The sequence below is a fragment of the Lactuca sativa genome, chromosome 1 (genome assembly GCF_002870075.4).
Source record: "Lactuca sativa cultivar Salinas chromosome 1, Lsat_Salinas_v11, whole genome shotgun sequence".
Classification (NCBI taxonomy): domain Eukaryota; kingdom Viridiplantae; phylum Streptophyta; class Magnoliopsida; order Asterales; family Asteraceae; genus Lactuca; species Lactuca sativa.
The window spans coordinates 18988602-19060690 of NC_056623.2; the positions used below are offsets into that span (position 1 = coordinate 18988602).

Here is a 72089-nt window from a genome sequence, read left to right on the forward strand (position 1 = left end):
AGAGATCTAGAAGATAACAACACAAGGTTTTGACTTTATACCTCAAAATTAATGTCTATGACGGTATGTTTTTTTATACAAACCAACATTATTTTAACCTTTTATATTAATCGGTCTTTTAAGTCTTTTATTTTGTTTTTTTATGATTACCTTCCGTTAACAGTCATTTTGATCACACTTGTATGTTCATAAATGTTGATCTTTCGGCGATTGTTACCTTTATAGAAAGGTTACTAACTATTTTAATAAGTCATTGCTTTTTTATTCCCTTTATTAATTTTATAATTAACCTTGAAGAGGCCTTTAGATCAATCGAAATATCAAACAATGACTACAAATAAGAACAAGAGAAATTCACGAAGAAAAACTTTCACTAAGAAAGATAATCTCACAAAGAGATTATCGCGTGCACAAAGCGATGATTAGGGTTTGTGAAAGGCGTGACCATTCACAAACCTGTAAGGATTTTCTCGTTTCGAGGTTTAGAAGCTTTGACTTTGATGATCTTGTCTCCACACATTCGCCGATTAAAAACATCTTCAAATCTCTTTCGATCAATCTGGTCAAGAACGCTGTCAGTCTTAGGCTTGCTAGAGCTAGGAGGAGGTTGAGAAAACTGAGCCTTGGACTGAAATTCCAGGAACTTCTGCATCTGAGCTTCAAAAGATCCCTTGGCCTGAAGTTTGTGTTGAATAAGAGATTCATCAGCTTGAGCAATGTTCTTTAGAAGCTGAGCTTGATTGGCTTCATCAAGAATTTGCTTGACTTGATCAGGGGACATGTTCCATTCAGTGGCAAGGTTTGAAATACTGACAATGGACTTGGGTTTCTTCACAGTTGAAGAAGTATCAGTTTGAGAATGATCCAATTCAGTATCCGCTACCTTCCGTTTTCTAGACAACGGATGAGATTCTTCACTAGCAATGTCCGAATCCTCTCCTTGGACCGGAATGATGGGATCAGCAATAGGATTGGCTAGTATCGGATGAGATTCTTCAAGGTCATATGAGCTTTCTTGCTGAACTGTAATGAGAGGATCAATGAAGTTCATGTCAAGAATTTGACATTCGTCATCAGGTTCATCATGCTCACTGTCTTCAAACAATTTTTCAGTAGCTGCTGGACTATTATGCCCCGCAGAATCAGATTCATGAACGGGGTTGGGAGATTCATGCTGAATGAAAGTGTTGTTAGCAGGATCTGTGTCTTTCTCATTTGGTTCACCATCAGCATGAGCATTTGGTTCACCATCAGCATGATCATCAGCATCAGCATCATCATCAGTATCTCCCCCTTTTTGAGCATCATCAGAGTTGGGACTAGCGGGAGGAGTAAGTAAGAGAACTTCCTTGATTTGTTGAACATCAGCCTCAATTCGAAGCAGACGCTGACTCATGTCCCGAGTCAGTGACATCAGTTCAGAAAATGTTGAGGCGGGAATTTGAACCATTGAGGTACCTGGGGCAACTGGAGAGCTAGGAGGCATCCTTGGAGAGAAGTGGTGAGCTGCTGGTGACGGATGCTCCCCCTGTGAGGGATGCTCCCCCTAAGATGGTTGCTCCCCCAGAGGCATGGAATCCTGTGGTGCTGAGGAGGCTTTGCCAGAGTCCGAGATGATGTGATGAGACAGTTGAGGGGAGAAATGACCGCCATCATGATGTTCCACCTCTTGATCAGCATGATCCATTTGATTACCATCAGCACCTCCTTCATCAGTGTCAGCGGTGAGAGAAGGCACAGTGTATGGATTGGCAATCCATTCTCTCATCCTATCGGAGATTCCAATGTCAGTATCCAAAGGATCATCCTGATACATACGAACTGACATTCGAGGGCATTGAATTGGATTCCCAGAGTGAGAAAAGTAGTCAGTAGCGAAGAATTTATCGAACACCACGGCAATCCAGCGTGGAAAGGGAACATGATCAGCACGCACATTTGCACGTAGAAGCTGAACAAGCTGATCAAAGAATAGTGCCCCATAATCTAATCTTTTGTTGAGAAGAAGAGAGCAGACGACTTGTTGCTCGTAGTTGCTCAATTGATCACCACTGCGAGACTTGTGACCCACACACTTGCATAAAGCACCAGTGAAAAACTTCCAGCCTGGGGTCACGCACTGACGCAAAATAAGAGTTGATCGAGTGCCAGCCTTTGAATGATCATAGCCCAATTGATCAAACATGCGTTTACATCTTTCAATAGTAGGAGGTTCATAAAAGGGTTCGAAAATCGGTAATCTTAACGCAGCACTGAGTAGTTCTGCGGTGATGAAGACGGAGTGTCTGCCATGGCCAATGGTTCCGGTGATGGCATTGTTTTCTTCATTAACTGTTGCAGTATAGTAGAGCTCACATACTTGTTATGGGAAGAACTCGGACGGTACATCACTGATTGCATATCGAAGGCGGCAAGAAGCCAAGAAATTGACGAAATCATCGAGTCCAAGACCTCGATGAACCTCTGGAATGTCAGGGTTGAAGACGACATTGGTTGCCTTAATGTGAATTGGAAGTGAGGGAGAGTTTCGGGCAGGAACGACTCTTCGAGAGGTTGAGGAGTATGTGAACAGAGATGCCGCAATTGGAGAGTATTTGAGAATTCTAGGGTTTTTTGAGAGAAGTTCAAGGTTTTGGAAGGAAAAATTAAACCAAAGGAGAAAGAGGTTTAAATATGGAATGAAAAGGGGGTTTTTAAAAGGTAATGATTATCTTCATTAAAAAGGTGATGATTATCTTCATTAAGGATAACGGCGCATCGTAACAACCTGTCAGAGTAGAAAATAGTCGTTGGATAAAAGAGCCGTTGACTGGAGGTGAAACGTCAATCAGTGTTTGCGGAAGCGCTGAGCTCAGTGTCACAAAAGTTACATGCTGAAAATATTTCTCCGTCAATTCAAGGTACAACTTGCTTATTCAGGGCTAGCAAGGAGATTGGTGCGTGTGATAGATACTAGTTATATTATCTAACCATCGGCACAGAGTGTTATGACTTCATCAGTGAGTGGTTTATCTTACTGAATCATTAGACACTGAATAAGAGGAGGGTAAAGAATGGATTGTTGCGTGTGATAAACCTTGGTGTTTTGGTCTAACCATCGGCAAAGATTTTTAGACTCTCATCAGCGTGTGTTTTGGCACACTGAATCACAGAATCAGTGCAAGATTGGTAAGAAGGGGTAGTTGCGTGTGATAGATCTTGGTGTTTTGATCTAACCATCGGCAAAGATTTTTAGACTTTCATCAGCGTGTGTTTTGGCACACTGAATCACAGAATCAGTGTAAGATTGGTAAGAAGAGGTAGTTGCGTGTGATAGATCTTGGTGTTTTGATCTAACCATCGGCAAAGAGTTTCAAGTCGTTATCAGTGTATGGTTTAATACAGTGAATCATTCAACTTTTATTTAGAAGAATTGAAGAAGAGATAAAGATAAGAAATCAAACCAAACTGCTCAGTAGCAAATATCATCAGTATGTCATCATCAGCACAATGTACATCAGCTTATAAGACAAAATCAAACATTAGCACAATTAAACATCAAAATAAATTACAAGGAAATCATTCCCAGTTCTCCGATAATGTAAGCAGTTGATTGAGAATCCAGTGCCTTTTATCAGCTCCTGACCCTTTTGAGAACTTTCCACCAATCTTCTTTTGAAACTTTGAGAAGTTTCGACCTGATTTTTCAAAGGTCTTCACAATCAAAGCTGCACTGGCTACAACCTTTTCAAGATCATCAGTGTCAGTTTTAGATGAATCAGTGTCTGAATCACTTTCAGTGTCTGAATCTGCCACCAGATTTTTGTTGGAGAACAAGGCTACAGAAGATTCACGCTGAGAATCCTTCATCAGTTCCTTTCTTTGAAGCTTGGATTCTTCATAGTATCGAAGATTTCCATAGAGACTTTGAAGGTCCATAGAGTTGATCTTCTCACTGTTTTTCAGCACATCAACATGATTCTCCCAACCTGCACCTAGAGAATCCAAAAACTTTTGCACTAGAACAGTTCTATGCTTCAACTGATCTAGTCTCCGAAGATCATTAACAAGAGTATTGAATCTGTTAAAAGTTTGAGTCAAGGTTTCACCTTTCTTAGCAAAGAAATGTTCATACCTTCGGTTAAGATCATTTATTTGAGTAGCCTTGACTTCTTCAATTCCTTCAAAAGATACAATAAGCGTATCCATCATCTCTTTTGCTGAGATGCAATTTTGAACCAGCCCAAAGATGTTGTATGGCAGAGAGTAACTGATTGCGGCACGAGCATGAACATCTAGACCATGTTTTCTCTTGTCATCTGTCGTCCAATTTTCTTTGGGAGTTTTCTTCATAGTACCATCAGAAACATTATTTTTAAGAGGCTGATACACCGGAACATAAGGACCTTTTTCAACGATGTCCAGCATGTCTTCATCAACAGACTCTAAGGCATATAGAGCCTTTATTTTCCACATAGCAAAGTTCGTTTCATCGAAAGGAGGGATTTTAGCAGAAGGATGATTTGATGAGTTTGATGAAGAAGAAGATGAAGCCATTTGTTTGATAAAAGAAACCTGCTCTGATACCAATTGAAGAGGCCTTTAGATCAATCGAAATATCAAACAATGACTACAAATAAGAACAAGAGAAATTCACGAAGAAAAACTTTCACTAAGAAAGATAATCTCACAAAGAGATTATCGTGTGCACAAAGCGACGATTAGGGTTTGTGAAAGGCGTGACCATTCACAAACCTGTACAAGATAATATATACTGCTATTCTAGACAATCCCTACAATTCAGGGATACGCTACCTAATTAATCAGGATAACTAAGGAAACAGGATAAATACAAGATTTGTTACAACGCACTGAATAAACTAAACTAATACAAACTGAGCTGCTGATACGCTGGTGCTGACGCTGAGACATATGCTGACGCTGAGTCTGTTTTAAACATTATCATATTTCAAGGTTTGACCTTACAAACCTCCCTAATAAAAAACAGCTTGGTTGGTCTACGAGGACTTCAAAATCCTTCTTCTTCTTTGTCGGTTCAAACATCTCAATCATATTTTGAATATGATGACTTTTTGATTAATTACCAGCTTAAAAACGTTATTGATTTGCATGAAACACAAGAGGTATGTCAACAATTGAGTCATCTTAATAGCATTTCTATTCCCGTGGACAAATATTATAATTTTAATGATCTTATTGTATTTTTAAGGTCAGGAAATTCACCATTGTTGGGACCATTTATGGGATTCGTCAAGATATTTATTGGTACCACAATGCGTGTATCAAGTGTGGAAGGAAAATCAATAAAAGGAATGCGTTTGATGGTGTAAAAAGTAGTGATGCAAGTGTGGTTTATGAATGCTCTAATAATAAGTGTAAAAATAAGAAAATATCTTTTGTTTCGAGGTTGTTTACTTTTAACAAAATTGCAATTAAAACAACTTTAAAATATTATTAAACATATATTTAATATTTATTTATGTTTGTATTTTTTTATAGGTATAAGATACCTATTCCTGTAGAGATGCTTATAAATTAGTCAAAAAAAAAGTACAATTTGTCTCCTAAATTAAATTAAACAGATATAAAATAATTATAATATGTTTTTATTACTTACCATCATTTACTGGATTTCGTTTAATTAATGTGTTTTTAACAATAACAATATTATATATCATTTTTTCCGACTGGTGTAGTCCATAATTGTATTATTATGACCTTAAATATTCTGATGCATTCAAAGTTGACGTTAATGAATTTAACGTCACCAATAACTACAATCAATTTGGGATACTTACATATAGGCTTGATAATAACATTATCAATGATTTGGAAAAAAAAATTAGTTGTTGAGGTAGTTATATAATTTTTTTTATCTGTTTATACTCTTAATTTTTATGACTCATGCTTTTATATAATTCAATAATTAATTGTAAATGCCAATGGAACAAAAATTGAATGAAACTAATATAAACATTTACATTTCTTAAGTAGGTCGGTAATTCTACATTGTTTAGTGTTGATGATACATACATTACATCTCACGAAACGAAGTCAACATTATAGGTTATTTTCAAGAAAGAGCAATACTTGCTCCAAAAAATGAAGTTATCCAACAAATAAGTGATCGTTTGTTATCATTGTTTCCAGGAGATGAAGTAGAATATCGAAGTTCAGATAGTCTCTGTCAATCCGAGTTTGTTCATGATTAGTTTGATGCAAATTTATACTCCCCATATGTTTTAAATGGTCTTAAAATATCAGGTTTGTCAAATCACACGTTGATTTTAAAAGTTAATGTTTCGGTTATGTTATTAAGAAACATTAATCAGGAAAATGACTTATGTAACGGCACTAGATTACAAGTCAAGTCTTTGGGCAAATGTGTTATTGAGACAATTATCATATTTGGAAGTAATGTTGGAAACCGAACTTTTATTCCAATAATATCATTAAGTCCTTCTGAAAAAAATCTCCTTTAAATTTCAAAGAAGGCAATTTTCATTGGTTGTATGTTTTGCAATGACAATTAATAAAACTCAGGGGCAGTCAATATCGAAAGTTGGTCTGTATCTCAAAGATCATATTTTTTTAGATGGACAATTGTATGTTCCTTTATCTAGAGTTAAAAGTAGATAATAATTGAAATTGTTAATTTTAGATAAGGATGGTGGACTTATAAACAAAACTTTCAATGTTGTGTATAATGAAGTTTTTTAAAATTTATAAACGATTCATAGTTTTTAATTTCTAATTATTGTGTTTTTTTATTTATTTTTATTAAATTTCTGTAATATTTAATTTTTTATATATCAATGTCATTTATATTATTGATTGGGTTTTTCTTTAAACTCTATTAAAATTTATATTTTGCTTTATAAATCATAATTATATTAAATGTCTTCAAGTATATAATGTATATCGAATATTAAAATAAATATGTATGTGTATATATATATATATATAATCAATACAAAAGTTTTAAAAAAACTTTAACCTATTTATTTTAATAAAAATTTTAAAAATAAATTTAACCTTGGTTCCCACGTGTTGTAACCTAGTTAAATAGTATTATTATAAGATGAAACCTTATCTTTGCTAGTAAATATTATGATGAGGCCTTTCCATATACATTTGGGACAAAATTACAAGATTGTGGTTAGGTGGAAATTGTTATTTTAGGCCACGAAGGTTTGGAGTAGCACTCATGGTCAATAGGTTTTCAATTTATTGCTACTTTGGTCCAATTTACTTTAAACTTTTTTGTAATGATGATTTTATCCTTGGTTTTTTTCTTTTTCAGTTATTTATTTATTTATATATTTTTATAATTAAAAGAAAATTAATATATATATATATATATATATATATATATATATATATATATATATATATATATATATATATATATATATATATATATATATATATATATATATATATATATATATATAACCTCCACCATCCCCTCCTTCACCATTCCACCACTATGACTACCATCGACCTCCCAAGATCCACACACTCATCACCACCTTCTACTACAATGAACCACCTTATTCCTCCATTCACCATCACCAAACATCATTCCTAACTCCGTAACCTTCATTCCAACCACCCCTTCACCCAGATCCTCAGTCACCATTCCGCCATCTTAACCACCAAAAACACCACCCATCACCACCCTTACTTGCTCAAAATTTCTAGCCACCTTAGCCCACATCCCTACACAATAAACCCATATCAATTGACCTTAAAACAAAACTTCACATGTTTCTAATTCCAACATTCGTTCACCCACCTTCATCACCTTTTCTTCCCCTGCTCATCACCCTATACTACCCACTTAAACACCACCACCCAACGCCACCTTCAATCACCCAAGACCTCCCTTCTTCCTCAATTATCACCATTTCTAATAGTTGAAAATGTAAAAAAGATATATAAAAGAAGGAGTTACGGTCGATCCAGAAATGAGAAAAAAGGAGAACTGTGATCGAGTTTAGAAAAAGGAGAAGGAGGGCGCGACTTTGGGTGACTGTGTTTGTCGATTGGATTTTGAGTATTGAAGATGGGGGTCCGATTTATAGTGTGAAACCCTTGTCGCCGATCTAACCCTTGTTGGTGTTTCAAGGTTCGGTTTTGTCGATCTAACCCTTACTGGAGCTGGCTGTTAAAGCAAACCTTAGCACCATAGGAACTGTGTCGTCGATGAACATATTTGAAAGGGGTAATGAATCTAATGAGATACCTTGTATTGTTGATGAAGCATCAATTTTGGGATCCAAAATCAAAAGTTGAACAAAAGGATTAAGGCTGAATCTGATAAGATACATTGTATTGTTGATGAATCGATCTTGCTTGAGCATGAATTAGAGGAAATTAGGGGAAAACGAGGCTAGATCTGTCCCATTAGGAGTTAAATTGGGTTGCAAACTATGATGCGATATCTTACCCATGTGTTTTATTCTTGAATTGATCTCCCATTTCATACAGAGTTGCTATAAAGGTGCTATTACAAGAAATCACCGGAGAAAATGTCTTGGAGGTCTTGAGATGCTGATGGAGCCAAGTATATGTGTGTTTGAGAGAGAGAGAGAGTGTATTTTATTTTTTATTTTTCTTTTAATTATAAAATAATTTAAATCAGAAAACTAAAAAAGCAAAAACCAAGGGTAAAATCGTTATTATAAAAAGTTTAAAGTAAAATGGACAAAAGTGACAAGAAAATAAAAATCTTTAGACCATGAGTATTAATACAAACATTTTTGCCCTAAAGTGATAATTTTCACCGAACAATAAGGACCACCACTTTTGCAATTTTGTCTTTTCAACCAACTTTTAGGCTTTATATTTTCCAAAAAGTAAAAAATGAGATAAAAGATGTTTGGGAAAGGGAAAAGATCTTTTAAAACCAACTTTTCAGAAAGAAGGAAAGAGAGCATTTGGAAAAGTCACTCATCACTCACTTTTTGAAACTTTTGAAGCACCTACATTTAAGTTACTCATATACCCCCAACTACCACTACCCTGATCAATAAGCCCTTGAAACTTTTAGTCATTTTACATGTAAAAGTTAAACCAAACACATTTTAAAAATAACTTTTGACTTTTGTTTTCTCAAAAGTTAATCTAAACACATTTTTAAAAACATTTTTTATAAAAAATCCTTTTGTAAAAAGGACTTTTGAAGATAAAAAGATATCCCAAACACCTCCTTAATATCAATTCCATGATATATTTCGGGGAAAGGAATATTGGATTTAGTATCAATTCCATGATACATTTCTTAAAAATTTGTTGGAAAGGAAGATTTAGTATCAATTCCATGATACATTTCTTAAAAATTTGTTGGAAAGGAAGATTTAGTATCAATTCCATGATACATTTCTTAAAAATTTGTTCTCATGTTTGCTTTCGAGTTTATCACAGATAGTTTGTGGTTATCTTTTTGTACTTTCTAGGAATCATGTTCTCGAATATTAAGTTTTCAATTATTTTTAATAAAGGACTAAAAGTCTAAAACATCTTGATTTAAAAAGTTAAAACTTCATAATCTGTTTAGTAACAATGTTTGAATAACTTATTAGACAATATTTAATTATGCATTTAAATCATGTATTAATCATGATAAGCTTAAAAAGAAAAATGACATGTTTTGTGCAAGAAAGATATGAGGAAAAACGACATGTTTTGTGCAAGAAAGATATGATACAAATTATTTTCAATTTGTGTTTGGAGATATTGCACGAGTACATAGTTATATATGATAGATTCAAAAGTAGTATATTTGAAAGATATAAAAAATGATATAATTAAAACTCTCAAGTATATAAAAAACACTACATAAAAATAATTTTTAATTTTAATAAATTAAAATTTAAGTTTGTATTTTAGAATAAAATTAGTTTTTTAATCGAATTTTTTACTCTTTTTTAGTCCGAATTAAAACAAAAAAGTTCACTTAAATATAAATTAAAATTAAAATATATTTTAATAAATAATTTTTTTGTCACATGTCAGACTTTTATTGATTTGATCACATTTCATTTTGTGGTTATTTTCAATTAAATTTTTTCTACATGAAATTTGTGGTTGTTCATTTTTATTAAGTTTCACATGATATTTAATTAAATGTATTAATTGCAATAAGTTTGCATTTCAAATGATATAAACACTCTCATTTTCCAATTTCAACCCTCGATTTGATTTTTTTTTTTTTTTTGTCTTTTGTTGTTTTTTTTCCTACTAACGGAACAAAAACAAAGTTTGCTTTTATTTATCACGTACATTAATTAATTTAGTATTACATTTGTGTGGTGCGTTATGCAGACTGAAAGCATTTAGTTGAGCAATTGTATACTCATGTTGCCGAATATTCTGATTTGTATATACGGAGAAGTGTGGACAAAACATCAGACATTGGATATGTTCCTTGTAATCAACCATTACATAATGGTTATGGTGAATTGTAATTTATCAGTAAACGATAATTGTATCGATTTGTTTATAAAATAAAGACAAACTTTGCTTTGTTAAATGTTGTTCGAATTTTATAATGTTGTTTGAATTTTAAAATGCCGTCCGAATTTTATATGGTTATCGAAATTTATAATAATAATAATAATAATAATAATAATAATAATAATAAGAAGAAGAAGAAGAAGATTAAAATATAAAGTAAAAGGAAAGGAAAAAAAAACAAAAAAAGAAAGAAACAAAAGAAATGATATCAAATTAAAAGTAAATAATTCATTAGATTGATGTCGGGAGGGTAAAATTGGTTAAGGGGTAATTACAACACAACCATTTTATTAATTATTTTTTTTTTTAATTTCAAAATTTGTAAATTAAGTCTGTTAGTTTCATTTGTTTATTTATTTAAATTTAAAAGAAAAAAAACACTTTAATTTTAATAATTTAATATTTTTATAATTTTTTTATAGATTCAAAGTTTTTAAATATTTAAAATTTTATATTTTTTAAATAAACTTATATAATATATTAGATGCGATTATCAAAGGATTTGAAAGGATGCTATTTTCCCATAAATTAGAAAAAAATATATATCTCAATTTATTGGTAAATGTTCCGGTCATCCACTTGAAATATATATCTACCGCCAGACGTCTTATTTAGCAACCAACGATCTCGCGTCCCTTCATCATCATCGTTCCTCTGTAAATTGACTCATACTTTCATCGTCAACCAACAAAGGTCTCATTATCATTCTCATTCTCATTCTCAATCTCACCACCTGGTTATCTTCAACCCTACACTCCTACCCCATCAACGTCTTTCGGTACTTTAACAACCCCTTCTAGATCACTAGCCCCCATTTTTAATTCAACTTTCTAGGACCTATTGACACCCTTCTAACCATACCCAGAAAAAGTGCAGGGATCTTTCGAGAGTTTTTTTTATGTTTGTTATCCTTTACATGAAATCTTAATTGGTTAATTAGGGAAAAATCTATTTCAGGTTACTTGAATTGCTTATGAGTCTAAATTAATTGTTTACTTTGCCTTCCATCTAATTGATTGTTTGATTCATTGAATTTGGGGGAAAAATCTATTTCCGTTTATTCCTACTTATTTTGGTTTGATTTTTGCAGCATAAAGGTGAAAAAAGATGTCCCAGGAGAATTCTTCCACTGTTGAATCGCCTAGAAGACGATCTGGTCTGCTAAGAGATCAAGTTCAGTTGGTTAAAAAGAAGGATTCATCTCGATACGAGATTGCCCCAATCCAAGATCCTCTATCATTCGAGAAGGGTTTCTTCGTAGTGATCCGAGCATGCCAATTATTAGTTCAGAAAAATGAAGGCATTCTGTTAGTCGGAGTAGCAGGTCCATCTGGGGCTGGGAAGACTGTATTCACAGATAAAGTCCTCAACTTCATGCCCAGCATCGCCGTCATAACAATGGACAATTACAATGATGCAACTCGTATTGTTGATGGCAATTTTGATGGTAATTACTCTTAATTTCTTTCATTCTCGTTGTCTCCTTAAGCTTCTCCGACTTCCATGGCAGTTATCTGACTGCCGTTTTCTTTGCTTCAGATCCAAGGCTGACGGATTATGACACATTACTTGATAATATCCGTGGGTTGAAGGAAGGGAACGCTGTTGATGTTCCCATTTACGATTTTAAGTCCAGTTCACGAATTGGCTACAGAAAAGTCGAAGTTCCTTCTTCTCGGATAGTCATTATAGAAGGGATTTATGCACTGAGTGAAAAGCTACGACCATTGTTAGATCTTCGTGTCTCTGTAACTGGTGGAGTACACTTTGATCTTGTCAAGAGGGTTTTAAGGGACATCCAACGTGTTGGTCAAGAACCTGAAGAAATCATTCATCAAATCTCTGAAACCGTATATTTCAGTTTGATTATCTTTATGATCGACTAATCATATATCTTTTCGAGTTTTGTTCTCTATATGATTCAAGCTATCCTTACACTCAGGTATATCCTATGTACAAAGCTTTCATCGAGCCTGATCTACAAACTGCACATATAAAAATTATCAACAAGTTCAATCCTTTCTCCGGATTCCAAAATCCCAGTTATATTTTGAAGGTTAGCTCCTCAATTTACTGTTCAAAAGGGAATTTACATACAATGCTCATTTTAATGACTGGTTTTTGTTTGATTACATAGTCTAAAAAGACAGTGACACCAGAGCAAATGAAAGCAGTTCTTTCTCCAGATCATCAAGAAAGAAAAGAAGAAACTTATGACATTTATCTTCTTCCACCTGGTGAAGATCCTGAAGCTTGTCAATCATATCTCAGGATGAGAAACAGGGATGGAAAGTACAATCTTATGTTTGAGGTCTTTTACAAAATCTTGCTTTTTTTTTTTTTAATTAAAACATCAGTTGTATGGATATATTAAAATCTTATTTGTATTTATTTTAGGAATGGGTGTCTGATAGTCCATTCATTATATCACCTAGAATCACCTTTGAAGTGAGTGTGCGTCTTCTTGGAGGACTAATGGCATTAGGCTACACCATTGCTGCCATTCTCAAAAGAAGTAGCCATGTTTTCTTTGATGAAAAGGTCTGTGTGAAAACCGATTGGTTAGAGCAACTTAATCGCACCTATGTTCAGGTATCTTATTTCAACACCATCTTGTTAATTTGGCAAAATGTTTTTATTTTTATTTTTTCATGTTGTTTTGTTTTGATTGGCTAAGGTGCAAGGAAGAGATCGTTTGTATGTCAAATATATCGCGGAGCAACTAGATTTAGATGGTACATATGTTCCTCGCACATACATTGAACAAATACAGCTTGAAAAAGCCGTAAATGATGTCATGGTATGTTGTTTTATACCAAACTTTTACACAATGTGTCTGATAATGTTACCAGACACTTTGTGGCTGATACGTATACATATCAGCCACACATCAGGCCCGCTGTGTTATTGGGTCGAAGATATGTATGGAGTGTGCATTTATAGTTACGGTCTTGATGTAGTCAAATCTTCAGGCATTGCCAGATGATCTGAAGACAAAGCTTAGCATAGATGATGATTTGGTTTCAAGCCCTAAAGAAGCGTTATCTCGCGCCTCTGCTGATAGGAGATCCAAATATCTTAATCGGTACTTCTCATTACTGTATTAAAAAAATATAAATTTTGTCACGTTGACATCAGTCTCAGTCCAATGCACACCAAACACAAACACAGTACACTTGTTTTGAGTTTGATTTTTGTGCAACCACAGGGGTGGTGCGCATTCGCTTTCGACACGCGAAAGGAATTTCTCAAAGCTAACAAAACTTTCTATTAATAGTAGGAGATTTGATGGGAGGACACCCGATTCACCAGCACCAGTTGCAAATCAAGTAAATTTTCAAATCCATTTTTTTTAAAAGTTTTTGTTGCGAGTTATTTAGCAGTTGTTTTGGTTGTTTTTTAGGGAGTGATTACGCACTTATCGGAACAAATTTCTACTCTGAATGAAAGAATGGACGACTTTACATCTCGTATTGAAGAACTTACTTCAAAGTTTTCGGAAAAAAGAGTACCGAGTCATCAAAATATAGCCGGGCAGACTGAACCCTGCAACGGGTCAGCAACTTCACTGTTCATGGCCGGTTTAGGAAACGGTCAAATGCTGCCCAATTCTGCATCTTCTAACCAGTTGGCTCGGGACCCACCTCTCATGGAAGAGGTGGACAATTCATACTTTTTAACTACCTTTCATTTGAGTTTCGGATCTGACATGATTTTTTTTTTTGTTGAAAAGGTTTTAATGATAGCGAGGGGACAACGACAGGTGATGCATCAGCTTGACAACTTGAGTAACTTGTTACGTGAGTACATGACTGAAAAGGGTCAGGCTGACCGGGCAGAAAAGGGCAGTAGCAGATTGACCGGATTTGAGTCGGTTGGATTACCCTTTGTGGTGACATTGACAATTGGTGGATTGGGTTTCTTATTGTGCAGGAGTTTGTATTCCCAAAAGTAAACCCTTCTTGAAAATTTCCATTCTTAAAATAACTAAATAAACATGAAACATAAAAGCTTAAAAGCTGAGATCAAAAATCTTATGTATCATCTAACAGTGTAAAGAATCGGGTGAATGTTGCCCCAATATATGATATATATCAATTATCAATACAAAAACATTATTCCATACATACATTTGAGGTCTGTTTGGAGTTTGGACATGTAAACCCTGGCCTTACCTATCATCTATTTGTTGTGTACTTAAATTTAATCTCTCTTGCCAGGGTGCGTCGATGGGGGTTCTATCTTCTATGGCAGTACACTTACATCATTTAGCATATGTATTGATATGTAATTGTTAATGTCATAAAATCACAATGAATAATAATAATAATAATAATAATAATAATTATTATTATTATTATTATTATTATTATTATTATTTTAAATTATTAATCTTTTCAATGTATTCCGTTGGTAAATAAACTTTTTCTTGGGTTCAGATTATATTGTTGGAGTGGATTTCAAAACTCGTCTATTATGACATCCAACATGACATAATTTATTTATTTATGCTGATCTAACGATGTTTTTGTAAGTTTATTTATTTATTATTTAGTATTTATTTTATTTTTTTATTTTAATATTTTTTAAAGATTATTACTATATTTATCTTTTAGTTTATTCTAATTATGTTAAAATAAATAAATCATGTATGAAAAATTTAGGTCACATGTAATTTAGTTTTATCAATATGACCAATAATGTTAGCATTTCAAACCAATTTTACTTCACACTTAATCATATTATTATTATTATTATTATTATTATTATTATTACAAAAAAAAATCCATTTTAGTGTCATTTCAAACTCAAATTTTGAGAATATGTTTGAAATCAGAAATTTCAAGAAGATGTTTGTTCTTTTAACTGAAATTTAACAAAAAGTTCAAAAGATCATAACAATTACAATACAAAAAGAACGTAAAATGTAATATTTTGTTGAAAAATTTGCAATATTTGACATTTTGAAATAGTCATTTCAAACATTTATGGGTCTTGTGCAATGAGAAAAAAGATTTTTTTTTGTCACGTGTCACTCATTAATTTTTTTTGTTTATTTATTCAAATTTATAAGAAAAAAAACATTTCAATGTTAATAATTTATTATTTTTTTTATTTTCTTATAAATTTAAAATTCTCCGACTTTTATATTTTTTTTAAGTAGCTCATGAAATACATAGGTCTCGCAAGTAACACTTACTAAAACCCCATGCTCACTGTGAGAATGATGGTTAATATTCCAAATGCCCAAAAATTAAGTCATTTTCTTTTATCTTTGTGTGAATATCTGTAAATAATGTGTAACATGTGAACTTATAAGAACGTGATTACAATAGTAATAAACATTATTAGCAGGGTATGGTAAAAAAATTGTTGATTAAATTAAAAATATACTAGTATATACTTAGGCTTTGAGATAAATTACAAAAAAATGGATCATTAGACTAACTGGATCTAAGCCAACTTCTCCTCGAATGATATTCTGTTTACTGAGTTCAACTAGAATTGATGAAAGACATGTAGAACTTTGGTTAAATAAGTTGTTGTTCCTATAATAACACCCTTCTAATTCTATGATGACTAGTTGTACTTGCATAATGAACTGTTTTAGAAACATAGCATAAGTTAAAGTCTTTTTGGCTAAAAAAAACAGATTTATGTGCTTGGTTTTGGTCATGAATATTTAAAATAGCAAAGATAGCTAGAGTTGGTGATAAATTTAAACACCTGATACTAATACTGATAAATTCAAGTGCATAAACAAAGAAAGATACAAACAATTGTATTCTCAAAACATAGATGCAGCAAGTGATGTAATTTCTGTAGCAACTTCATCATATTCAGTTTTCAGTTTTTGCTGGATTTCCTCTCCAAGTTCTCCCTTTGTTGGCTTTGGGAGCACCAAAACACAGCATGTTGGCCTCTTTGTAGCACCTGCATTTGCTAGATCCTGCAACCACCATACCATTTTTCTCATGTCAATGTCCATGGCCGAGTCTAGATAAAAACCAAGGGGATGTAAAATAAAACTTACTTCTTTTGATGTAACATAAACATATGGTATCTCTGCTTCTTCACATAGTATTGGAACATGAGTTATCACATCGATTGGAGTTATGTTTCCAGCAATTACACATACCCTGCATTCATCCATTGATTCACCTTGGTGTTAACAACTAACGATCTATAACTCATCAACATAGATGGGATCTAATTTCATACAATCAATTTGCATAAACAAATCTCGCTAACTTACCCTTTATTACCGCGTCTGATGCTCTTCACGACCTCCTTGACTCCTCTTTTCAAGCATTTGTGTTCGGCAGCTAAATAACATCAAAACATGAACATAAAAAGCTAAGTTTCACCATGTTCGTTGAGATTAAATATGAAAAATTAATGGAGAAAAGTGTGCGAGATTTGATTGATTGTACCTTTGCGGACGAGTTTGAGGGTGCGTTTGGAGAGTTTTTTACCAGCAAGGGGTTTAGCGATTGGAGCTAAGGCCTGAAGCTTCTTCTTTTCCTTCTCCTTGTGTGCTGATTTCTCTACTTCACTGTCACTTCCTCCCATCTCTTCTGTATGAATCGTGAAATCAAGGGGGCAAAACTAAAGCAGCAGAAGTAGGGTTTATTTTCGCAACTTTTGATTTTAGGGTTTAAGGAGGTGGTATGGTAGGCTGCTGATTCTTTAGCGGAACATTTTGATACATCCACCTCCACTAAATTTAATAATGTAACGACAAACTATACCCCCATTTAAATGTATAGTGTATTTTAATTATTTTTGGTTGTAATATAATTCTTTTGAAAGCTGTTCTTGGTGGACCAATTAGACCAAAAAAATAATGTATGGACAGTTTATGCCCCTCAATTTAATACTTATTTTTTTCTTTTGTTATTTGGAATTAATATATTTATTTTTGATAATAGAAGACAAATGAATAAAATGAAATAAATAAAAAGAACGAGAAAAGGAGAGGTGAAGTGAAGTGAAGATATTCATACACATACACAACAAATCAAATTTCATACATTGTGAACATATTAATAACCGGATGATGTTATGTTGTATTTTTGTTGTATTTTACAACATATTTTTTTTTATTTAAAATAGTTCACATGCATATGCACAAGAATTATAGCAAAGAGTTTGAAACAATGAAGTCTTGAGTTAATAGCGGGGCATCACCAGAATGATGAATTTCATGAAAACATCACCAAAATGGTCAAGCCTTAAATCTAAAAGGAAAAAAGCTTCACCTGTTCATCAAGAACTTAACAAGGCTTCACTTATAGTAAAAAAAAAAAAAAATGAAATTTAAAGAAGTGTAACTATCAAAAGGAGAAAGGCTTCACCTACAAATCGGGTTTCTCTTAAAATTGATTTTTTTTAAGGGCAGCGACTTTATTTAAAAACAAAATCCAACGGGCACCTAGACCAAATACGAAAATATATATATATATATATATATATATATATATATATATATATATATATATATATATATATATATATATATATATATATATATATATATATAAAGCTAAAAAATAGACTAAAAGCTATTATAATTTTAGGAATAAGACGAAACACTAAAAACTAAGATGAATTTAGCCAATTTTGAGATGAGACATTTTATAGCAACTAGGTGAATTCCACCATCAGTAATATTTTATTGTTGTTTTATATTCATTATTAATATTTTTTTATGTTATTTGTATTTGTATTTTATATTTATATTTGTCTATATTTTTCATTGCTTTATTATTATTATTATTAATTTTAAAAAAACAAATATAAACCAAACAAGAAATCCTAAAGTATTATATTATACGGTTTGATTAAAAAATATTAAATAACAAAGCGTAAACAATAAGTATTTTTTAAAATAAAATTTCGAAATAAGAAATAAAGAAAGTTATTAATTGTAATTTATTATCACATTTACTACATTTAATAGTTTACATATATAAGTATAAGTATTATTTGGTTTTTTAATTTAAAAAATTAAAAAAAATAGAAATTGACATTTAGATATTATTTATTTTAAAAATATCATAAAATAACAAGTGTCAAAACTAATAAAAGATTGAGATGTAAAAAATGAATCTTCATTTGCTATGGTAGATTGATTGATTAATTTGAATTTTGAAAGATGGTATCCTATTTAATTGCAATTTCAATACATATCTAAGAAAAAAAATCATAGAGAACTAAATTACAAATTTATTTTATTCCATGTCTAACAAAACTAGACCCATGTATCAACTTATATTGAATTCCATTTGGATCCCATTAAATTTAAATTATTTTGAGTTTTGACAATTCTAATCCTTAAAAGGTATTTGCAAATCTTAAGTTTGCATATTCATCATTTCATTAGATTTATTTTCCTATGAAGATACTCCATGTTTAACAGCGAGCTTTTGAGAGGTTTTAAAAAAATTTAAATTAAAACAAAAAAGTTTCAAAATGGTTCGTACGGTAATTTGAGCTTTAAACTATTATTTTAAATTAGAAGTTCTTGATTCAAAAGCCAATTCAAGTAGATATTAAGAGATTTGAGTTTTTTTGATTTTATGTAATTTTATAAATTTAAAAGCTAACTACTTTTTGACCAATTTTGACAAAGAAGCCCTACCACATGTCAATTTTCATGTTTCACTTTATCCCTTGACCTATCATCTCATGTCCATTTAGTCCTTTGATTTTTTTTTTTTTTTATTTTTAAAGTTACCACCAAAAGTACTCCAAACGTTTGCAACCACTATTACTGTGAAAGATAGCCCAAATCGTTAAGCTTTTTATAATAATTAACCCAAAGTTAACAAAATTCCCGTATAAACATCAATTTCCATTGTGAAATGCTTAAAACGGTGTTGTCATTTAAAAAAAATACTATGAAATTCACTTTGTGTACTTCTTGAAAAAAAAAAAAACTATAAGAAAGATAACTATATTTGTCTCTCTTTTAAAATCCATCTCTAATAACAAATTACTTACACTGTCATAACCATAATAACAAGAAATTTACCTTTTTCTACAGTTCATAACAATTTATGACCTGAGCAACAAGTTGTTGGTCTATTTTTTGCTGACTTGGCATTTGATTTAACGTCTAAATATCTACATGGCTGCCACATTCGATTAAACAAGCGTACTATTTTATTAAAAAGTTTGAACATAAGTACATAACATAGTGAACAACATCCCAAATTACAATTTACCCTTTTGTCCAGTTTGAGTCAACTTCTGTCTCAAAACCCTCCTCATTACCTTGTTTGATGCAGTCCTAGGAAGCGATGCAAATGGCACCACATCAGAAACCTAAACAAAAACCCAAAACTCAAAATTAGAGAATTTATAACATTTCAACAAAATATTTCCAAAATGATGATACCTTAAACAAAGGGTTCAGATTCTTCTGTAAAGCCGAATTCAATGACACCCTCAACTTTTGTAAGTCGGTTGTGGAACCATCGTCATCTTTGAAAACAACCACAATCACCAACCGCTCGGGCCCACCGCCAGCTGGCGTAACCCCAATAGCGGCTGTCTCGAGGATTCCATCATCAACCGAGTTGCATATCCGTTCAATTTCAACCGAACTTACCTGTAAAACTAACCATACTCCTTTTTAAAACGGTTTCCAAGATAGTATGAAAAGGGCATTCACGTCTTTTGCACAGACAATAGATCAAGACTAGACTCGGTCTCTATCACACCCATTGACATCGGTATCATTATCAATCTCACTCCCAGTCCAAGTCCAAACACAGTACAACCTGATCTGTCATTGTCCTACGTGAGCAAGTTTTGATTTTGAGGCAAAATAGGTGAATCTTGATATCAATGAAATGAATTCTTTGGAACTTGTTGTGTAAAAGAGATATGAATATCAAAATCATGCCTTGATGCCACCAAGATTCATGGTATCATCTGCACGACCATGAGCACGATAGTATCCTCTAGAAGTGAGCTCAAATACATCCCCGTGTCTTCTTAGAACCTTATTATAAAAAACATTTAATAAAACATGACTTCAAATCCTAATTTATTTATTGTATAAGTAACATGACCTTTCACTTACCTTCCCATTCCAAGAAGGCATGCCTTTGAAATAAACATCGTAGTGGTTAGCATTTAGCAGCGTGCTTGATGCTCCAAACATCAAGGGATTAAGAGCCAGTTCACCAACTCCAGGCACATTTGGTGGCTATAAACATCAAATAGATTTACACCTAATCCTTATTAATCCATTGATTGATCATAAAAAACTAATAAATTGCAATTTTTGTTCCATTGACATCAGTCTGAGTCTGATACATGTCAAATGCAGAATAATCTGTCATGTCCTGTGTGACAAACGATTGTGCTTACCATGGGGATACCATTTTGGTCAAGAATAAAGAGATTACATCCCAAACTTGGTGTGCTGAAAGCAGACAGACATTGGGGATGAAGTAATGATCCGGTGATAAAACCACCACCAATCTCAGTTCCCCCACAATACTCAATGACTGGTTTGTATTTAGCTCTTCCCATCAACCAAAGGTATTCATCCACACTAGACGCCTCTCCCGTTGACCCAAAGCAACTAACAGAGTTGAAAATAAGCTCATCTTAGAAAATAAAAACACAAAACTAACAATTTCTTCATCTCTCATCTATGCAAAAGACAAAAATACCCTCCCCGTCATCCAAAACTCACCGGATGGTTGACCAGTCGAAGCCAGCTGTACAATTGTTTGTTCTCCATGCCCTTACAATACTTGGGATCACTCCCAACATTGTTACTTTTGCATCCTGAAAAGTTTGCGCAAATAAGGGTAAATTTGGAAGATGTTAGGACTTACCAGATTAAGTTCTGTCCCCAATAAGTAAAAGAGATACAACATGGATTTAAAAGGCAAAAAATACGTACAAGTTATGAAACAACCTGAACAAACTTGGCAAATCCAGAACCAAGTGGAGCTCCATTATATAAAGCAAGTGAGGCCCCATTTAATAAGGAAGCATAAACTAGCCATGGACCCATCATCCATCCAAGATTTGTGGGCCATGCCACCACATCACCCTTGCGGATGTCCATGTGGCACCAACCATCTGCACCAGCCTTGAAAGGTGTTGCAAGAGTCCATGGAATTGCCTTTGGTTCCCCTGTGCAAATTTCCTTTTATATTAGTTAACAGAATCAATAGTTCAACACCATTATAAATTGACTTAAGTTTGATAATAAAAATATATAGATTCAATTTGGAGACATTATCTTTAATGTTTTCTACCTGTAGTCCCTGAAGAAAAGAGGATATTTGAAAATTCTTCAACTGGTCGTTCAACAGCAACAAACTCGACATTCCTGTATATTTTGATTTGTGAATTGACTGAATTCAGAAACAGAAACAGGTTATAAACATTTAGAGTGTTGTTTTCTTTGTTACTTAATGGGCTTAATGGGTTAAGCACTTAATATGGACAGCTATACATGGTTGTTTGCTTTTTACTTGATCTGAATATTTGTGAAATTTGGTTTTTTGGAATGTAAGGGCAAAAATGGTCATTTAGTCTTGTTCAGACAGTTTATTCGGCCTAGAAAAAGAAACAGACCTTATGTATACAGCAGTTATCCATATAGACATCATTACCCATTCAACCACTTTACCCATACACGAATTAATACATAATATATTTAATATGGTAAAGCTATACACAAAGAAGCAAACATACTTGTAACTTTTAACTTGTTCTAGAAAATCATGCCAAGAAATATCACCATCACGCAATTTCATACTAAATCCTGAGCCTCTTGTAGGAATGACAATTGCCATTGGAGATTGAGCATCAACAACTCGGCTGCAGAGTTTATTTGAGAATCATGTTATTTGAAAAAAAAAAGAAGCTAAAAAGGGTATGAAGGTCATTTTCAATGTGGGAATTGAATACAACACCTGTATAAAGGAATGCTTCTTTCCCCACGAATGATTAAATCCTGAGGAACAAAATTTATTGATGAGAGATATGGATATTGTAAAAGCAACCGAAGAGCTGGCCCCCACCCCAAAAGATGTAAATCAGGTACTAAGTGGTGTGGTCTGCCAAGTGGCTGACATGTCACCACAAGGCACAAGGGGCCCATCCACATTGGAATTGAAACTTTTGCAAGTACCTGTGTGAAAATTGCTTTTGCTTTTGATAGTACAAGTCTTGTAGAAATTTCAGTTGGAGCAAAACTATCCGCAATAGATACAACCACATGGCCTGCAAGAATAATTGCCAGATATATCACTACAGAATTGACATCCATAGGCATATCAATCGCAATTGCAGATCCTTTTTCCAATCCCAAAGTTCCAAGAGCATATGCGACTAACCTAACATAATCCCAAAAAAAAAAAAAAAAATCACAAAAATTAGGGTAAAAACGCCACCTAAATGTCAGAAAAAGGTGTTGATATAAGCAATTTAGCTTACCAAACCTCTGAACGCAATTTCTCAAATGTCATTGTGTTCACTGGCGTTTCATCATCACCTTCATTACGCCATATCACTGCTATATCACTTGAAATCCTTTTGCTACTCAAACTTAAACAATTTCCAGCAGGATTTACATAAGCTCCAGGAAGCCACCGACCTCCTGGATGCAATAACTGGGTTTCTTCAGATGGATCATCGACTAATATTGCTTTTGGAGGCACAGAAAATGATATGTTCATTTCAACCAGTATCGTTTTCCAAAACACCTGGCATAACGATGATTGTGATCCATTGGAATGAAAATTTTAATGGTTTGAAAAGGGCGAGATGTACCTCAAGATTTGAGGCTGAAAATTCATGAAAAGTAGAGTAACTCGTAATGGGGTCTTTATAATTGGGACCCAGGAACTCCTTCCCTCTTCTCTCTAATAAACTACCTATGTTCGTTAATAACGCCTCCTCCCTAATCATGCCAGGAAAAAATCGAACAATGTAAGTATAGAGAAACAATCAACGTCAACTACCAAATGCAAAATTGATATCTGCAGTGCTTGTTATGAAGTTTATTGTTGATCATCAACTTTTTGCACTTGAAATTATTCGTTTGAATGTTTTCGCGAGCGAGAAATTTGAAGTTAATTTATTCTTTCAAAAACTAGCTTCGATGAACACTAATTGTAACAATTTTCAAAGGGGAAGTCGGAGCTTACGGGTCAGGTAACCAGGCGGGAGGATCGGGTCCGAAATCTTTGTAACATCCATAATACATCATCTGATGAAAAGAGAAAGGAAGGTCCGGATTGAGAAGTCGGGTGGAGATTTGATTCCATGTCTGAGGAGTAGCAGGGCCGTAACTCTGGATGATTTGAGTGAGCTCCTGATGAAGTTGCGTGGCAGTTTCCGATGGGATACCCAGCTCTACTATGTCCGATGAGTCAATAGAGTCGAGGGATTTGTACACCATTGTTGATTCTCTGAGATTTCTTTGATAACTTTCAAAGTCTCTGTAGTTTCTACAAATTGTTAACGATCTTCCAAGAGAGAGAGAGAGAGAGAGATAAGGCTTATAAAAGACAGTAGATGATTAGATAATATCGTTTCCAAATCCTATCAAAATTATAATTATTTTCAATTAATTACGAGAAAACTGTCAATATCCTATCAAAATTATAATTATTTTCAATTAATTACGAGAAAATTGTCAATTTTAGCAAACTATAACGTCCCAAAATTTTCAGATAAAATTTTTATTTTTAATTCATTCCAAAATATCCAATAATCATATCAAATCAACCAAAAGTATGTCATAGTGAAAAGTCATCAGAATACAAAATCACAAAATACGGGAAAACATTGACGGATGCGATATGATCATGTCGAGCGTTTCCCTTCCTAGTTGGAAGTACCTGAAACATAAACCGAAAACTATAAACACAAAGTTTAGTGAAATCTCTCAAAATACCCCATGTTATACGTACATAACAGTCAAAACATACATGAGTCTATTTCACTCATTTCGGTCTCTTTCAACCAGTATTAGGTATATTTCACCCCTTCGGTGTCTTTCAACCCGTATTGAGTCTATTTCACTCTCTTCAGTCTCTTTCAACCAGTGTTGGGTATAGTCTCCCCCTTCGATCTCTTTCAATTGGTATCAGATCTATTTCACCCTCTACAACTAGCATACAATCATATCAACAAGAGTCACAGAGACAACATGTATATACAAATATAACACAAAATTGTCACGAAGACAACTATAATCTTACAAACATAATCCAGTGGGTCGGCATTGGTGCCTTCGACCCACAAGTACAGTAAAGGAACTCGCCTCAGTCTGAAGATAAACCAAATCACACTCGGGCTGCTGAATCGTAAAATCCCAACCCTAAATCACAAATAATAGAACCCTAATTAGCAATTAGGTCATTAACCCAAACCGAGAGTCCAAATCCTAAATCCCGACTCCTAGGGTAAAAAAGGTTGTTTTACCCTTCCCTTAATAGGCCTAACATATCATGGTCCAAATCCAAACTAGCCCAAAGTCTAAAAAGGCCCAAGAGGCCTAAAACCCACCATAACCTAAAAGGCATAAGATCCACTAATGACCCAACACTCTAAACCCGAAAAGCTACCTGGTGAGTATGTTGAGTGTACCACCAGTACGCCCGACGTACTCGATTGCTACACAAGGATTGGGATCCCAGACATGTATACTCAGCGTACGCCCGACGTAAGCCCCAGTTGGCCAAAATGTCTATTAAGCACTTAATTCTTTAAGCCCAACGTCCATCTTACAAATCTAGCTCTCTAAGGACGTCTTAAACAATAAAGTTACAATCTTGATACCTTTGCATGGCTCAAGGAGACTCAAACCCTATATTTAGCATCTTACTTCCATTAAATGATCACTAACTCACGCATGGTTGATCTACAACCATCAAGATGAAAACTTTATGATCCAGGGACCTCAGAAACATCAAAGGACACATCTCATAACTTCTAGAGTAGCATTTACTCACAAGAGTTCATCCATGGGACCAAAATATGCTAAAATCTTCACCCATTCTAGATCCAAACATATGAGAATCAAGGTTAAAACTTTATACCTCCAATAAGGTGGAAAGAGTGAATAAAATATGCATCTACAAGCTCCCACTTGCTTAATGCTCCTCTACGAAGGATTATTCTTCTTCAATATAACCCACACATACAAGGGCCCAATCTCTTGAGAAATGGGTTAGGGTTTCGAGATATAGCTTAGAAGAGACAATGGAGGCTGATAAGGAGAAAGCTTTGGGGTTATAAGGTGTTTAAATAAGGTGCAAACCCTAAAAATTAGGGTTTTCCCCTAACTGACGTACGCCCAACGTACGTACCAGGGGGCTACCCCGTCTCATTCATTCTTCGAAGTACGCCTGGATTACCTTATGTATGCCCAGCGTACTAGAGTCCTCAAGTCAAAATAAAAGAAAATAAGTAGGTAGGATTTTACCTCACATATCGGGCGTTACAACTTTTCCCCACTTGAATCAGACTTCGTCCTCAAAGTCTGTATCCGTAAATAACTTTGGGTAATGCTCTCTCATCTCCTCCTCAAGCTCCCATGTCCATTCTGACCCCTTTCGGTGTTGTCACTGCACCTTTACCAATTCCACAACCTTGTTTTGAAGAGCCTTCATCTTCCTGTCAAGGATGGCCACTGGTCTCTCTATATAATTCAGGCGATCTTCTACCTTAATGTCCTCCAATGGAACCACTGCAGAATCATCAACCAGACATTTTCGCAGCTTATAACTTGGAAAGTGTTATGGATCTGGCTTAGCTCCTCTGGTATATCCAAGCGGTACCCAACCCTGTCCACTCAAGCTAACACCCTGAAAAGGACCAATATATATGGGGTCTAGCTTACTCCGGTTCCTGAATCGGATGACACCTTTCCAAGGTGACACCTTCAGGAGTACCATGTCCCTAACCTGAAATTCTAAGTATGATCGGCGTCTATCTGTGTAACTCTTCTGGCGGATCTGTTTTGTCTGAAGTCTGCCGCGAATCAGTTCCGTCATCTGAAGTACCACCTCCGTACTACTCATGAATTATTGACCAACCTCACCCCAACATATTGGGATCTTGCACTTCCTCCCATAGAGCATCTCAAAAGGAGGTTAATTAATGTTGGTGTGATAATTGTTATTATACGAAAACTCCGCCAAAGGAAGATATGTATCCCAACTCCTGCCAAAATTCAATACACATGTCTAAAGCATGTCCCCTAATGTCTAGATAGTCCGCTCATTCTGACCATCAGTCTGCGGGTGAAAAGTCATACTAAAATGCAGATGAGTACCCCAATCCTCGTGGAATTTCTTCCAGAATCTGGAAATAAACCAAACATCCCTATCATAAACCACGAAAATCGACACCCCATGTCATGCCACAAACTCCCGAATCAGAGGATTTGATTTGAATGTGAGAAAATGAGATGCTTTTGTTGCCATTTACAGGCGTTTTTAGGAAAAGCATGACACGCCTTTCCCTGGCTTGGTCGGCAATGTCTCATCCGAAAACGTGACATGTGGCGCTCAGTTTGTGGTGCTATGTACCATTATGTAAATTTCTCATTTTTGTCCTGTTTTAAAGCATAACTGAGGTATGCTTTGTTATTTTTGTCATTTCTTGCACAAATATAATTTCAAACATATAAATTTCATTCTTAAAGATATTTTGACTTTTCAAAACATAATTTTCACTTAAAATTTACATTAACAAATACTTGGCGAAAAATCCAATTTTGTCTTCCTTTTACACCTTTTGAGGACTTTCTCATTTCTAACAACATACATACACTTAATCTATTAAATTAAGTATATTTTAACACCATAACCATGATTTTAAAATTTTTACATTAAATAACATCATTAAGTAGGCCAAAAAATTATCAAAGTTAAAAGTATTTTTGGCAAGTTCGAAAAGCTCTTTTAGAAAAGCATGTTCAAAATTCATAATATAGTTTTAAAATTAGATTTTTTGGAAAATCATAACTTGTTTTTTTGTCAGAGAAACAAAACTTCAATAACAAAAATAACGTTCAAAATTTGATATTTTCAAGAACGTTTGAATATTTTTTTAAGTAGATAGTTCATATATGTTTATGAAAAATGCTAATTTTTGTTAATTTTCTTTATTTTTTATATTATAATCTATGCCCATGAGTGACGTGCCCCTCTTTTTCATAATGGGGGCTGATACTTCCACATCTGTTTTTTATTCATCCACGGATTTTCATGGGAAAATGACAAGAATGCCCCTCATTTATTTTTAATAATCTAATTAATTAGGCCTGATTTCTCTTTCATATTTTCTTGGTTGTCTTTTTTCTTTATTTCGGCAATGCTCAGTGGTATATCAAGATTCCCACAATCATGGCATCTCATCATCCATTCTTTCTTCATCCTTGTTGCATCTTCAATCAACTTTAATCTGATAAAAATCAGTACACAAAACCAATACATGAACATAAACACAACAGGTTTTGCATATATCATTAATGACGGAATCCCAGTCACACGAAATGAGATCGATTCAAATCGGAACAGACAGCCGGACATACGATACATCAAACCACTTCATCTATGGGATATGTTCTCTGGTGAGTTAGTAAGCTTTCACCATCTATTGAAAATCGTTCCTAGATTTTGGTGATTGGTTCACATTCTTGTTGACCGGAGATAATTCAATGATTAAGTGGTTCTCGCCGATGGGGCTGTCCGTAAATGGTTATTCAAACATCAGCAACCCATTTGTTGCAGCGAAGTTTGATACATTTCCAAACGGGATCTGGGTCCAACTGTCCAAGAAACTTTAGCGGTGGTATTTTGGGATTTCAATATTTGATTTAAAGCTTTGTGAAAACCACGATCCGCCAACATTAAGGAGCCCAGATCCGGTGATGGAAAAGATAATGGCAAGACTTGGAACGACACTAATCGTTGGATTATCAGTTATGATTCCATTTGTGGCTGTTCCTACCTTCTCTGCGTGGAAGTGAAGAAGAAAAGAAATGAAGAGCACAAGGATTTCATGTCGTGATGGACAAAATTGGGAACCGGGGCTAGAAGAGACTATTAAGCACATATCTTTAAATTATTAATTACACTAGGGGTATAATTGTCATTTTCCTTTAAAATCTGTGGATGAATAAAAAAAAGTCTGTGGAATTATCAGTACCCTTTCATAATTTGTTATTGACTTGTAAGAGATCATGCTTCATGCATGTGCTATGTGCTCAAAAGAACTATAAATTTGTGATGATATGCTTAATCAAACATTCTTTTGTGGTTTCTAACTAAAACTAATAAGGATTTGGAGTGACACATAATGAATAAGTTCTAAGAATAAGATGAAAGAGAGATTTGACTAAATAGGCTCCTACCCTTTAAGAACATTAGAGGATGCCAATTGCCAAATACCATTAAATTCAATGCATCTCCTTTTCCTGATAGCGTCATCAACATCAACTTTGCAAAGGTTTTTTTAGAAATATTAAAAAGCAACATTGTATATGTGAAGGGCCCTGACCAAATACTTTTGATTTTGAAAAGTGGATAAATCTTCTTTAAAAATCCCGCACATATATGATATATAATAAACCTCTATAGTTATATACTTCAGTTTATTTATAACATGACATGTCATTTTGTTGTCATATTATTATCACGAGTCTCATCCAAAATAAGTTTGGTTCCTTTGCATTAATTATTATTATTATTATTATTATTATTTTAAATTAAAGCTTAAAAAAACTATTTTAAATAGTTTTTAGAAAAAATTTAGCCTTTTAAAGCTTTAAAATTTCAGTTTTTATATGATTTTATATTTTTAAAAGCTTCTAGAGTACAATTAATTTTGTCAAATATGCATATAGTCTCTTACAACGTAACTATATAGTGTACACGTTATTTATTACATCTATATAGTAAATTAGTTTGTTCACTTACTTTATTGTTTTTTCTTATATAAGTTTGTGGACTAGAAATATTTAGTTTATGATTACATTATAAATTATAAATTATTAATTGGTAATCTAACAAAGATAATCCGATTATTAAATTTTATATTTTATTTCTTAATTTTTACAAGATAATAACTTTATCTTATAATTTTTTTGCTTTGTTGAAATATATATATATATATATATATATATATATATATATATATATATATATATATATATATATATATATATATATATATATAAAAGGTTATAATAATTTGAACACATATAATAAGAAAAATAGACATATATCATTTGCAATGTTTTTTATACCGTTTAAACTATTTAAAAATTGGATTCCTCAGAAAGTAAATTAAAAAAAAAATATAGTTTGAAAGTCTAAGCATTTTTTCTTAAGATTAGTATATAATAGTCTAAAATTGGTTCTTATGTCTTGAAATAACTATAAATTTGACATCTATTCATCACGAATATTTATTGTGAAAGTATCTTTTTAAATGAGGTGATGCTAATAAGATACCACATAAATATTTTTATAAAAAGTCAACATATAATTAACTATTTATAAACAATTTTTTCGGAAAACAATACAATTTTAACAAATAAAAATATTTCAAAACTTAATTAGGGTGTCTATATGGTAAAATATTTTAACCAATCCTTTTTATATGGTCCTCACTCTCTAAAAAAATAAAATAAATAAATTATGCGCAACAAATGCAAAGTTGCCAATAATTTAAAAAAATAATATTTGTTTATCAGAAAAACACAGATTTTTTAATTTTTTGGTAGCCATCTTTAAATAAACCATTTTCGTATAATTAATTAAAACATGCATTACAATTTATGAAACAATTGTAAAAATAATAGTCAATACTATTTACAAAATAGATATTATTATATTTTTTTAAAAGAAAACTGCAATAAAGTCCCAACATATTGACCTCATAATCGATTTAGTTCCAGTATATTTTTTTTTATTCAATTAAGTCTCAAATACCAATAATCGTATTCAATTTAACACTTTGTCCCGGTCAACAGGTCATTTAACTTTTAAAAATTACATTTTTTGCCCAGATTTCAAAATTTACTACAAATTTGGTCCTAAATTTACACTTTTGACCCAATTTTTAAATTTTGTTATAAATTTGGTCCAAACTTTACCCTTTTTGCCCAAATTTTAGAATTTTATTATGAATTCATCGTAACTTTAGTTTTTATACAACTTTTTTTCTCAAAAAATAGTTTCTAATATGTTTTTTTCTTATAAAATCATATTTATACAAAAAAAAAAAAAAAACGTTTTTTCACTTAAAAGTCTTATATTTTCTATATAAAAATATTTTTTTAAAACTTTTTTATATGAAATATCTAGTTATAAAAATAAATATTTATTAAGTATATAAAAGTATACAAATTCGTTTTTATAAAAAAAACGTATACAAAAACATATTTTACAAAAAAAATGAATACAAACACCTATTTTATCTATATTTTTTTATAAAATCGTGTTTGTTTATATTTTTTTTTATAAAAACTTGTTTGGATAATTTTCTATACAATACATGTTTGTATACATGTTATCAATTGTATACAAACACGATTTTATATAAAAAAAATAGATACACACCTATTGGTGTGGAGATATATATATATATATATATATATATATATATATATATATATATATATATATATATATAAAGGTGATAGGTGTTTGTATACATTTTTTTTTTGTAAAATATGTTTTTGTATACATGTTTTTCTAAAAACGGATTTGTATATATTTATATACTTAATAAATATATTTTTATAAATAGATATTTTATATATATAAAAAAGGTTTTTTTTTAAAAAGTTTTTATTTAGAAAATATAAGATTTTTATGTGAAAATACAGTCCCTACATATTGGCCTCTTAATCGATTTAGTCCTTATATTTTTTATTCAATTAAGTCCCAAATACCGATAATCGTATTCAACTTAACCCTTTGACCCGGTCAATAGGTCATCCAACTTTCAAAAATTATATTTTCGGCCCAGATTTCAAAATTTATTACAAATTTGGTCCAAATTTTACATTTTTGGCCAAGATTTTAAATTTTTTTACAAATTTAGTCCAAAATTTATACTTTTTGCCCAAATTTTAGAATTTTATTATAAATTCATCCTAACTTTAGTCTTTTTTACAACTTTTTTTCTCAAAAGTTTGTTTCTAATATGTTTTTTCTTTAAAACTCATATTTATAAAAAAAAACATATTTTAACATAAAAATCATATTTTTTCTACATAAAAACTTTTTTTAAAAACTTTTTTGTATATGAAATATCTAAATATAAACTAGTCACACAAATAATCCAAACCTATTTTTATAATTAGATATTTCATATACAAAAAAGTTTTTATATAGAAAAAATAAGATTTTTATGTGAAACTATGTTTTTTTTTGTATAAATATGAGTTTTAAAGAAAAAACATATTAGAAACTAACTTTTGAGAAAAAAAAGTTGTAAAGAAAACTAAAGTTAGGATGCATTCATAATAAAAAACTTAAAATTTAGGCAAAAAGGGTAAATTTTTGACCAAATTTGTAAAAAAATTTAAAATCTGGGCCAAAAGTGTAAATTTTGGACCAAATTTGTAATAAATTTTGAAATCTGGGCCGAAAATGTAATTTTTGAAAGTTGGATGACCTGTTGACCGGGTCAAAAGGTTAAATTGAAAACGATTACCGGTATTTGGGACTTAATTAAATAAAAAAATATATAAGGTCTAAATCGATTATGAGGCCAATATCTAGGGACTTTATTGCAGTTTTCTCTTTTTTTTTTTTTTGTATAAATATGATTTTATAAAGAAAAAACATATTAGAAATTTTTTTTGAGAAAAAAAGTTGTAAAAAATACTAAAATTATGATGAATTCATAATAAAATTCTAAAATTTTGGCGATTTTGGACCAGATTTGTAACAAAAATTAAAATTTGGGCTAAAAGTGTAAATTTTGGACCAAATTTATAACAAATTTTGAAATCTGTGCCAAAAATGTAATTTTTGAAAGTTGGATGACCTGTTAACTGGGTCAAAGGGTTAAATTGAATACGATTACCGGTATTTAGAACTTAATTGAATAAAAGATAAATATATGGACTAAATCGATTTTAAAGTCAATATGTGAGGATTTTATTGCAGTTTTTCCTTTTTTAACAACAAATCTATCATACTTCTAAACTACTTCTGAATCAATATATGTCTTAACAAGACTTGAACAGCCAACTTCAAGGAAGATGACAACATCTGATACCATTAAGCTAAAAAACTCAAACGTAAATTTAACAAAAAGAAAATACTTTTTAATATCTAATATCCTACCTTTTGAAAGATAACATAATATTTTTTGTTACCAAATCATAACACATTTTGCATTATTTAGAAGGACCACTTCACATCATATGCGTGTTTCATGTGAAAATAAAAAACATTATTTTGCATTACAGTTTAGTATATTTATTTATTAAGTTATTCCAGTATTCCAATGAAATGATAACAGCATCCAACTCTAGGAATGCATGATTACTTTTAATTTGCTTAGCTCTATTCATTAACAGATGGGGTATTCACAAAAAAAAAAAAATCAACTTATGATATTGTAGGATAAAGGAAATCATTAAAGTTTATGCCGTTTTCATATAAACCACAACCGTGAACTCTAACTTGGTCCATTTCAGATTATATTGTAATTATCCGTATATTTTACAAGACGTGACTTAATTTTTTCAGATTTTGACATTTCTGAATAGCTATTTTGGTCTCATGTTTTGCACTCATATTTCAAATTTCATTTTTTTCCGTGCATATATGTTGATTAAGATTTAGATACACTTGTCTTTTGTCTCTAGCTAAAATTGAGTTCAAACAACAGAACCCATAAAGAAAGTTTTGCGAGTCTATCTTCTACAAATTCAATCTTGAAAAAAACAATCTCAGAATAATAGATACGGAAGTTCAAATAATTTGTAGATTCAGACGTTTTCTTAACTACATGCGGCCATTGAGCTTCATAGTCGGTACCCCTTTAAAAGAAACTACTTAGGTAACATTATCTTAACGGTTGCTATGAACATGAATCACCAAATTTGGCATCTAGTCCACAGAGTGGGGATAACACAAAGTATGAAATCGTGATTATGATTTTTAATGATGTTGAAAGAATGCCATGGGGAGGTTGTGATTTGTGAATCTAGTCATCATATTTGATATGGTCAATTCCACCGACATGACCTTTTATAAAACTTCTCTCAAATGCATATCATGTTTTGTAGTAAGAATTTGCAATCTAGGACTAGAAAAATAATCAATGGAAAATTTGTTTTGTGGGACATGTAACACGCATAAAATGTATGATTTCAAAGAGAGTTTGACTAGGCTTTAACATGCAATTCTAAGTAAATGACTTGACGGTATTGGCCATGATAAATGGATAAGGACGTGCTTCCCAAGCATTTTTTGTAATACAACGACCTCTGGTATTGCCAATGCAATATACATGTTATCAACAAATGAACAAAATGTGACAATAAGGACATTCATTGAGATTTCCATGGTATGATGCAACACAAATATTCTCATCGATGTGCCATTAGGTGTAATAAATGAAAATCAACATATAACAACTTTTTAGCATTTTATGACGAGAAGCGTAATATCTTATGCGATGATACTTTATGGTATGACGAGAAGCGTAATATCTTATGCGATGATACTTTATGGTGAAATCACCAGGGTCGGTCCTAAGAAATGAAATATTCTTAAAGGTCTGGGACGAACAAGAAAAAAGAACCCATATCTTTATTATAATTTTTTATTTTTAAATAAATATATATAATGAAAAAAATTGGGCGCAGTGCCCACTTTGTCCGCCTCTAAATGATATGGAAAATGAGGTTATCAATCTACAATATATGACTTGTATACTTTGAAAATCACAATGCTTTTATTACCAAGTAGTCATGCAATAATGGCCATGAAATCAATTGGGTTTATCCGCTTTCAACGTTTTGTTAATCGTTTAGCGTTTGTAGCCTATCAATATGCATATGAAATGAAAATGATGAATCATCTTTTAGTTTCGTCTAAATGGGAAATGCCCAATGAAACGATGACCATTAAACCTCCCTTTATATTAACATGAAAAAAACCATTTGCAATTTATGTTTATGTAATCAGATTAGTTACTTTTTTACGTCGGGATTGTCGTGCTCTTTACTTGTTATGTAATCATGTTTAATTTTTATGCTACTAAATTTATGTTTAGTACTTGGTGTGTATATATATATATATATATATATATATATATATATATATATATATATATATATATATATATATATATATATATATATATATATATATATATATATATATATATATATATATATATATATATATATATATATATAGGTTATAAATCCGTTATACACCACAAATAAATATGCAAAAACAATTTTTGTCATTTTCATTTACATATGACGAAATACATTGTTATTATGAAGTTGCATACCATTTTTATTTTCAACCCATGCCACACTCTCATGTTACATTAACGTTTATGAATCATGTAACATTCTATTTTGGGACGTTTCTTAATTCAGGGTTTGTGGACCGTAATTCGACCATGTAAGGCCTTGGGTTTCAAGGGTATGGAGTTTAGATTCTTTGGATGTTGGATAAGTAGTTTAAACCTTGGATTGCTTGTTGGATATGAGGGGTAAAATGGGAAAGGTAATGTTTCAGGATTCTTGTATAAATTAAAGATTTTAGTTCGAAATGTTTTTAGCGATAATTAGCTAGATAGAGTAGTGGGGCTCGTCGATACATTTCCGTGGATATAAAGATTATCAGAAACAGAGTTGAAACGAAAAAGTTATGACAGTTTGAAGCTAGGCAAAGGGAGTCTAGTAGTACGTAGGGCGTACACAAGGGAGTACGCAGGGGGTACATGATGAGGGTGGGATACGTTTTTAGTAGGGTACGTAGTGCATACCCAAAGTTACGTAGGGCGTAATTCCGTAGTGTAAAAACCCTAATTTCGGAATTTTGAGACCTATTTAAGGTCTCTAACCCCTTAAGGGTCCTTCCTATCATGAGCCCTCACCCTTTTGAGTCTCTACCTTGAAACCCCAATCTCTTCTCTCTTTTTTTTAGCCTTAACATCATTTTTGAGCTTATTTCTCCATTAGAAGGTGGAATCTTGAAGAACAAGGTGGTGGAAAAGTGTATGGAAGAAGGATTCAAGCATAGATCCAGCAAGATCACATCATTTCTGGACCATTATGAGTAAAAAGTGTAACATCCTGTTTCCTATCATTTCTTATTTCAGGGTCATGGGCCGGAAGTCGATTGTGTAAAGGCTCTAAGCCTTAAGAAGGTCAAGTTTAGTCCATGTGGAAGGAGGTAATGATGGTTAAGAGATTTAACCCTTAAACTACATATTGGGCCGAAGGATAGAAAGTGAAAAGTCATAGGTCGGGTTCTTGCATGAAATATGGATTTTTGTTTGAGAAGTTTTTAGTCCAAGATATCTAGATAATATTTTGGGGCTCTTCAATACCTTGTCGTGGATATAAAGATTGTCGAAAACGGAGTTGGAACAAAGAAGTTATGACCATTAGAAGTTATGAAGGTTTTGGATTATGCCGAGTACGTTGGGCGTACTAGGCAATAACTGATCGTGGAGGATCAACCTAGTACGTTGGGCGTACCAAAAGTACGTTGGGCGTACGCGATCAGAACCCAAATCCTAATTTTGGGGTTTTGAGCCCTATTTAAGCTCTTTAACTTCCCCAAACCCTTATTTCTTTCAGCCTCCATCCTATCTAACCTTAATATCGAAACCCTAACCCTAATTATGAGATCCTTGAGTTTTTAAGTGCTTTGGAGTGTTCTTGGTGCATCTTGGAGAAGAAGGAGTTCATTGGAGAAATGTTGGTTGCATTAGAGCTTGTAGATCTAGACCATGTTCATCTTAATCTTTCTTCTGGAGGTATAAAACTTGAATTAATCTTGATGATACATTTATTAGATCTAGCTAGTTTTAGATATTATGAGCCTTTGGTCACTTTAGTGCATAAAGTTTAGATCTTGAAAGTTTGTGACCTTGATATGGATAAAGTTGGAAACTTTATCCATCTAAATATCATTTTGATTTAGATCTAAAGGTTGGATTAAGTAAGAAAGATGTACTTTTGGTTCCTTTGAAACTTAAAAGATAGATATTGGTTGCTTGGACCATTATAATGGATAAAGTTTTAAACTTTATCCATTATGGAGCTATTATGAACCATAAAAACGTGATCTTGGTCCTTCCATCCCTTCCATGCAAGAGTTAAGATGTCTTAATGGATAAATAAGTTAGGGTTTTAGCATTTGGACATTTTCTAGCCATGGAAAGTCATAAAGGTAGAAAATTTATGACATAAGTTGATGTTTTGAGTCTAGATCTGAGCTCTGGATAAAAGGTTTTAAGGGATTAAGCACTAAAGGAATGAATTATCTTGGACGTATGTATGTAGGGCGTACCTAAGAGTACGCTACGCGTACTGGCCCTGAATCACGTACGTTGGGCGTACTCAACTGCCTTGGACTTTGACTATTGTTGACTTCCATTAACCGTTGACTTTCGACCAACTTTGACTTTGGGTCAAACTTGAGGATTTTAGACTATTGATTAAGATTTTATCTAGTTGTGGGGTTAGTGGGTTCGCGGGTGCAAGCAGTGCAGAAAAAGGGATCGTATCGCAGTGTCTTAGAGTTCTTTGATTTAGGTGAGTTTTCCTCACTGTACTTGTAGGCCGAAGGCACCAACGCCGCCCTAACAGGTTACATATCTTGGTATAGAGGATGTTGTTATGTTGTAGTGATCTGTTAGATATGTATCTAGGTATAAAGGATGTTGATACGTTGTTGTAACATTCCAAAATCAGTGAAATTTAAAATTTTCAAAAACAACCATTATCCATAATTATTTTACAAGAAAAGCCATTGTTTCAAAAGTAAAATCATATCAGAATGTCTCGAAAGCCAATATCATGAAAATTGGAAGATGTGCACGATCAAGCCTTCGCTTTCACATGATTCTCTAAAGTACCTGAAATGATAAACTGAAAGTATAAGCCAAAGCTTAGTAAGTTGCCCCAAAGTACCATCACACAATATAACAAACAAAAGCATGCAAATTTGAGCCTTCATCTTGACTGGACCGCCTCGTCGGGCCTGCAGCCTATTTGGACCGCTCTACGGGCATACAACCTATCCGGACCGCCCCAGGTGTCTTAGCCTTCAGCGCAAAGCAGGACCGCCTCAACTCAACCACAATATGTCGAAATATGCAACATATAAACATAAACACAAAACTAGCAAATATACAGATAATCATATAGATATACTAATCAATCATATACTAGCATAACATTATCCTATAATCGGGATACATAATCTAATGGGTCGGTATTGATGCCTTCGACCCACAAGTACAATGAGGAAGACTCACCTCTCAGTCTAAAGAGTAGCAGAAAAGTACACAACACCGAGTACAACTCCAACACCAACTCTACCAATCACCTGAACGAAATCGGTTAGCTGGGCTTAGTTAATAATCCCAAAAGACCTAAAATACCCAAACTACTCTTAGGTCAACCTTGGTCAAAAGGTCAAGGTCAACAAACCAATCGAGTACGTTGCGCGTACTTAGCTGTATGCGGGGCGTACTCCGCTTGACCAAGAAGTCAGAGCATTGACCGTATACGCGCAACATACCATTTGGTATGCCGAACGTACGCACCTGTTCACCTCAACTTCTTATTAAGAGCTTAATACATCAAGTCCTTACGTCCAAATCCATATCTAAGCCCAAAAGGAAACTTTATGACTTTGCATGGCTAAAAGTGTTTAATACCAACAAACCTTAACTTCTTAATCCATTAGGACATCCTAACACATTCATGAGGAAGAAATAAGAGCTAAGATCATATTTTTGTGCTTCTAGACATCTCAAAACGTCTAAAAGGACAACTTATACGGGCTAGAGTATGCCATACTCATAAAGGTCAAGACTTGGGACCAAAATGCTTAAAGAATCAAGAGCTAACAAGATCTAAAGAAATAAAAGCCAAGTTCAGAACTTTATACCTCTAGAGGTTGTTAAATAGATGAGGATTCGAGATCCAAAGCTTCTTCAAGCTTCCAAGGTCAATGATATGGGCATATTTAGTTATAAAATTCATGCATTATCTTAATACTTTATGTTGTTTTTGTCTCAAATAATGAACAAAAGGTACGTAATTACTTTAAAATTTTATTTTCAGCAACGAAGACATGCTCGGGAGGAAAATGAAGCAGATTTAGCTATTAGAAGCTTGGAATTTGGATTTCGAAGAAAGAAGGATATTGTTGGACAGCTTGACCCCTCGTCGGTGTTTTGGCCATTTCTCATGACTCGTAACTCCGATTGACGAGATTCAAAATGTTAAACTAGATATAATTTCGGATGACTTTCATGTTTTGAGAAAATGTTGATTCCAAACGAACTCGACGAGTTTGGGTCCTCCAACTAGACTTTGTTCTTGAAGTCAACTACCATGAACAAGTCAGGGTAATGCTCCCGCATCTCTGACTTCGTTCTTGAAGTCAACTACCGTGAACAAGTCATAATAATCTTGTTTTTTTTTTTTGTAATTAAGATGTTTTTTTTCTAATTTTAAGGATTTGCAGCAGCAAAAATTATTATTTGTGTTAAAAAGGTTAAATTTGACTCCATATTAACATCTTGCTAGATATCAAGTTATAATGTATACTACACGCAAGACTTTACACGAGCAAATTTGAATATAAGTTAATTTTGATAGGATCTTATGAACCTAATCTGATCTTACGATTACGATCTTGCAACATATAAAACAATATTTGATAAGATCCTGATCTTGACAAAATTAAATATTTCAGACTTCGAACTTCGAAAAACACACCCAACATGCAAAATAACATAACCAAAATACAAAACATTTAAAGACGAAATTGACAAAGATATAAAAAGCCAAACACAATTGCATTCAGGGGGAAAAGCCGGTAAATTTAAACATTTACAGGGGTTTTAAATAAAAAGAAAACCAACACTATATAGTCTTGAGTAAATTACACCAATGGTCTCTATGGTTTGAGGTAATTGGCGTGTTTGATTCCTAACTTATTTTTTAACTCATTTGTTTTTGTTACGCGTTTGGTTCATACTGTTTGTTTTTGTTATTCGATTGGTCTCTGTCTTACCTAAAAAGATTATTATTTAAATATGAAAAATGTTGGGTAAATAAGATAAAGTGAGAGGGGTGAGGTTGGGGTATGTTTATTTAAATAAATTAAAAAATCAAGAGCAAAATAGTCTTTTTAGTTAAAACAAGAATCTTCCAATTTCAAAAAATAAGTTAGGGACCAAAAACACAAATTACCCTAAACCATAGGGACCATTTGTGTAATTTTCCTATAGTCTTCCATCTCAATTATCATTTCAGTAAAAGCAAATAATTAAATCCCTACGTTTATTCTAAAATACAATTCGGTCATGTTACGATTCTCTTAATGAAACATCAAAAATTGTTTTCTGTGAAATATCATACAAAATATTGGATTAATAAAAAAGACAAAACCGTAGTAGATTTTTTAATTTAGACCGGAATGGATACAAAAATAATAATGAATGGAAATCTTGCATAGACTTAATTTAGAACTTCGAGACTGTCATGATACATTTTTGTACTATCAAATGAGACCAAAAAAATACACTGAATCATAGCATAAATAAATTGAAAAAATAATATTAATTAACATTCATTTAAAAAGAATTAGTAAAATATTCAGATCCAGTCATCCAGAATCATATCAGAATGAGTTGCTGTTGAGAACTAACTCAAACTCCCATTATTATAAGACATGGCAAACAAAAGATTGTTATTAAATTCGTTAAATCGACAAAAGAAAACCAGAAGAATCCATAAATAAAATAATGATTCGATATTTGATTTCAAGAACGATTAATTATATGATTAATTAAGACAATCAAGGAGCTGAATCACTACCTGCATCGATAACATCCATCATAGCTTTCTGTAGAAATCATTAGTGTGGAGAGAGAAAACTTCTGAAACAGAAAATCTTACTGCAAATACTCCATAAATGAAGAAACAAATAGTCGAATATCCACACACAGTAACACACACATACAGTAAACAGAAACGGAACAGGGAGTGGTGGTGAGCGCTGGATGCAGAGGTTTATCGACCGATTCCTTTTCCTTCTCTCTCATCTCCCTCTCCCTCTCTCTCTCTCTCTCTCTCTCTCTCTCTCTCTCTCTAAAATTTCTACCTTCCATTTTTTTTTCCTTCTTATTATTTCGTGGGTTCATTCGTAAGGAGTAGGGAACAGATCGATGAACCGCTGCATCCAGTGACCCTCTACCATACACATAAACGATTAAATGATCACGAAATATCAAAACCGATGGAAAGTTAAACGAGTAACAATAATTGGCACAAAAGGAACATAGAATACATAAAACCAGCTAAATGTTATACTTTTATATGTATATCTAATCAATCGCCAAAGCTTAAGCTTACTTTGAATTATAGAGTGATTAGAAAACGGGAAATTTCAGAATCCGCCATTAACGTACTTTCTCTCTCGCTCCTTTTGACTCTCTCTCTATCTCTCTCTGGGCTCTGCTTTGCATATATATAAAAGGCTGTGAGAGCGGCATTGCTATTGTTACATATACAGACGGGGCTGTGACAGTGATAGATCTTTGCACACACTGTTAGTTTTAGAAGTTGTTTTACATTTAAGCCCTTGAATCATTGGGTCGAGGTTTTGGAAGTTTAGGATGGAGACAGAAGGGTATTACGGTCAGAAAATGGATTTTACGAAAAAGAAACGTGACCTGCCTACTTGGGTTAGGGAAGGAGGCAGGGGAGGGGGTCCATTGGTATCTTAAATTAAGGATAGACACGTGTAACCACTATAATTTTTCTATATTTTATTATTAGGTTTGTGAGACTCATATATTATACTAGGTAGATGAATGAACGCGTGTTGCATGTGATACAAAAAAATATTTTATATTAAAAATAATTAAATCATTGTTATTAACAATTAAATAATAATTTCATAAAAAATATAAAAAATGATTTTTAGTATTGGTACTATGTTGACCTATATTATAAGAGATAAGGTTGGAGCTTGAAGTTGTTTTGCATATACAAAGTTATATGATTAAATAGAAAAAAAAATAATTTTTAAAAATAAATAAATCGTTATTGTTATCTATTAAATAATAATTTCGTATTAAATTAAAATGCTTATATTAAATATTATCATTATGTAGAAAATACGATAATAGAAACATCTTTTTATCTATCTTAAATTTTATCATTCTGTACAACATATGATAATAGAGACAACCTTTTATCTTAAATAGTAAAAAAATGTTTTGTATCATAAATATTACCATAATTATGTAGAACATATGATAATAGTGATGTCTTTTATAAGGTTAAAACTTTAAATTGTATTACATAGATGGTTGTAAAACTTGGCTAACACAACCAAATACTATGCATGTTACTTAAACTCGGCCTCCAATGGAAGCGAGTTTGCCTAACCCAGCCAGAAGACACTCGGATCCTTATTAAACTTGATCCAAATCTAAAAGATACGGTCCAAAATCATTTTCAAAATTCTGAAATTTAATTGGTCACTTGTCGACAAAGACAATCTCACCAAAGAATACACTCAACGTCCTACAAAGTTAGATGCAAGGAAGATCTCATGGCTTAGTCCATTTGAAATGTTTCACAACGTTTCCTATTTATAGAGTAGAATACATTATCTTGTTTACTCTCACGATCGATGTGGGATGAAGACATTTTAATTAAACTTATTTCTTTATTTGCCAATAATTTCATTTTGTTAAATAAAATATTAAATAATAAAAAAACGTTATCCAAAAAATTTATTGTTAAATAGTTCCATTTTTCAGTAATCTCGTAAGTTGCTATAAAAAATTAAGTTTTTATTGAACAACTTTTTGTTAAATCCTAAAATCATAAATTCAGCTAGGTACTTAATATAGAAAGTTTTTTTATAAGTATTTTCATGATTCAAAATGTCATTATAAAATGAATTTATTTATAAAATACAATCGAATATATATTTCGTGCTTTTGAATCAAAGTGATTTTTCAAACAATTATAATTTTATGTTTAGGTAGATTTTTTTTATATTTATATAACATTGTGTAACTTATAATATTATTATAAACAATTTGAATAATCATAGGAGTTTCAAATGCATGCGGTGAAAGAAAAATGTTTCATTTATTGGTCCAAATTGATCAAAACTCGGACCGATTCAGCTTAATATACCAAACTACGTAACGCACTGTTGTAAAAATCCCGACTAGGTCCCGATTCCGATTAATCCCTAGGCGCTACTCGATCGATTAGAGGGCGTCTAGCGATTAATCCTTGCATACATAATGAGTGAAACATTATAAAACGATGAAATTTTAACATTTTGAAGAAATTTTATCTCAATGGAAACTATTTGAGGCATGATTAGTGTTGTATTAATCATATTAACCTATTTTGTTATCATATTAGTGATATTTACGAACTTTGATATGATATTAGTCATATTTAAAAAAAAATACAACAAATTAGCAATTAATGGTACCCGATTAATCTCCGCCTAGCCGATTAATCCCTTGACCCTAATCCACCGACTAGCTAACGCCGATCGATTTTTGCAACCTTGACGTAACGTTTTTTCTATTGAAACCCGGTTTGTATATATTTTGTGTTTTTTAATAAAATTTATTTTTCAAACAATTATAATTTTATGTTTAGGTAACTTATTTATAATATTATTAGAAACAATTTGAAAAATCATGGGAGTTTCAAATGTATGTGCTGAAAGTAAAATGCTTCCTTTATAGGTTCAAATTGATCAAACTCATACCGATTAAACCCAATATACCAAACTACATAATGGTTTTTCAACTGAAACTCTGTTTGAACCTAAAAAAATCTTATTCAAAACCATTTTTAGGATTCTAAAACTTAAATGGACAGTTGACAATAAAAACAATCTCACCAAAGAATACGCTCAACATCCTAAAAATGTAGGCATAAGGAAGTTCTCATGGTTTGGTCCCTTTGAAACATTTCACAACATTTCATATTTATAGAAGAGGAAACGTTCTCTTGTTTACTCTCACCACTGATATGGGATTAAGACATTGTAATAAAACACGTTTTCTTGTTAATAAAACATTATTCAACTTATTCAGTAAAACACCATTTCTCTTGTTTACCCTTTCTTTATTGTTCAATAGTTCCATTTTTCTATAATCTCGTAAGTTGCTATCCAAAAAAGTAAGTTTTTATTGAATAACTTTTTGTTCAATTCTAAAATCATAAATTCAGTTAGGTACTTAATATAGAAAGTTTGTTTATATGTATTTTCAAGATTCAAAAGTTCATTATAAAAAGAATTCATTTATAAAATATAATTTGCGTATATATTTGTGCTTTCGATCAAATCATATTTTCAAACAATTATAATTTTATGTTTAGGTAGATGTTTTTTTATATTTATATAACCGTATGTAACTTTTTAAAAATATCATTGGAAACAATTTGAAAAACCATGGGAGTTTCAAATGTATGTAGTGAAAGGAAAATGCTTCTTTTATGGTCCAAATAGATTAAACTCGGACCGATTCAACTAAATATACCAAACTACATATTTTTTTTCTAGTGAAACCCGATTTGTATATATTTCGTGCTTTTGAATCAAAGTGAATTTTCAAACAGTTATAATTTTAGGTTTAGGTAGATGTTTTTTTATATTTATATACAATTATGTAACTTATTTATAATATTATTAGAAATAATTTGAAAAATCATGGGAGTTTCAAATGTTTGTTGTGAAAGGGAATTTGTTTCCTTTATCGGTCCAAATTGATTCAGCTCTGGTTCAACTCAATATACCCAACTTCAAAAAAAAAATTCTAACTGAAACACGGTTTAAACCTGAAAAAATTCGGTTCAAAACTATTTTTGGAATTCTACAAGTTAACTAGACACTTGCCAATATAGAAAATCTCACCAAATAATACCTTCAAAATCCTACAAAGGTAAGCATGAGGAAGTTCTCATGCTTTGGTCCCTTTGAAACATTTCACAACCTTTCCTATTTATAGAAGAGGAAACATTCTCTTGTTTACTCTCACCATTGATGTGGAATGAAGACATTGTAATAAAACACTCTTTCTTGTTTATAGAACATTATTTAACTTATTTATAATATTATTGTACAGAATTTGAAAAGTCATGGGAGTTTCAAATGAATGTGGTGAAAGGAAGTTAAAAAAAAGGGTTTCAAATGCATGAGATTCAAGAAAAAAATGCTAGCTTTATAAGTATGTATAATGAGTTAATTTAAAAAAAATTAAATATAAAAGTCAAAATATTTGAAAATTTTGAATTTATAAGAAAATAAGAAAATTAATGATATTATAATTGAAATATTTTTTATCTTTTAAATTTAAACAAATAATTTAAATAAATAATCAAAATAAACTAATGAGCTTTAATTTGAAAATTTTAAAATTAAAAGGTAAGTTCATTAATGAGATTGATATTTATTTATTGCAATTATTGTATTAAAATATTATGTGAAATTTAATAAAATAAAAAACTCATAAAATGACATTTGGAAAAAAAATTAATTCAAAATAACCATAAAATTACATTTGACAAATTGAATGAGAGTGTGACATGTGGCTAAAAGACCTTTATTTATTAGAGTAGAGATAACTCGTATATCTATACTTTATTATTAGGTTATAACCCGTAGACACAACAGACAATGAAATTAAGTAATTTAATTAAATTATAATTTAATTAATTGGTATCTTAAATAATAACTCTAATCTTTCTATACTTTATTACTAAGTTATAACTCTAATTTTTCTATACGGAGGGGTCCATTGGTATCTTAAATAATTTTAATAAAATTATAATGTAATTATTAAGTGATAATATACATTTCCTCTGTCTCAAAATTATTGTTTAATATTCACAGACAAAAAAATATACAGACTAAGGAGACATGAATTACTACTAACTTTATACGATAAAATAATAGTTTTATTCTTATTTTGCATTTAATTTCTCATTAAATTCTTAATTGATTAAGTAATTATGAAAGAGTATTTTAGTAAAATTGTTATTTATTTTTAGAATTGAACTATTATTTTAGGACAAACCAAAAAAGAAAAGATAGACTATAATTTTGGGACAAAAATAATATTTTTTTAATAATTTATAAATATAGATAGTTTGTCAGTGAGCTCATAATTATATAATGATTTGGTGAAACTAAAAAACAATTTTAATTAAATTATAATATAATTACTGAGTAATAATATTTTTTTTTTATAATTATAAATATAGATGGTTTGTCAGTGAGTTCATAATTATATAATGATTTGTTGAAACTACAAAAACATACATATAGTGCTAGGAGGTTTACCTAAACTTAGGAGGGGGTTAGGGAGGTAGTGAGAGAAAATAGAGAGAAAGTAATGAGAAAGTGAGCAAAAATCTTGGCTGCCCTCAGTCCTCTTTTATAGGCGAGACCTCGGACGTACACTAGACGTACCGAGGCTTCTACGTGGGGCGTACTCCTCACTCCGTACACACGTGTACGACTCTCGGTGGTGGTGTGTGGCTTATCTCGGACCACATAAAAAGTCAATACGCGGGGCGTACTTGGTACGCGAGGCCCCCGAAGTCTACGTTGGGCGTAACCTCGCATCCAGCTTCGCAAATTGCACCTCCGACTTCTAAAATTCATATCTTTCGCATACGAGCTCCGTTTTTGACGTTCTTTATATCCACGCGTAGGCGGGACTGTACTCTACGACTTTCGTTTAAACTTCTTCGGCTAATTCTCAACCGATTCTAAATTTAATAGTATGAGAAGATTACATTGTTTAACGATTGTGTAAAACTCATAACTTCTACATATGGACTCCACTTTCGTCTGTCTTTTTACCGTTGAACTCCTATTGACGAGATCTTTGATTCTCGTTTAGGTTCCGTTGGCTAAAAATTGTTCGATCTACAATTCGAACTCCGACTGTGCACTGTTGATCCGAAACTTAGAAAAATCACAACTTCCTCATACGAAGTTAGATTTGGGCGTTCTTTCTATGCACGCTCTCGGTTTAACGAACACTACGACTTTCGTGTAGATCACCAAGGCTAAAAAGTCCTCTATCGTAAATTCACTATGTACGTCACGTAGTGTCATGCCGGTTCTATCGTGAAACTTCGACAAACATTAACTTCTTCGTTATAACTCGGATTTTGGCGCTCTTTATATGTCCGGAATCCTTGTCACGACCACTACAACTTTCTTCATGGATATCGGGTTTATCTAACAATTTATTTTTGACGTTTATTTTTATCCTTTATAAATTATATTATTATAAACAAGTAATAAGCACACAGAAGCACATAATTCATATAATATTCAAGTAATTCATTTTTATTACTTTAAAATAGGTTACAATAGTTGACATAAACTATTACATCATCGCATCAATGCTTAACCTCAAAACACGGGAGTTACACAATGTTTGATTTTTTCAAGTCTTTTAACTTGTGGGGTCAGGGAGACTTATTGGAGGAGGTGGAGGAAATGAAGTTCCACTACAACACGAAGAAGGGATTAATCTTTCACCTCGATCATCTTGTGGAATATCATCTTTATAAAGAAAACTTTTTCCAAAAGGATAAGGAAGACCATAGTTGTCAGAACTAGACATCTATAAGGGAGAAATTCAAGTTAGTTGATTTAAGTCCTTAATATAACACCCAAATGAAATATTAAGGCTAGGACCCACCACAATATTTTACAATTTGAAAGAGAGATGTCGTAATCCAATTGCAAAATATTTGAAGGTAGGTAAATGACGATTTACCAATTTCCACCATGAAAAACGAAATTGATTATTAAGTTTTAAATGAATTGAAATTCCTAGATTCTTTGAGATTCATTGAACTTTTCAATGGCATGTTTAAATCTCAATTGAGCCCTTCAGATTTGTGACTGGGATGTCGAAGATCACAAACAATGTGTGAATAACCATACAAATTAGTTTGGTACTCTCGATATCATTTATCACCTAATCATGTGCCGGTTAACCACACACGCTCCATTGATCTATGACAAACATCGAGCTACCCTTTACCACCCTTGTTAGTCCAAGTTACTGTGTCGGTTAACCATACACGCTCCATTAACGACTTGGCAAGGTGCAAAGTGAAATTTCATGGGTTAGCATCAAATTCACATTTTTTCTAAGTAACTAATATTGAGAATTTATAAAGGTTTAGTTACTTGATATTTTCATTATACTTTTAATGAGAATTAATGTCATATCCTACCCGTTCGGCTAACGGCCCTCCACCAATCAAGGAAGCGGTGGATGAGAGTAGACACCCATTAAACCACCATTTTATAGGCAGTAACCTTATATCCCCTTATAGACCGACTTCGTGAATGAGGTCTACTAACAGTTAGAATGACTCTTTAACTTATACATATATAGTTATTAAACTTTTAATTTTATATAGTATAAGGGTGTATTTTAAACTTTTAAAATACTAGATGGTTTAATTTATTAATAAATTATACTCTTAATTTTAATTAAACTTAAACCATGTCATTATGGAATTATTAATTCTCTTTTAGTTAAACACTTTAATTAATTTAATAAAGTCCATAAGGTGCAATTTGAAATACTCAACTATTTCAAGTTTTAAATATAAAAATTCAAAATTAAAAACTATTTAAATAATTTTTTTAATTTATGAACCCAAGAGTTACACCTTTTTAATTACAAGAGTTTCTTAATTCGAGACTTTTCAAATACCAAAACTTGAGGGCAAGTTTTGTAACTCTTGAAAAAACCTTTGATTTCCATAACTTATAAGTTTAATGTGGTTTTTATGGAAAAACTTTTCATGCTCCATAAGTTGATGACAAATTATGGAGGACTTTAAAGAACATTTAGATCAATATTTAAAAAAATAAAAATTATCATATAATTTATCTATGATCTTGTTAAACTCATAAGTTAAGACAATTCATATCAATAATTTACCAGAAATTAGCCTATCTTTTAAACTAATACAAATCTTGAAATTTGACGATTATCTTTTAACTGGACAAGGATAATCACTACCATGTCAGAAAAAACAGATTTAATGATATAAAACAGTTTGTGGTAGTTATCTTAATCCAATTTTGGCCAAAAAAACCCGAAAAACTACAATCTGATCATACAACTCGTCAAGCCCAACTATGGACTCGTCGAGTTCAAGGCAAAAATCATCCTACTCATCGAGTCCAGGCATGTACTCGTCGAGTAGGTGCTGTCAGAACAGTTTTTCAGCTTTAGAAAATAAGTCATGCATCAAATATAACAAAAAACAATCCTAGGCTCTGATATCACTATTGGGTTATGTATACTACAACATCATATGGTGCACATACAACCTTAAATGCTTTGGATCTATGTTTTCTATAATTATACATGCAATATTGTTTCCAAAGCATAAAGCCTACAGCTAGCATACAATTGACATAAACAACATAAAAGTGAGTTATATAATTACCTCTTTGTTGTAGCTTGTAGTTTTGGCCTTTAAGAACTTAGCACCTCAAATGTGATGCCTCAAATGTGATGCCTCAAATGGTTCACAAACACCATGAACAAAGGAGGAATTGAGAGAGAGAGAGAGAGAGAGAGAGGCTACTTAGCACACAAAATCATTTATCACTCTTCTTAGAATGCATGGGGACGATTTTGGTGACTATGGGTTCCTTTTATACGGTGAGAAAGTCTAGGGTTACATCCATGCAAACCCTAATTCACATTACCCTTCATATTACTTAAGCTCCATGGGTTAAACCTCCGTGGACCATCATATTGGTTTAGCCCATCCTAGATAACCATGGATCATTGGCCCACACTATAAGAATCATTGATTTACTTAATCAATCCTCGTATATATAATTAGTCTCTTTTGATCACTAAATTAATTCTTGATCAATACTAATCAAATAATATGATTTCATATTAATATATTAGAACTTATAATATATTAATAAATCACAAATAACCTATTCTCAAAAGTCCATCCTATCAAATAGCTCTGGTGAAGGCAACCCAAATGGACAATGCTACTCTCGGGTCAAGTACATACCAATTATAGTTATGGGCTTAGACACCAAATCCAACAGAAATTTCCTTCAACAGGGGGAGGATGTGACAATCCATGTTATCCATCCTCAGTCGCCATAGATACCCAATGTCAAAACACGATAATACAATCTTAAAACGACCAATATTTTCGACTATCACCCTTATTAACATCAAACCATAGGCTAAAAAATAAGTGCACAAAAGTCATGTCACTTTGAAAGCAGGTTATCATAATTAGACTTCTTACGCTACCACAATTCCAGAAATAGAAATTTCACAAGAATCCGATAGAGTATGGGTGAGATATGATATATATATATATATATATATATATATATATATATATATATATATAGGCTAGGTTATTTTGTTTATTACATTTAGTGTGTGCTAGAATGCACCAATAGGATTTGAGTAAATTAGATAATTATTTAATTAAATAAATATAGATAATAAAAGATTTCCATAATTATATGTATATTAAATGATATCCATAATTATAATTCTCTTTTTATGGAAACTAACTAAATCTGTCATTAATGTCAGCAAAAACATTCTTTCGGAATGAATTCGCATCTAAGTTTTTATATATGAGTTCGTATTTTCTTTCAGGACTCACTAACTTAAAATACAATAAATTTGCATAAAATATGAAGAACGATAGTGTATTCTACTAGAATACATTCTCATTCTGCTGAAATACACTCTCATTCTTCTAGATATTAATTTATTCTGAAAGAATATTATTGTTAACATTAATGACAAATTTAATTAGTTTCCATAAAAATGAGTTATAAGTATGGATAACATTTAATATACATATAATTAATACTAAATTCCTATTGTTGCATTATATCACACAATAGATGTGAGAAACATTTAAACCTACCTATATATATATATATATATATATATATATATATATATATATATATATATATATATACTATGTTGTACTTAGAAAGTTACAATGATGAAAACTACAAAGAGATTGGTCGACTTTTGGGGAAAGTCACCAACTAGGCAAATGTAGCACTACTACTTACAATAGGGATTGTAGAAGAAAGAATGACTAAAACGAAAATCATATGAGGAAGATATGATTTTTATAAAACATAATAGTAATAAAAACTAGCTAAAAATGAAAGTCAAAACCAACAAAAACGACCAAAAAAAAGTTGTAGAGAACGATGAGATCTACAGGGATATATAAAAGTTGTAGAAAACGGGGTTCGTATGTGAGACTTATGTAGTTTCAAAGTTAAAAATTACCGTCAAGCATGCTCGTGCACACGTCACACTTGATACATCTAGATATGGAGTGACGTGGCACATTGAGAGGATGATACGTGGCAAAATCATACGGTTCACGCGCATATTTCACGTTGCACAATGCCCGTCATGAAGCCCAAAACTCCTGTAAATAGCAAGTCTCGACTGATCCCTTCTCACACCTCAACACACACCCATCTCACTCTCCTACAATTCGTGTCAATGACTCTCGAGCACCTGCCTAGTGTCGGACTTGTGGTTTTTCAACCCTACATCAATGGTTTCATGAATTACAGGTGAGATAATTGCCATATTTTCAAATCTTTTCGGGTGGAATATGTGTCTAAAGTACAACTTTACATAGTTATTACTAACTGTAGTTGGATAATTATGCTCACAACATTAGGATGATATTATGTCCGATAGATACTCTGCCCAAACTTTTTAGCTAATATTATGCCTGGTTGTTATACTAAACCATTATGATAGATAAGATCATTTCTGGTTGTTAGGGTGACTTTGGATAAGCTTAGTACCTAGTGTTAAATTAAACACACTAATTATATATATATATATATATATATATATATATATATATATATATATATATATATATATATAAGATAAATAGCATATAATAAGGACACTCATATAAATACAATGCGAATAACAACACGACCGATCTGGGGAGGCCGCCACAACAAGAGTTAGATGAGACACGATTAATCAACACGCTGATAGATTTTCAACTAGCTCTCGGCCTATAATCGTTAAATTTTAGGTGAGAGGGAGAGATATGTATAGATTTATACGGGATTGACACTTTCACCTGTCATTGCTACCTACAACCTGACGGCAAGTCGAAGCAGAAATAACTTTCTAAACACATAGCGACGTCCGATGAAGCATTGTGGTTTTCGGGATCAATAGTCATTGCTTGATTATATGAACTCATCACAACTTTGTTGAACTAAAACTAACTATCTTAGACTACTATTAGGAACCAACCTAAGAAAGTAGTGATATTACACTCAAACTCGAGGAAGCGAGATTAGAATACGCTCATTAAACTAAAAACCCACTATTCTTAAGGAACGCCTTGGGAAGTAGTGCCAACAATACAATGAAATAAATATTAGGATAATATTATCAGAAAACTAACCATGAGTTAAAGTGATAAGTAAAAAGATATGTCTTGTATCCAAATAAATTATGATAGATAAGATCATTCCTAGTTGTCACGGTGACTTTGGATAAGTTTAGTACCTAGTGTTAAAACACACTAATTATATATATATATATATATATATATATATATATATATATATATATATATATATATATTGTTGGAATAGTGTCTAAGGCTGCAACTATATTAGGCAAGTATTTGACCCGGTTGTGCATGGTCTTTTTGGGTTGCCTTCACCATAGCAACTTGATAGGATGATTTATTACGAGAGAGTAAATATTATTAATATATTATGAGAATAATATAATGAATAATATATTTGTTATTTGATTAATATAAGTCATAGAATTAATTAGAATTAATTTGGTGACTTAAAGAGATTAATTAAATAAAGGGGTATAAACTGTCAATTGTTTGATAGTTAAGCTTTAGACTGTAAATCCTTATGGATATGCTAGGGACGGATTCTAGAAGCTAGGATAGCTTCAAAATCGTCCAAGGCTTATCTATGGAAAGGATATGGATAGCCTTAAGAGAAGATTATCCAATTAGGGTTTAGGTTGTAACCTTTAAGGAGTCTACAAGTATAAATAGACCCCATGGCATAAGGAAATCGGCACCTCTCCTAAAGCAAGAGAACCCTGGCCGATTTCCTCCCCTCTCCTCTCTCCTAAATCATCTTCCTTGCTATTGGTGTTTGTAAGCCATTAGAGGAGTGACATTTGTGACTCTAGAAGCTCCAAGACCTCAAGATCAACAAGGAACACAAAGGTATGGTTCTAGATCTATTTCAATGTTGTTATTTAACCTAATTAGTCATTAGAAGTCTTGGATTCAAAGCATGTTTATTAGAAAGCCTAGATCCAAGCATTAGGGTTTTGCATGCGCACATAGGAAAGTTCTTATGGCTAAAACCCATCAGTGGTATCAGAGCCTAGCTTGGTTTTCTTTAAATTGTTGCTTGATTAACTGAAACAAACCTGCAAAATTCGATTTTTAGGTTTCTGAGTCATGGACTCGGCGAGTTCCAAGGTGGACTCGGCGAGTTCCAAGGTGGACTCGGCGAGTAGGCCTGACTCGACGAGTCCCCTTGTGCACTCGGCGAGTCCAGGCATCAGGAATGGCCAGATTCGGGATTTTTTCATAATTATCTTATGGAAACTTACCTTAATCATAATAGATCAATCCAAATCCGATTTTTTGATATATATGACTATTATCTTGATCTAGTTAAAGGTATTTATCAACTAATAAAATATTTGATTTCCTTATATGATAATTAACTAATTATTTTAATTATTTTGGTAATTATCTTTCAAAGAAATCTTGAATAAAATCAAATATAGATAATTAGGATATTAATTGTTAATTGGAATTATTTGTTATTTGATCCTCCATGTTTTAAATGTTTAAAACTTACCCACAAGTTTTCAAATTTATATTTGTGATTAAAAGTTTTAATTTAGACAACTTAAATTTCAAACCCTAGATTTTAAAAGTTTTAAAATATAGCCCTATACTAATATGATATTACTAGAATAATATATATGTATAACTAAATGCTAGTCTTACTGTTAGTAGGCCTCATTCACGAAGCCGATCTATAAGGTGGGTATAAGGTTGCGGCCTATAAAATGGCGCTTAATGGGTGTACACTCACACCTACTGCTTGCTTGATTGGTGGATGGTCGTTAGCCGAACGGGTAGGATAGGGTAACCTCATCCTCTCATTAAAAGTATAATAAGAAATATAAAGTAACTACACACATTTTAAAATTTCCCAATCCTAGTTACTTTAGGAAAAGTGAATTGATGCAATCCCATGAAATTACACTTTGCACCTTGCTAAGAAGTTAGTGGAGCGTGTGTGGTTTACCGGCACACTAATTGGTTCTAAGCGAAGGTGGCAAAGGGTGATTCATTGTTTATCATAGTTCGATGGAGCGTGTGTGGTTTACCGGCACATCGAATAGGTGATCGTTACAATGAAGGCACCATGTGAATTTGCATGGTAATTCACACCCGCTTTGTGATCCTCGGTATCCCAGTCACAAACAAGAGGGGCATATCGAGATTTAAACATGCCATTGAATAGTTTCAATGAATCTCATCCGAACCTAGGAATTTTCAAAAACACTTAGGACTAATAGTTTAAGTTTTGTGATGGAGAATTAGTGAATCGTCATTCACTTACCTTCAATTTATTTGCATGTTAGATTACGGCATCCCTTTTCTAGTATGTAAATGTTATTGTTGGATCCTAGCCCTAATTTTTCTTATTGGGTGATAATTAGGGATTCTTATTCTAATCTATCTTTGTCCTTTCTAATTGTAGATGTCGAACGCAAACAACGCTGCTGCTAGTTCTTTCACGTTGATGAGCCTTTGCCAAAAGGTCACCTTCGATGGAACGAACTCTAGCGAATGGATAAGATACATTCGCACCATTGCTCGCTATGAGGATAAGGAGTATGTCCTCGATGAGAAGCTCGAGAAAATCAACCCCGAAATTGCTACTCCCGCCGAAATCACCGCTTTTGAGACTCATGAACGAGATACAACGAAGGTACATTGCATCATGATCGCTACCATGAACTCCGAATTCCAAAAGTCCTACGAGGACATGTACCCGTACGAGATGCACCAAGACTTATTGGAGAGATACCACCAAAATGAGACAAGAGCGTTATGAGATTTTCACCAACATGATTTCCGCTAAGATGGGTCATGGAGAATCTCTTACCGTGCACCTGCAAAAGATGCAAAGGTATGTCGACCGCCGTCGCAAGTTAAATGTTGACTTCGGTGAAGACTTGGCGATCGATATGGTGCTTCACTCTTTGCCTCCGATGTACAATCAATTTAGGATGACCTACCACATGAACAAAGAAGAGGTCACCCTAAGCAAACTCCAAGGTCTCTTGAGGGTCGCTGAGAGCAACTTCAAGGACAAGTCTATTGCACCTACTCCCAATCCGCCCGCTGATCTTGTCTTGGCTATTGGTCAAGGAAAGGGAAAGAAGAGGAAAGCTTCATCGAAGAACTATCGCAAGGTGAAAGCCCGAGATGGTGCCTCTTCTAGTGGGACCAAAGTTGATCCCGCTAAGCCCTGCTCTAACCCAAAGGAGGCAGAGTGCCACCACTGCCACAAGATAAGACATTGGAAGAAAAGCTGCCCAGATTACCTGCAAGCAATCAAAGAGGGAAAGATCAAGCCATCTTTCGCAGGTATATACACAATCAAATCTAACGATTCTAATCATGCTATTTCTTGGGTTCTTGATACCGGTTGTGGTTATCACATTTGTTCTAATGTGCAGGGACTAAGAAGAAGTAGGGATGTGGAGCAAGGAAGGATCAATCTAATCATGGGGAACAGAAGATTGTCGCCTGTGACCAAGAGTGGAGTGTATTCTTTAGTGCTTAGGAATAGTTTGGTTTTAGATTTGAACAATTGTTGCTATTCGCCAGAAATGGCTAGAAACATCATTTCATTTCATGGTTTATGTAGACAAGGATTTAGATTTTCTTTTAATAATGAGAATGGTTCTATTTTGGCTTATCTAAATGGTGTCTTTTACTTTGAAGCTATACCATGTAATGGAATATATGAAACCATTATGATTGTTGATAACTTAGGAAATGATGTTTTAAATATTGATTCTTCCACTAGTATGGATAAAGCATCCTTGTGGCATTATCGTCTTGGACATGTCAACAAGAAACGCATAGCCCAACTCCAAAAGGATGGAGTGTTGGAGTCATTCGACCTTAGGGAAGATGACACATGCGAGTCTTGTTTGCTTGGAAAGATGACTAAGTCACCCTTCACGAGTACATGTGAAAGGGGCGAGGGTCTATTGGACCTAATACATACCGATGTATGTGGACCGTTTAGATCAACCACGAAGGATGGGAACCGCTTCTATGTGACTTTTACCGATGACTATAGCAGATATGGGTATATATACTTAATCAAGCAAAAGTCAGACACCTTTGAAAAGTTCAAAGAGTTCAAGAATGAAGTGGAGAATCAATTGGGCAGGAAAATCAAGATGCTTCGATCCGATCGAGGAGGAGAGTACCTAAGTCTTGAATTCCACGATTATCTCAAGGAGTGTGGAATAGTTTCACAATTGACGCCTCCTAGGACACCGCAGTTAAATGGTGTGGCAGAAAGGCGTAATCGAACCTTATTAGATATGGTTCGCTCTATGATGAGTCGTGCTTCACTGCCTATCTCGTTTTGGGGGTATGCCTTAGAGACTGCCGCCCATATCCTTAACCGAGTCCCTACTAAGAAGGTTGCCAAAACACCTCACGAGATGTGGACAGGGAAAGCTCCCTCGTTGGCACATATCAAGGTTTGGGGTTGCGAGGCTTTCGTAAGACGAGATACTCACGACAAGCTTGAACCTCGAAGTGAGCGATGTATTTTCATCGGCTACCCGCAGACATCCTTTGGATATCTCTTCTATAGACCGAAGGACAATGTTATCTTCGTTGCGAGGAGAGGAGTTTTCCGAGAGCAAGAACTCATGAGCCAAGGAGACAGTGGGAGGCAAATCGAACTTGAAGAGATTCAAGAGTCGATAGATGAAGGAACCTCTGCTGCTGGCATTCAACCCGAGGAGGAAACTCCGGTTGAACCGATTGACGAATCCTTACCTCTTAGACGTTCCGATAGAGTTAGAGTTCATCCCCAGTTTTATGGCTTTCATATTACTACCGAAGGGGACACGTATATTAGTGATGGTACACTAGTAAACCTTGATGAACCTAATAGCTAGAAGGAAGCCATGGCAGGCCCGGAGTCTGCAAAGTGGAAAGAGGCAATGGATAGCGAGATCCAATCCATGTATGATAACCAAGTTTGGAATTTGGTTGATTACGTGCCCGGACGTAAGACCGTTGGGTGCAAATGGATCTTCAAGAAGAATACCGACGTGGATGGGAACGTACACACATATAAAGCGCGATTGGTTGCGAAGGGCTTTACTCAAACTCCCGGAGTTGACTAGGATGAGACCTTCTCACCAGTTGCGAAGATTAAATCTATTAGAGTGATGCTAGCAATTGCCGCGTTTCATGATTATGAGATTTGGCAAATGGATGTCAAGACCGCTTTCCTTAACGGAAAGTTGGCTGAGGATGTTTACATGGCTCAGCCAGAGGGGTTTGTGGATCCGAAGCATCCGAATAGAGTGTGTAAGCTTGAGAAGTCCATTTATGGACTTAAGCAAGCGTCTCACAGATGGAATCTTTGCTTCGATGAGAAAGTCAAAGAGTTTGGTTTTGTACGAAGCGAAGACGAATCTTGTGTATATGTCAAAGCCAGTGGGAGTATAGTAAGCTTCCTCGTTCTATATGTCGATGACATATTACTCATAGGAAACGACATCCCAACTCTGCAGGAGGTTAAGTCCTGGCTCGGGAAGTGCTTCGCTATAAAGGACCTCGGAGAGGCTTCTTACATTTTGGGAATAAGGATAGTAAGAGAAAGAAGTAAGAGACTAATTGGACTTAGTCAGAATACTTACTTAGAGAAGGTACTAAAACGTTTTAGTATGGAAAACTCAAAGAAGGGAGAACTACCGATACAAAGTAATGCCAAATTGAGTAAGACTCAAAGTCCGAGTACCGAAGCTGAGATAGCAGAAATGAGCCGAGTACCATACGCTTCCGCAGTTGGCTCAATCATGTACGCTATGACTTGTACTCGCCTTGATGTAGCCTTCGCTTTGAGCATGGTTAGCAGATATCAAGGGAATCCTGGCAAAGCACATTGGATTGCGGTGAAAAACATCCTTAAGTACCTTCGGAGGACGAAGGAATGGTTCTTAGTCCTCGGAGGGAGTGATGACTTGAAGGTGCGTGGGTATAGTGACGCCAGTTTTCAAACCGACAGGGACAACTACCGTTCGCAGTCGGGCTGGGTCTTTACCCTAAATGGAGGAGCAGTGACATGGAAGAGTTCCAAGCAGGAAACCGTAGCTGATTCAACGTGCGAATCAGAGTACATTGCAGCGAGCGAAGCGTCGAAGGAGGCAATATGGCTAAAGAACTTCATCGGTGTTCCTGGAGTTGTACCTGCCATAAAGGAGCCAATGGAGATTTTCTGTGATAACGAAGGCGCGGTTGCCTTGACCAAGGAACCGAGGGATCATGGTAGATCAAGACATATCGACAGAAAGTATCACTTCATTAGACATCGTGTAGAAGAAGGACAACTCGTAGTAAAGAGGATATCATCAGAAGATAACCCAGCATATCCGCTTACGAAGGGACTGAGTAGGGTTAAGCACTTGCAGCATGCTAGGAGTATTGGGCTGAAGGATGATATTAGCATAGATTAGATAGTATTAGAAACGTGTAATAGATAAATGTAATTGATATTTGATGATTAAATAAAGGAGTTTTATTTGTGAGTAATGTTACTATCTTATGTTAATTGTTTAGCTATTGTTTCATTTTTGCATGTTTTGACTTCCAGAATAATTAAGATTATTAAGAATAATAGAAATTGTTCAAATGGTCCACAATCGTTCATATGTTGGGAGTAGATATGAATGAAGATTGTCATGAATTGGTGTGTAGAATGTCTAAATGGTGTTAGACATAGCAAAGGATTGCTGCAACATTCATGAGTGCTTATGAACTAGTTTTGAGCATTGGAACAAACCCGTGCTTGCTGGAATCACCTTATGGAATACGATATAAAAGGTGATCGCAAGACGATAATATCATATGGTCTTAAAACCTAGATATATGATTTGTTATTTGTTAATTGATTGTACATTGATAATACGAAAACGCATCAGTAACTCGGTGTTATAAAACGTATTGTTGTGTATAGTTGGTTAATGAATAAGTAAATGCATATAAGTCGAAGTTTATCTGTAACTTTTATCTAAGAAGGTAAAAGTGATATCTCGGCCGCTTGATGATTTGATTTGACTTATGTGCCGAGCCCGGTCAGAACTGAATTGATGTGTTCGATTAAGTTCTATGTCGAATAAATCAGAGATCGAGAAACCTAAATGCTTGACTAACCATTCCAGAGGATTGTCAGCATGATATCTAACAGAGGACTGTACGTTCCCTTATCTAAAGGACAAGATTGATTAGATCGGAGTTGATAGCGTCTTTGAGAGCTACGATTGCAAACCGAATTGTACTTGTGAATATAGTTACTAGACTTATCCAAGTGGGAGACTGTTGGAATAGTGTCTAAGGCTGCAACTATATTAGGCAAGTATTTGACCCGGTTGTGCATGGTCCTTTTGGGTTGCCTTCACCATAGCAACTTGATAGGATGATTTATTACGAGAGAGTAAATATTATTAATATATTATGAGAATAATATAATGAATAATATATTTGTTATTTGATTAATATAAGTCATAGAATTAATTAGAATTAATTTGGTGACTTAAAGAGATTATTTAAATAAAGGGGTATAAACTGTCAATTGTTTGATAGTTAAGCTTTAGACTGTAAATCCTTATGGATATGCTAGAAACGGATTCTAGAAGCTAGGATAGCTTCAAAATCGTCAAAGGCTTATCTATGGAAAGGATATGGATAGCCTTAAGAGAAGATTATCCAATTAGGGTTTAGGTTGTAACCCTTAAGGAGTCTACAAGTATAAATAGACCCCATGGCATAAGGAAATCGGCACCTCTCCTAAAGCAAGAGAACCCTGGCCGATTTCCTCCCCTCTCCTCTCTCCTAAATCATCTTCCTTGCTATTGGTGTTTGTAAGCCATTAGAGGAGTGACATTTGTGACTCTAGAAGCTCCAAGACCTCAAGATCAACAAGGAACACAAAGGTATGGTTCTAGATCTATTTCAATGTTGTTATTTAACCTAATTAGTCATTAAAAGTCTTGGATTCAAAGCATGTTTATTAGAAAGCCTAGATCCAAGCATTAGGGTTTTGCATGCGCACATAGGAAAGTTCTTATGGCTAAAACCCATCATATATATATATATATATATATATATATATATATATATATATATATATATATATCAGATAAATAGTATATAATAAGGAAACTCATATAAATACAACGCGAATAACAACACGACCGATCTGGGGAGGCCGCCACAACAAGAGTTAGACGAGACACGGTTAATCAACACGCTGATAGATTTTCAACTAGCACCCGACCTATAATCGTTAAATTTTAGGTGAGATGGAGAGATGTGTATAGATTTATACGGGATTGACACTTTCACCTGTCGTTGCTAGCTACAACCCGACGGCAAGTCAAAGCAGAAATAACTTTCTAAACACATAGCAACGTCCGATGAAGCATTGTGGTTTTCGGGATCAATAGTCATTGCTTGATTATATGAACTCATCATAACTTTGTTGAACTAAAACTAACTATCTTAGACTACTATTAGGAACCAACCTAAGAAAGTAGTGATATTACACTCAAACTCGAGGAAGCGAGATTAGAATACGCTCATTAAACTAAAAACCCACTATTCTTAAGGAACGCATTGGGAAGTAGTGCCAACAATACAATGAAAGAAATATTAGGATAATATTATCAAAAAACTAACCATGAGTTAAAGTGATTAGTAAAAAGATATGTCTTCTATCCAAATAAGGGTTCAGACCTAGTCATTAAACTATCTCGACCCCATTACCAAAACACTAGGAAATATGCTAACACGCTGATATAGGTTGAGAATACAATGAGTTCTAACTTAATAACTTCAAAAAGTATTTTCATGCTTACCAAACCTGTGAACTCACCAACATTATGTTGGCCCTCTCAAAATCACATATATTCCTAGGTTATCAACATAAACCAAAGACTATCCAGTGAAATAGTAAGGACGACTCTCAACCTACTGAAGAAGATGGGGATTAAGACAATACTCGATTTGAAAGCCTCTTCCATAAGTCAACATCTCCCAAACTTTTTGTCGCTCATTGTTTCCACCACCAGGCCGAGTGTATGACAAGTTGGCATAAAGCCTCTCTTGTCTCACTGCCCCAAGTGGCTCTCTATGACGCTCCTTGGTCTCAGAGTATACTAGAATATCATCAATAAATACAATAAATGACGGGTCGAGCATCGACCTGCATACCATGTTCAACAAATCCATGAATGTTGCATGTGCGTTGGTGAACCCAAACAAAATCATCACGACCTTAGTTGCAGGGTGCATCTTGGTTGCTACCAAGAGTTGAACAAGTTAACAATGAAGAATTGTTATCTACTCTCTAGGATTGATGACCACTTTGATCAGTTACTTGGTGCATCTTGGTTCTCCAAGATTGATCTGAGGTCGGGTTACCACTAGATGAGAGTCAGGGAGGAGACCTATCTTTCTTCTTCACAAACAAAATCGGCACTCCCCAAGGTTAACTGCTTGGTCTGATAAATTGTTTGCCCAACAACTCTTGAAGTTAAGAGGACAACTCTTGCATATCTGGTGGTGCGAGGCAGTACGACGTCTTATCAATCGCAACGGCACCAGGGATCAAATCGTTCATGTACTCCACTAGCCTCACAGGAGGTAAACCAAGTAAGTTATTCGAAAATACATCTGGAAACTCCCTGAACACTGACACATCTATAATTAAAACTCTCCCCTAATCCTGAGTGTCAACCACACATGCGAGATAACCTAAACACCCATGCTGAAGATACCGATGAGTCCTGGTAGCTGAACAAAAGGCCAAACCAACACTGGTATCCTTGTTATAAATAATTAGTTCTCCCCCACTTGGGGTTCGAAATACCACAAGTTGTCTCTCATAGTCGATCAAAGCTCCAAATATGCTCAACCAATCCATCCTTACAATCAAGCACACATCTCCATAGGGATGGGAATTAAGTCAATTGGATAGGGCACCCGCATATATCCAAAATACAATCCTAAAAAACACTCGAAGTAGAAACTCCATGCTCGTTGGAGAGGGAAACCCGCAACGGACACTCCAACTCTCCAAGAGTCATGCCAAAATCCCTACTGAAGGACTACGATACAAAAGACCAACTCGCACCCGAGTCAAAAATCATAAGAGCATGAAAAGAATTCACTAAGAAGGTACCTATCAGAGATACAATTATAAGAATATGAGAAATAACTTACAAGAATAATAAATGGAAACATACCAGAAATGATGTCCGACGCCACCCTGGCCTCCTCCACTATGAGCTGAAAAGCACGACCCTTGGCCTTTGGGATCTCAACTCTCCCCTAGCATCCGTCCGTGATCTGAAGAGTCAATAGGGCCGGTGCTTGCATGGTCCTAGCAGCAAGTAAAGGACATTGGGCCTTCATATGGCCCACCTGATCATAATGGTAACAAATACGAGCACCCGACGATGGAGCATGTTGCTGCTGACGACACTCCCTCGCAAAGTGCCCCTCCTTTCTACATTTATGGCGCCCAGAAGAAAATCGACATGCATCTTCATGCACTTGCCAAAAGTGCGACCCCTCTGTCCTCTGGATCATGAATCAGCGGGTTTAAACCGCTTCGTTGTTAATTATGTATGAACTGGGGCCTACCTCTTCTCTCTAGTTTGGGTCTCAATCTTGATTTCTCTCCTCCGAGCGAAAGACTACAGCTGGGAGAGAGAACTATGTCTCTGGGTTGATATAAACTCGTGGATGTTTTTCTTGAGCATGCTCAATTAACGGGACATATGGACCTGTTCTGAGGCAACATACTCGGGACAAAAAAGGGCTCTCTTAGTAAACATCTTCGTGTTCTCCATCACCGAATCTATCGTATGCTTCAGCGACAGGTACTCCTGGGCTAACCTTTCCCTCTCAAACAGGGGAACATACTTAGTGCGGAACATTTCATAAAATTGCTCCCGAGTCAATGTGGCTTTCTTCGCAGGAGAATGAGCACCATTCACCAGCTTCACCAATCCATTGCCCCCAAACGAAGAAGATTCAAATCGAACTTGACCTTCAGGTCCTCTAGGCATGAGCATGTAAAGAAACAACCCTCCACATATCAGAGAATAACAAGATATCAAACCAATGGGCCGGCCTTAGTGCCTTCGACCTGTAAGTACAGTGAGGAAAACTCACCTCATAACTAGACAAAAGCTGATGATTTCTCGTCTCTAAATCTCAGCTCCAACCGAAACCTATCCATCCAAGTGACCAATCACAATCAACAACCCAAAATACCCAAAATACCCTTAAGGTAAAACTTGGTCAAACACTAAAAATTAGGGTGTCCATATCTGGAAAGTACGCCTCGCGTACAAGATATACACCGAACATACTAGGGCGCACCCTAGTACGCTCAACGTACACGCATACACATGGCGTACTCCCCCAAGGCTTATTTAAGAAAATGTCATTATGGCTCTTTTTGCACACCTTCTTGAGCTTTGGGACCAAAATGCAACATAATTAAATTATAGGGTTAAAATTAGAAGTACCTTATCATCGGGATGTTACAATTACGAAAAGCAAACAATGGTCACATTTTTTATTTATGTGTTTTGTTTATGTGACTAAATGATGTCATGTGTCCTGCTTTAACATTAATGAATATAACTAAAGGGTAACAAAGAGTCACATCAATTAGAAACAATGTGTTTCTATAAGTACTATTTAACGATGATTTGAACAATTATGTATCACTAATACCAAACAATGGTCGCAACAAATATAAATTAACCATAATTAAAAAGAATTGTCTTACGTTAAATTATTTTTATAAGTGACTAAAAGGTAGGTTATAGTCATACTTAAAAAATTTATGGGTCCCAAAATAATAGCAAACGCCACTCTAATAACACATTCATGTTGTCATACGGTCACCTAACTCCACTTAATTAACACAAATTTGTTTCTAAAAGGTATTTACGGTTACATATTCGATAAAATCATTGATTTAATCCAACAAAATAGCCACATTTTTTATGCTATGATCACACTTTTCAATGTTGAATTTTAATGTGACCATAAGATGCCTATGGTGTCAAAACATGCGGTCACACTTTCGTTGAAAAAAATAAGTGTGATTATATGGATATGGTCACATTTTTAAGGCTCGAAAAAGTATGGGTGTATGTTTTTTTTCTTGTAGTGTTATAATCATAATAAGTGTCCCTAGAATTCGTTAAGAAAAGACATGGTTGGACATAAAGTTGATTTATACGTAATGGTAGTGTTTAAATTCAAGGTAGTTGAAAATGGAAAATGCGGTTGAATGTAAACAAATTGTATTCAACAAGACTTTTTGGAGGAATTGTTTGGTTACAATGAAAGTAATGACTCATTTGCTAAGGCTTTTGTGGTTATACGATTTAGATGAAAATATTGCATTCGGTTATGTTTATGCGGGAATGCGTCGGGCATGGAAAAGTTCAAAAAATTGTTTAAGAAAAAAAGAATTATACAAGCCTTATACTAACATAATTGATTGTTGTTGAGATATAATGAACATCAAAAGTATTAATCGTGCCACTTATTGGCTAAATCCAAGTTTTTAATTTGATCATAGCGAATTTAGGGGTTTTGAGTGGGGTGCATGCACTCCATTTAACATGTAATCTTACTTCAATTTTATACAGAAAATTTATAATTATAATTGGTTTTCATTTAAGGGACCCATGATAATAGTAATTTTATACTATGCACCCAAATTGTAATCATGTATGGATCCGCCACTTATAATTGGTTTTCAGTTAAAGGACTCATGATAATAGTAATTTTATACTATGCATCCGAGTTACAATCATGTTTGGATCCGCCACTAATCATGAGAATTTTTGTTCTAAGAGAAAGATGTTTGATGTTGTTCTTGATATGGTTGAGAATAATATTTCAAGTGGGGACGTCTTAGGTCTTACAATATCTTTAGGTGAGTTTACAATGAATGTACTTTTGGTAGATTTAGTGTGGTTGTTTCTCATTACTAGTACATATAACATTTAACCTTAATACATCATTATTTAATATATTATTATGAAATATTTTTTTTTTGAGAAATTAAATATCCTCCTACTTTTTGTTCGTACATATCTTCTTACCCAATGAAATTGTGACATGTGTAACATTTAATGCTAATTTAATGAGATTTAATGATATTTTAGGATAATAATATAACACATGTCATTAATTAAATGGGTAGGAAGATTTGTAGGATTAAAAGATACGAGGATAATTAATTTCTCAATTTTTATCACCATTTCTTTTGTATATAAGTGGTAGTTATATACGTTGAAATCTTTCTTATTTTATATTGCTCTTTTGAAAAACTATTTTAAAATCCATACATCCTCTTTAATAAATGAATGTTTTTTTGTCACATGTCATATTCTCCTTCATTTTGATACTTGTCATTTTTAGAGAATTTTAGAAATTTTATTTTCTAATTGTCATTTTTTAGAGATTTCCATTTTCTTAAAATAAAATTCCATAAAATTGTAATGAGTTTTATAAGGAAATAAAATCATTCTATTAATTTGGTAATAAATTCTCATAAATACTTCAAATGATTTAATTTCTTTTGCTAATTTTCAAAAGATTACATTTTGTTATATAAAATATTACATTATAAAATATTTCATATTTATATATTGATATTAAATTTTTATTTTTAATAAACCCGTGTAATACACGGGTCTCACACGTAGTATCTTATATATATATATATATATATATATATATATATATATATATATATATATATATATATATATATATATATATATATATATATATATAAGTCGGAATGTATATTTTCCATACTAGAATTGTGTATTCTGATAATATCTTATATAACAATTTCAATCAAGTATAGTTTACGAAGTTATTGTGTATTAAGAAATCTTAGCTAGGAAGTAGGAAGTTAAAAAAGGCTGTCCTTCCCTCTTAGAAAGCAAAAGAATCCATGTTAAATAAGCCTTAACTTTACCCACACTTTTGCCTTTCCATGTAATTCACATTGAGTTGCATCTTCAAAAAAGCCAAAAGCATATTCGAAAGCATCACCGTCTTGTACATTACTTACAAACACATGTACATGCCATCCATTATATATACAAAACAAACATACCTGCCAATTAAGCTTAGTGTCAATCCAACAATGGCTACTTCCCTATCAACTCTATTGCCAGAAAGCCAGCAGCCTCAAGAGCAAGAACCCATAGCACAAGGCGACGTTCATTCATCATCAGGATCCATCGGGCCATTCTTCGCAGTCATGTCGGTGTTGATGGTGCTTACCATTCTTTCGTGTGTCTTCGGAAGGATTTATGGCAGACAGGCAGCGGAGGCACCCTTGGATAAGGTTATAAAGAGTAGAGATTGTTTCGGTTGGTTAAAAGGCAGATTATCGCATTGTATGGTGGGTTGTGGTGGTGCCGGTGGTGGTCATGTGATTACACTCGCCGGAAAAGGGGAGTCACGTAAGGCGGAAGAGGGTGTCGTATGACCCTGCATATATATTGCATATTTAGAAGATCTGGGTCATTTGATTATTGATACTCGTTTTCTTTTGGTTATATAGCAGCATTTTCCTTGCAATTTGTATTGATGGTGCTAATATATGTACTTTCTCATTCATATAAAAACTCAAACATAAGGTATATATAGACTCAAATACTTGCATGTAGGGATACAATAAGTAATTGAAGGTACGTGTAGAATTAGTCTTTGTATTATTTAATTTGAAGTAATTGAAGACACTCTCTTGATGCATGTCAAAAGGTAAAAACCTAATACACTATTTATCATAGCCTTAAAGAAAAAAAAAAGGAGAGATAATCACTTAAATATCTATTATAGCCGTTTAAATTAGAAAAAAAAAATGGTAATCAGTTCTTAAAAACAGGTTAAAATTTCAGTTTTTTTTAATTAATAATTTACCCAAAATAATTTTATTTTAATTCGAAGTCACAAAGAGAAAATTAAAGTCTTAAAGAAATATGCTAATTCCTTGACCCATCTTATGCATAGAATTAATTTAGCACCGAAATACAAATACTTATTGATGCCCGGGTTTTATTGACGTACGCCATAATTATTTTTAAAATTTAAGCGACCTGATCGAGTACATATATGCTTGTATTATACTTATTTAAATTCAAAACATATACAAATAATTTTGCAAAAGCTCGCATAACCAAATAGTTGACATTTCATATGAATCAATGACCCCCTTTTCTGTTCTCTTTACATTTTATTTGTTGTTGTTATGAACACGAAAGAGGCTTCCATGGCTTCCGAAGGTACATGTATGCATTCCTCCTATCTTATTCCCTAAACCACCCTCCCTATCATTCCTCGCCGCCGTTAAACAAAAAACAGGCAATCAAAACAACCATAATCCATTGATTGTCGCAATATATATGAGATCAAGATCAGGCGGCCGGCCACCACCACCACCACCACCACCATGTCGACCACATTGATACCGGTTGACCAACTCAAACAACTCCGGGACATATTTAACCGGTTCGACATGGACGCTGATGGATCCCTAACCCACCTAGAGCTAGCCGCCCTCCTCCGTTCTCTAGGCCTCAAACCCTCCGGCGATCAGATTGATATGCTCTTCAACAACATGGACTCCAATGGCAACGGTGCTGTTGAATTCGAGGAAATGGTGCGCGCCATGTTACCAGACATGACGACGGAGCAGTACATCTTCAATCAAACACAACTTGTCAAGGTCTTCCATTCGTTTGATAGAGACAGGAATGGGGTTATCACGAGGGCTGAGCTCGCCAAAGCCATGGCAAAAATGGGTCAGCCATTGACGTATAAAGAGCTCACCGAGATGATCGAAGAGGCTGATACAGATGGCGATGGTGTCATTAGTTTTAGTGAATTCGCAAGAGTCATGGCTAAATCTGCAGCCGAATCGTTTGGATTCCCCGTTCCATTGCCTTGATCTTTAGGGTAAACTCGTGATTTTGTATTCCCCTGTAGATTTTTTGTATATAAATTTGAACGTAATTGCTTTGCATATGAACAACCTTAAAACCAACAGAGACTTAGACGAAATCCATTTTAGTTTTAGGATCGAAGGAAAAGAAACATCAGAGAATAGAGAATAGTTTGTTAATTGTTTTGTTGGATACTTTTAATTTGTGTGTATATATATGTTCTGGATACTTATTTATCATGACCTAACTTGATGCAAAGAGTCTTCATTGAGCTGAGGAGTCGGGTTTCAATTTTAAATACATGTGATTTTAATTTCAAAAAATTACAGTTTCTTTTGTAGTCTATCGTCACATCCGGCTCGTTAAAACATCAATCCACTCCAAGATGACATTAATGGTATGTATTCTACCCGCTCGAAACACATACACACGTACCAAGCACAAGGGCTAAGGTTTCGTAGACCACCTCTATTGATCATTGGATCATTACACCTACGAAAATGTTATCACTTTATGAAAATAATGGTTTAACACCAAAACTCAAACCAGATTTTGGATCCACATAATTCCCGTATTTAACACCTAAAGCCACCAATCAAAATGTTAATTAAAAACATTAAAAAAAGAAAAACTATTCTACTATGGGTCCTATTAAAACATTAGGTATACAAACTACGGAAGTATTCATGGTCTACATGACAACATACATCGACCACGAACACAATTCCGGTGTCTCATTTTGGCTTGTGGTCATTGTCCAATGTGGTGTAGACAACGACCACAACAAATAAAAAAAGTTTTCCTTTTTGACTCACTTTGGTCATTGTAAAAAGGCTAAATTAGTTTTTTTTTTATTTAACTTTTACCTATATAAATACAACTACAAACCACTTTATTTTCCATATAATTTTTTCTCACCTTTTACTTATATTCACATATTTGTATTGTTAAATTTCAAAAATTATGGCTTCTACAATGATGAATTGGTCGGAAAAGGAAGAAGAATAGCACTAGTATTTATGTCGGTTTCTGAAGAACGAGATAGTCAAATCTCTAGAGATTTTTAAAGAAAAGTTTGAAGCATTTTTTATAGTTTAGTGGGTTGTACAAGTCGAAATCCCGACGAAATATGTTCGAAATGCTGCCATATAAGTGTAAAATGTTGTCAATCCAATGAAATTTACAACATTGTAATCAGTCAACATGAAGACAATATCGATGTGGTTAGTGTGGTCATGCATCAATATGAAAACACAATTCATAAACCTTTTTCACATCTCAAAGCTTAGCTAAAGTTGAAGGATTGCCTAAAATGGAAATAGTAGCTTTTTTATGTTTGTCCAAATAAACTAGGATTGTAGTGATAGTTTATTTTATGTTTTTCTCGAATTTTATTTTAAATTCTCACTTTTTTTTATTAGTGTAACGTCTTTTTTTGTTGAATGAAAACTAGTTTCAAAAAATCTATTTTCATTGTACTTTTTAATTAAATTTAATTAAAAAATGATGTTGAGTGAAGTATGTTAGTGATAGATATCTCATGGGTGGCTGAAAAAAAGGTATTCAAATTCTACCAGAGCAAGCTCCACGAGATTTGGCCATCACGCCTAAAGTTTATCAACCCAAACTTTAAAACTCTAGATACAACATTCAAATCAGCCCTAGAAGCCCCATTTACTATTGAGGAGAGCGGTGTGGGCATGTGGGAACGAAAAGAACTGGGATCAAATGGTTTCACCTTCAGTTTTATCAAAAAAATATTGGAGTCTAGTACAAGGAGATGTTATACAGTTAGTCAAATACTTTGAAATTCACAGGAGGCTTGATAGGGGGTGTAACTCATCATTTATCACATTGGCTCCCAAAATAAAAGACCCGCTCACACTTGGGGACCGACCCATAAGCCTCATTGGCTGCATGTACACAATTATCGCCAAGACACTAGCCAATAGGCTTAAAATGTATATTGGCGAAAGCATAGGGGAGGAATAATCGACATTTGTAAAAGGCAGGAACATCCTCGATGGCTCGTTAATCGCCAACGAATTGTGCTTATGTTCTAAAAATACAAAAAAGAAGATGTTATTCAAAGTCGATTTTGATAAGGTTTTCGACTCGATAACTGGGAATTCATAGACTCGATACTCTTTCAAATGGGATATGACGAAAGATGGAGGGGTTAGATACAAGGATGCCTTAAATCAGTAAGGGCTTTGGTACTTGTGAATGAATCTCCTACAGAAGAATTTGAAATGTAGAAAACGGTATGCGAGAAAGGCTTATTCAAGGGCATCAAAACTCCACATGATGATATCCTTTTATCTCACCTCTTCTACGCTGATGACACATTGTTTATAGGAGAATGGAAAAAAGAGAATATTAAAAGTCTTGCGAGGATACTTAGATGTTTTCATGTTTAATCGGGGCTTAAAGTAAACTTCCATAAATCTCGAGTCTTTGGTATTGGGGTGGATACTCAAGAGGTTTCACACTTAGCGCTCCCATTTGGGTGTGAACCGACCAAATTACCATTCACCTACCTCGGGGTCCCGATTGGTGCAAACATGAACCAAAAGAAACACTGGAAGCCTGCGATCGATAGGTTTTAGGCTAATCTTAGAGCGTGGAAAGCGAAAACTCTATCACTTGGGGGAAGAATAATTCTCACTAAGTCTGTTCTAGGTCGCCTTCCCTCTTACTACTTCTCGCTTTTTTTTGCACCTAGTGGGGTCATCCATATGCTAGAAAAAAAATACAAAGACGTTTTCTTTGGAGTGGTTTGGAAGAAAAGAAAAAAATAAGTTGGGTGGCATGGGAGAAGGTGGTGTCTCCCAAAGAATTAGGAGACCATGGTTTGGGATCATTGCAGACATGTAACTTATCTTTGATATTTAAGTGGTGGTAGCGACTAAAGAAGGGAGAAAACGAATTGCGGAGTAGAGTCATCAAAGGGATCCACAATTTATCCAACAAACCTTCAGAGTATATGGCCAAAAAGACATACATTGGCGTGTGGAACAATGTGGCTAACGTCAAAGATATTGTTACTAAGAATGGGATAGACATTACTGAGATAATCAAGAAAAACGTTGGGGCGAGTGATAAAACTCTATTTTGGCACGATAAATGGTGTGGTGACACAAACCTTAAAGCTTAGTTTCCCGAGTTGTATAAATTAGAACGAAAGAAATTATGCAAAACCGTCGACATAGTGAAAATTGGTGAGATAAGTTGGGATTGGAAATATAGGCCAAGTGAAGATAACCAAAATCGTGATCTAAACAGGATTGTATCCAAAATTGGTGTGTTCCAACCAACCACGAGTTTGGATTCCCTGTACTGTAGCATCTCATCTGACAGTGCTTTCTATGTAGATGCTTTAAGAAAGAAAATTGACTGCCCAATCAATGCACCAAAGGAGATAATCATAAAATGGGTCCTTAAGGTTCCAATCAAGGTGACGTGCTTCGTATGAAGGGCAAACCTTGATAGCTTTCCAACCAGATGTGTGATTCAAAAAAGGAACTTAAATTTTGACTCCATATTATGTTCACAATGCAATTCTAGTGATAAAGATACCAATCACATACTATTCCATTGTCCGTTCGCAGACGAGGTATGGGTGTGGGTATTCAGATGGTGTAGAATCAATAAAACCAAGGTTAATAGCATTGGAGATCTGGTGGAGTTTTGTTCTGAATAGGGAACTTGCATGAAAAGGATAAGAAACCTCTTCGGTATATGTTATGGTGTTGTTTGGCTAATTTGGATGGCTAGATGTGACTGGGTGTTCAAACAAAGGCGAGTGTTCCCAAGGAAGGTGGCTGATGATG

General features: G+C 33.6%; 5 protein-coding genes and 1 long non-coding RNA gene across 11 annotated transcripts; 3 read left to right on the forward strand and 3 right to left on the reverse strand.

Moving 5' to 3' along the window:
* Positions 1-11085: 11085 nt before the first annotated feature.
* Positions 11086-14648, forward strand: LOC111915715 (inorganic pyrophosphatase TTM1). Of its 6 annotated transcripts, none has more exons than XM_023911351.3 (11): positions 11086-11214; positions 11612-11968; positions 12061-12371; positions 12464-12577; positions 12659-12832; positions 12919-13113; positions 13199-13321; positions 13482-13606; positions 13730-13850; positions 13925-14179; positions 14255-14648. In XM_023911351.3, exons 2-11 carry the CDS (start codon positions 11629-11631, stop codon positions 14474-14476), a joined length of 1980 nt encoding a protein of 659 aa, XP_023767119.1. In that variant the 5' UTR covers positions 11086-11214; positions 11612-11628; the 3' UTR covers positions 14477-14648. The 6 variants fall into 6 exon arrangements, with proteins under 6 accessions (XP_023767119.1, XP_023767121.1, XP_023767117.1 ...); XM_023911353.3 differs by having other exon boundaries at positions 11124-11299; positions 13799-13850; XM_023911349.3 differs by having other exon boundaries at positions 11125-11299.
* A 1555-nt stretch (positions 14649-16203) lies between these two features.
* On the reverse strand, positions 16204-17239 carry LOC111915717 (H/ACA ribonucleoprotein complex subunit 2-like protein). Its single transcript, XM_023911355.3, has 4 exons — positions 16956-17239; positions 16778-16847; positions 16556-16661; positions 16204-16471 (listed from the first exon to the last, which is right to left on the reverse strand). Exons 1-4 carry the CDS (start codon positions 17092-17094, stop codon positions 16310-16312), a joined length of 477 nt encoding a protein of 158 aa, XP_023767123.1. The 5' UTR covers positions 17095-17239; the 3' UTR covers positions 16204-16309.
* Positions 17240-19666: 2427 nt separating this feature from the next.
* On the reverse strand, positions 19667-24066 carry LOC111915718 (probable acyl-activating enzyme 17, peroxisomal). Its single transcript, XM_023911358.3, has 14 exons — positions 23709-24066; positions 23332-23461; positions 22996-23264; positions 22691-22895; positions 22473-22513; positions 22252-22377; positions 21810-21883; positions 21464-21684; positions 21236-21330; positions 20905-21121; positions 20615-20740; positions 20435-20533; positions 19925-20137; positions 19667-19851 (listed from the first exon to the last, which is right to left on the reverse strand). Exons 1-14 carry the CDS (start codon positions 23960-23962, stop codon positions 19741-19743), a joined length of 2181 nt encoding a protein of 726 aa, XP_023767126.1. The 5' UTR covers positions 23963-24066; the 3' UTR covers positions 19667-19740.
* A 13393-nt stretch (positions 24067-37459) lies between these two features.
* On the reverse strand, positions 37460-41348 carry LOC122196512 (uncharacterized). Its single transcript, XR_006188354.1, has 2 exons — positions 38059-41348; positions 37460-37656 (listed from the first exon to the last, which is right to left on the reverse strand). It is a non-coding gene; the product is annotated as an uncharacterized LOC122196512 (long non-coding RNA).
* A 25104-nt stretch (positions 41349-66452) lies between these two features.
* On the forward strand, positions 66453-66800 carry LOC111915688 (uncharacterized). The gene has a single exon (XM_023911320.2). It carries the CDS (start codon positions 66453-66455, stop codon positions 66798-66800), a length of 348 nt encoding a protein of 115 aa, XP_023767088.1.
* Positions 66801-67763: 963 nt separating this feature from the next.
* On the forward strand, positions 67764-68357 carry LOC111915689 (probable calcium-binding protein CML15). Its single transcript, XM_023911321.2, has one exon. The coding sequence runs from the start codon at positions 67764-67766 to the stop codon at positions 68259-68261; it is 498 nt and encodes a 165-aa protein (XP_023767089.1). The 3' UTR covers positions 68262-68357.
* Positions 68358-72089: the final 3732 nt, after the last annotated feature.

Bases quoted from the DNA above. Each gene is read 5' to 3' on its own strand.
- LOC111915688 (XM_023911320.2), top strand. From the start codon at position 66,453: ATGGCTACTTCCCTATCAACTCTATTGCCAGAAAGCCAGCAGCCTCAA.
- LOC111915717 (XM_023911355.3), bottom strand. From the start codon at position 17,094: ATGGGAGGAAGTGACAGTGAAGTAGAGAAATCAGCACACAAGGAGAAG. The intron at 16,848-16,955 runs GTACAATCAATC...GATGTTATTTAG, and splicing joins CCTCAAACTCGTCCGCAAAG to CTGCCGAACACAAATGCTTG. The intron at 16,472-16,555 runs GTAAGTTTTATT...TGGTGGTTGCAG, and splicing joins TTTATGTTACATCAAAAGAA to GATCTAGCAAATGCAGGTGC.
- LOC111915718 (XM_023911358.3), bottom strand. From the start codon at position 23,962: ATGGTGTACAAATCCCTCGACTCTATTGACTCATCGGACATAGTAGAG. The intron at 23,462-23,708 runs GTAAGCTCCGAC...TGGCATGATTAG, and splicing joins CCCGCCTGGTTACCTGACCC to GGAGGAGGCGTTATTAACGA. The intron at 20,534-20,614 runs GTAAGTGAAAGG...TTTTATAATAAG, and splicing joins TGCCTTCTTGGAATGGGAAG to GTTCTAAGAAGACACGGGGA.
- LOC111915715 (XM_023911351.3), top strand. From the start codon at position 11,629: ATGTCCCAGGAGAATTCTTCCACTGTTGAATCGCCTAGAAGACGATCT. The intron at 13,114-13,198 runs GTATCTTATTTC...TGATTGGCTAAG, and splicing joins TTAATCGCACCTATGTTCAG to GTGCAAGGAAGAGATCGTTT. The intron at 13,607-13,729 runs GTACTTCTCATT...GTGCAACCACAG, and splicing joins AGATCCAAATATCTTAATCG to GGGTGGTGCGCATTCGCTTT.
- LOC111915689 (XM_023911321.2), top strand. From the start codon at position 67,764: ATGTCGACCACATTGATACCGGTTGACCAACTCAAACAACTCCGGGAC.